This window comes from Notolepis coatsorum (assembly GCF_963971535.1).
Source record: "Notolepis coatsorum genome assembly, chromosome: 6".
Classification (NCBI taxonomy): domain Eukaryota; kingdom Metazoa; phylum Chordata; class Actinopteri; order Aulopiformes; family Paralepididae; genus Notolepis; species Notolepis coatsorum.
The window spans coordinates 114,425,979-114,483,891 of record NC_140170.1 but is presented as its reverse complement, the minus strand read 5'-3'; the positions used below and the strand labels follow the sequence as shown (position 1 = coordinate 114,483,891).

Sequence of the window (57,913 nt, the reverse complement as noted above, 5' to 3'; positions counted from 1 at the left end):
GGTCCCTGATTTTGGACATGGACAGACATCATAAAACATAGAGCAACATAATAAAACAGAGCATCATAATATAACATAGATCATTATAATAAAAACATAGAGCATCATAATAAAACATATAGCAACCCCATAAAACACGCCCTACCCTCTCCTTCCTAGACGTGGCTATTCTATACTTCACTGGCTAGCATAGCATAGTACCATAGGAGAATATGGCTCAACACATTTAATGCACATCCAAAATAAACCTCTTTGTTTAAACGTGATACATACGTGTGTGACATCTGTTTTTGTCCTCAGGATTCTTACGTCTCCTATATGTCCTCAAAGCTTATTTTTTTAATATACATTTTAACAACATCAGCCTGATAAATGCCCAGTCCAAGAGCGTGACGGGTACGCCAAATGATGCGGTGGCCCTCAGCTAAACATTGCCCATGCATACAGTAATAGAAAGAGGAAGCCGGCAGAACCAGAAACCCTCTGAAAGAAGGTTATTAATACCCCATCGGCAGTAAATTAGCTGGACGTGTTGAAATGGCTGTTCCTTCTCTCTGTTTGGTCTAGCAGCGTTCCCTGGCTGGCTCGGTGTGGCCCGTGCGGTGAGGAGAAGGAGACGCCATGCCCTACTGATAATAAAAGTCAAACCATGGCTGATGGCACTGAGTTAGCCAGGAATGGAACCCCAATATACTGAACGCTTGTCTTGTGGAAAGAGGATCTATAGTGCATAGGGAAAGTGAGTAGGTGTGTGTGTGTGTGTGTGTGTGTGTGTGTGTGTGTGTGTGCGTGCGTGCGTGTGCGTGTGCGTGCGTGTGCGTGTGCCTGCGTGTGTGTGTGTGTGTGTGTGTGTGTGTGTGTGTGTGTGTGTGTGTGTGTGTGTGTGTGTGTGTGTGTGTGTGTGTGTGTGTGTGTGTGTGTGTGTGTGGGACATCAGCGAATTGGTGTGAGAAAAGACAGAGTAGACACCGCGTATAGTATAGAATCTATACTATAGATACTATGCACACCTCTCTACCTCATTTTGTACTTTAGTTTTGTATATTGTATTTTTTTATAGGGTTTGGTCTTTATTCTTTAACCTTTTTTTTTTACTGTGAAGTAAAATTTTAGGCACAATTTCAGGAGGGTCCAAGCATTTCACTGTAATGTACGTGTACCTTATATGTGACAAATAAAACAAAACTTGAAACTTGAACTTGAGAGAGTGAGAGACAAACAGACAGACAGGGGGACCTTTTTGTCGGTCGGTTTGCGGAAATCAAATAACTTTTTCACTCTTGGGGAAGAATTCCAAATACACATGCTATATACGGAGAGTACATATCTTCATCTGTGCCACACACAGTGCAGTTATCTTCCCTCAAACCACAGGGGGTCCCCTCAATGAAGGGGTGTGTACTACTGTAGTCACTATAGTGTAAAGTAATTAGAGACAGTCTCTCTCTGAGTGGCAGGTTGCAGTTTAGTCTATAGCAGTCTAAAAGAGAGAGGGAGTGGGAGTGATTGCACAAAGAAGATGATAAGAGATGAATGGGAAGTCGGGAAGTGGAGGGAAAACCCTGCCTTCAAACAAAGATCATACATAGGCCACTATTGCATAATTTTGCCCTGGAAAGGCCAAAGTAAAACAAATAGGCCACTGCTTGTAATTAGACAATCATAGCACAAGTATATAGCCCACAGTGTCATAGAAGCAAAGCTACAGTAACTGGTCTTACACAATGTGCAATGCCTGTGAGCCGTCACTAGGGGGAGAGTACCTACACAACGAGTGACTGACTGTATGAGTGAGTTACTGACATTTGGGACCCATGATCCCACCAGTGGGACTGTCCTTCAGAGACTATGGTGGGCTCAGTTTTAAAGCTAGAGTGAAGATACTGGTATCATATGAAACAACCTAAATACCATTGGTACCAACCATGTCTGGAGATAAATAATTAAATTAAAGAATTTGGTGAGGTTAAAACTGCCATGGCCATTTTCAAAGGGGTTTCTTGACCAATGTGATGGTTCTATGGATAGCCACAAGTCTAAGCTTTACATATGTGTACATGCCCACTTTATGCTAATCCCATGCAGTTTTGGGCAAGGAGATTTGCATGAAGTACAAATGTATTATTTTAGCCTATTCTAAAGATTTGACCATTTCTGCATACAACAGTCTTGGAATTGCCTACATTTGGTATTACTGGAAATCTGAGACTCCTGTGGATCCATTGAGCCCAACTGTATTCATGTGTGATAATGTATGTCCTCATTGTAGCCATTTCATTGTAATGAGATTTTTATTTTATTTTTTAACTTGGTCTCACTGTATAAAATGACCTATTGTGACCTCTAGGATAATCACAGCCTTGTGAAACCTTACTACCACAGTACCACACCTTGGGCATTCAGTGAATATATGGCTTTCCTAGGTTTATTGACCTTAGGGGGTTGGGTGGGTTCTGAGCAATTTCTAGAACAGAAGTGCTTGCCATCCAAACACTGAAAAATGCAATTCTTACAGATATCTCCAAATGCCAAAGTTTTTTTATACCAAATCACAGCGTGAATTTTCTATGGTGTTCCTCAGGGTCTTGGTGTCTTAATGCGGTATTTTGGAGGCATTTTTTTACCATGTTTATCAATTCTCGAGTAGTCAGAAATCACACCAAATCTGTGTAACAAATGGTATGAACCCAAAAAAATGCTGCAAGAACTTATGAGACATAACTGAGCATGGGAATTGCCATCATATTGAAGAAATCCTTGTTTTTCAATGTGTATATAATGTAAATATCTGGAGATGACAGCATCTGCTATTAGATCTCAGATGAGGAGGACAGTATTTAGTGGTGTGTGTTTTCAAGTTAGACTGGGAAGCCACAGGCTAATAGAGCCATGGCATGGGCGGAGTTTATGGGGGTGCAGGGGGTGCATTGCACCCCCTGGTGGCCGGGGGTGAAATTGCTTTAAAAAAAAAAAAAAAAAAAAAAAATCAAGATTATTTTTATTTTAATAAAAGTATAATAATTGTGAGAAACAAATCTGAATTCTATTATGTTTTGTTTTACAATACATTCATTTTATAGTAGTAATCATGTCACATTATAAGGCGAACCTTCTGTAGTGTGGCAGTGAAAGGGTTAACGAGCGGCCAAGCACCAAGCAGCAGCAGCAGAATGCCCCGCGAGATAGAACGCTTGTACTTAAGCCACTTATTCTGAGATGATAATTAATGTATCTGGATAACCAATGCACGGATTTTGTCGAGGCAGGTAGCGTTATTTCGGGAAAATTGATATCTATAGTCTGGTATATTTTTCGTCCACGAAAAATGGAGGCTGTAATAATTATTATTGCTCGAGAGTCTCTATGAATAATAATAATTAGAGCCTCCATTTTTCAAGTCAGTTAAAAATGATCCCCCGTAGTGCTGTGTGTGTGAGTGTGTGTGTGTGCTGCTGTACTACCTAAATAAAATAAAAAATTAGGGGTTAGGGCATTGTAAAAACGCTAAAATAATAAAATAAAGGTCAACGGGTATCGTTCGCCAATGACTCGCACCCCCTGGCGTCAAGTTCAAACTCCGCCTATGAGCCATGGGCTCCGAGGTCGTCGGCAGGTTGGTAATATCAACAACTGATATGGCCTGGTGGGGGAGGTTTGGTCAGAGCTATGGGGAGAGTTCGACATCGATAGAAATGGACGTTTAGTGGGTTAAAGGTGACCAGCCGTTGCCATGGTAGCGTGTCACTTAGTAACGAGAAAAGGGGGCAGGGCCCCGTTGCTAGGGGGAAAACGTTATGAGATGTGAGTTCCTTCCGGGGTAAGTTAGACTAAGACACGAGGCGGAATCGAGCAGTCGCGTTGACAGAGACTTTGAAATCCCTCCTCACCCTCGCTGGGTGGGGGAGGGGACTTGCCACGGCTAACAGGGAAGGCCTTTGGACAGCTAGGCCGCATGACCACCAAGTGGGGTGACAAGAGAGAGATCGTTAGAATAATGAATTTAGTTCCTTCTACGGCTTTTCAAAGACAGAAAGAACTGTTTTCCATCTGGTACAGAGGCTTTGTTTATGGAATAAACAACGTTTTCCAAGAAAGGTACCACGTTGCCAGCGTCGTTTCTTCTGATTACGGATGTACCAACGGGGTTTGATACAGTGTGTGACAGCCAGTGAGATAACCGAGTATGAAATGACACAACACAGAGGAAAGTCACGGAGCAGCAGGTGACGAGTGGATTAAATTATTAAAGGCTAGAAACACTGTGATCTTTCAGTATGCTTTGATATGTTCTAAGCCCTAAACCTTCAAAAGTTGAATGGGCGGCTAACCAAAACACAGTGTTTATTACAGATTTATGAGTTGAAAAACTCACACACAGTGCTGATCTGCATCTCAAATGAATCTTCACGTTCTGTGCCCAACTTTCAGATGATGTATATCTATCACTTTTGTGTGGCATATACTGTTGACCTGCTATATACTGTTGACCCCCCCCCCCCCCCCCCCTTAGAAAAGTCATAAATGGGTCTATGTGGGACTCAAAGGGTTAAGAGGTGCTTCACATCTAAAAAGAACAGGTGGCATTATAAAAAAAATGGCATTATGACTATAATGGTGACTGACAAGGCTTCAGGGTTACTTGAGAATACATTTCAAATATGTGACAGATACAAATATCTATACAATAGGTCAATGTAGGGATATACTGTATGTAGATTGTCGGTGCTGTTTATGGAGGTTTTCCCGTCCTAAAAATGGATCATCAGAATGCAAAATATTAGAACTGACACTAGAGCGGTCCAACTACACTAAACCTGCCGTACGTACAATAAACTGTAGCACTACATGGCAGCTGTAAGAGCGAAGAGGTTTTCTCTGCATGAGTGGCATGATCTCCCACTGGTGCTGTAGGCTGCTGCTGAAGTCTGCATATCCTGCTAGCCGCCTTGTTAACCCTGAATACCCTAATGACTTCCCCTCTCCGACGAGCCACATTGTGAAGTCATCATGGCCATCATGTTTCCATGTGGCCGCAGGAGAGGAGGAGAGAAGGGGAGAGGAGAGGAGGGGATGGGAAAGGAGACGTGGGTAAGGGAGAGGAGAGAAGGGCAGTAGAGGAGGAGAGGGGAGGAGGGGACAGGAGGAGAACAGTATAAGGAGGGATGACAGAAACAGGAGTAGAAAGGAGATGAGAGCAGAGGAGAAATGAGGAGAGGAGGAAGACGGAGAGGAAAAGATGAGTGATCAGTGTGAAAAGGAAGATTGGAGTGGAGGAGAGACATGAAAGGAAAGGAAATTAATGAAGAGTGGCGGAAAAAGAGAGGAGAGGAGGACGTGTGTACATTATGCTGTGATGACATTCATTTTTAGATAGTGCTGGTGGCCCAGTCTACTAATGAACATTTCACATACTGTGACTTGTATTTGACAAGTATAGATTTGAATTTTAAGAAACCCTTGGGGAGAGAGGGAGGGGCTGATTTAGCAGACAACAGTGCATTACAGGCTAGCTACTGTTTTACAGCTTTCAATGGATGTTTGTGGATAATTCAGGATTCACCCAAGAATGGTCAATGACTGCCCCCCTGTTACGGTTGCGCTTTGGTGGCATGATCGTTACACCCCCCCCCCCCCCCCCCCCCCTTTAGAATGAATCTTCTACACAACCCTTGTGAATCATACAGTATCATACACCATCTAATTTATAAATTTATTACCAGCACTGCTGTGCTTACGATTTGTGAACTTGTGTTAACATTATTAATTAAAATCTCTAGAGGCTAATTTCTTTTTAAGTTTGTAGGCCCACAAATGCCCTAGCTGATAGCAATAACTCTAAAATGTAAGTATGAATTTGGTTGCCTTTCAGAGGTTAATGTCGCCATCTTGTGGTTGTGCAAGGCTATCAAACTCTATAGTGGTAATAAAGAACAAAAATCTACTTCTTGAGGAATGTTTGATATAACTTCCTTTCATCATTCATGTCAGATGAGGGGTGCCCAAACGTTTTGGTTGGCTGGCCACAAGCCAAAGAACCAGACTGGACAACAATCATCAAGTAAATGAGTTTATCAAGGTACTTGTTATTAATATGTTTTGTAACAAACTATTTCACTCTTAGTTACATTTAAACAAAATAGACCAAACGGAATACATTATGACTCTCTTGAACCGATCGGAGGGCCATAAAGTATGTTATGGGCGGCCATATTTGACCCCTGAGGGATAGTTTGGGAAGCACTGTGTTAGAGGAATGATTGATTATTATCACATAAATGGACTACATTTATATAGCGCTTTTATCCAGAGCGCCTTACAACTCATATTCACCCATTCACTCACACATGCACACGCCAACGGCGGAGACAAACATGCAAGATGCCAAGATGCGGTGGCTTAGCACCAGATTTGAGAAGGATGTGGACACGCCGGACAAAAGCACCAAATTTTCCCCACGTGTTCCTCATCATCATAGCTTTCATTTTGGGGTAGGGGCCACGTCATCATGAAGGATTTCAAGATGGCCGCCATGTAAAATCAAGGTTCTATCCATTAATAAATATCTTGGTCCATAGCGCGCTCAATATTTGAGCGAACACAAAGGTATTGGTATCCCTGTAAACTAGAGAAGCTAAGCTTTCCATTGGTATAATTTTCATTAAGCCCAACTGTTGGGAAGGGGGTTTTAATAGGCAATGATTCAAAATTATGTTAAATTTTCGCCTAGAAAAAACTGCCATGCTCATCCTCCAAAAGGTCCCTTGGCTGTTCACATGAATATATCAGAGTGCACATTGGTTTTATAGGTACCCACAAGCCTCTTCTTTCCAGACATACCCACTTTGTCCAACTTGCATGCTATTTGGGGCAATAATCAAGCAGGTTTGTGCATGTGGTACAAATGTGTCGAACATTCTAACAACTGCCAAAAATTTGAATGTTGGGTTAGGGTTTGTTGTTAGAATGTTGAACACAGAAGATCAATTTGGGTGTCAAACTATACATGTTCTGGGTCAATAAATGTGTTAATGCTATGAAGAATGTCACCAGATGAATATTTGTACCATTCTAACAACATATTTACATCATTTTTTACTTGTTTAACAGTCAACCATGCATGAATCGAATAGACATTTTATTAGGATCACTCGTTACATTTATTATTATTATCATATCTCTTTAGCCCGTATAGGCGTATTTAACTGTTATGGAGATATTTTCGCAGTGGTCTCGTGCCCGTGAAAATATCAGAATGTTTCATAAAAAGTCCTGCGGTATACTGGCCAGCTCTCAGTGCGCGTCTCGTGACAGCTGTCGTGGCTTAAGCGCAGCCAGAGGACAGCGTGATAAGGGACATGTTTAAAAAGGCAAAACATATAGGTAAGTCAAGTGTCATTACTTTAGTTATCAATGGTGGAATCTCTGGACATAAGCATTATAGGGATGGGTACCATTCACATTTGAACCGATACGGTACTGGTACCTGTGAATCGATACCGGTACCCTTTTTCGGTACTTTAGTCTCTAAAAATGTAATCTACCTACCTCAGTCGTAAAAAAAATAATCCAAACTTCAAATAACTACACTTTCGACCGTTTTCGGCTTGTCATTGCCCCGACTGCTTTGTTGTTGAATCAAGTCAAATCCTATAAGTGTATTGTAGAGGAGCCAAAGCTATATATTTAGGTTATTGTATTATATGAATGTTTATATGTTTATTTTTATAACCTTACATTGAACCGGCATTAGGAATATTGATTGGATTTAGATAGTCATTGAACCGTATTATTTGTCATAATAGAACCTTCTAGAACATTCGTGATGTCACAGTATGATGTCATAGTCAAACATTCTAGAACATTTGTGATGTCACAGTATGATGTCATAATGGAACATTCTAGACCATTCGTGATGTCACAGTATGATGTCATAATCAAACATTCTAGAACATTTGTGTATCATCTACAGTGCTGACATTTCTGCATGCTTCAGAGTTGTACCAGAGGATATAGCGTTATTGTATTTATTAGTATTGGACAGGCAAGAGGAGCAGAGAAGAAGGAGTGTGTTTTGAAGATGAGAAGAAGAAGAGGGTAAACAATCAAAAGTTGGTTTACCAGAGGCCTAACTATGGCACACCACTAGCGTAGTATAAGAACTGAGGAGGGCCTGGGAAATTCAAAAGAAGAAAGAATAATAAGAAGAAGAAGAGCTCATCAAAAGAATTGCGGAGGGCAGTAATACGCCACGATGCGTCTACACTGCCGGAAATTCTAAAGAAGAAGAAGAGCTCATTGTGCATCTTGAAACAGTGCTGAGCAGTACTGAACAGATAGACTAAACAACATAGATTGATTTGCCTTGCCGACCGTTTCGCTGTGGAAAGAGCCGGCAAGTTGATTTACGGCTTTCAGGTGAGGAGGAATTTTCATGTGTCGAGTGATTTTGGAGACTGGGAAAATACAGTTTTCTTACCTTGTAGTGACGTGAATATTTAGGAAAATAGCTTTAGGATCACTTCTGTAAAGAAAGACTTCGCTGTGGAAGAGAAATAAACCATTTGGATAGCTTTGTTTTACACCAGAGCGGCTGTGGACCTTATTTTTCTTTATCAACGACTACTCACGAGTAAGCAACTTTAACCAGTAGAGTGGAACGTCGGCCCTGATACTATATTGTGCATGTGAACGTTGACATGAAAAGAAAAAAGGTTAAAAAAAAGTGCAAACTATTTATTTTTTCTTTCTTTTACGGTATCACGTGAATCGATACTCGGTAGTACCGATGTGTTTCGGTAAGTACCTTTAAAAGTACAGAATTCGGTACCCATCCCTAATAAGCAATGACGTTATAGTTTAAAGCTAAACTATATGTTTTTCTCTCTTGTTAGAAGAGGGATAACTTCTTCAGTTAGATTTGATTTGATCTTTATTTATCTCGAACATTTTCAACCATAAACACACATTTGTAATAACAAAAAATAAATAAAAACGAAATAAAATACAAATACATTTAAATATATCTTCCTATGGAGGGAATAATCAACATAGCTCAAGACAAATGGTTTTGTTCGAGAAGGGACAGAAAGAAGCAAAGCTTATCTGGTCCTGCCCCTTACAATATCATATTAATATGTAATAAGTTATCTATCAATACATAGTTAACTAACGGAATAGATAGTTAACTAATCAAAGTATCAGAATGTTTATAGAAATTCCTGCAGCCTGCGGGCCATCCTCTGTCACGACTCACGAGAGCACTCGCAAATTATGCTGCATGCATGCATATTGTAAGAGCCAAACCTTGAAAAGTCATATTTTGAATATATTTGTATTTTATATATTTAGTTATTGCATAGAAAATGAGCAGTAGTTTAATTTGTAATGCTGTGGTATGCTATAAGCCATATTTATAGTTTAGTTGCGAATTATTCTAAGAATTAACATTACATGTATGTTAGATGTGTTACTGCGCATGTGCGAGAGTCTTTATATGCAGTGAACTTGAAGTGCCTAGTTAGTAGTGAGACAGTGCCCATGCAGTTTGGAAGCACATAACTTTTTGACCGTAGTCCATGATCCTAGTTCGGTCTATATATCCTATGAAGAATTATGTTGTACTTTGTGACTGCCTAAAGAAACTAAAGAACCTTCAAACAGTACTCTGGAGTCCGTGAGTTTGTACATCATAATTAAGCATTACATCACGCGCAGGAGTGGTTTGTGAACAATAAACCATGCCTAGGGGTGGTCGTTAGACCCCCCTAAGCATGGTTTATTCATGTTCACAAATCACGACTGCAAGTGGTGTAAAGCTTTTATACAACTGCCACATTCATCCAACCTTATTTCTATACAATAAACACACATTAATCGAAGATTTATTGAAAAAACCATCCGCCAGAAAAAGTAGTTCCCACAACTACAAAAAAGACAATTTGCCTCCATGTGGAAGCAGATCGGAAGTGCATCCAACCAACTAACACATCCAACTGTGTATTATTGGAATGATTGAGAGAAGTTGCCTCATGTGGAAGCAGCTTAAAGTGCATCCAACCAACTAACACATCCAACTGTGTATTATTGGAATGATTGATTGAACATTTTATTACCAGATGCAGAATGGGTACAATACAGTACGGCTCAATACACACAATTGTTAAGGGAATGCAGACCTACTTTCCATAGAACTTCATTCTTAGATGCTTCTATAGAAAGTAGGTAAAACAAATTAAAACGTTTTCTTTGCCCTATAGGAAAACAACGTTTTCTTCGCCCTATTTTTTTATTTATTTTTTTAAACCTACTGTAGAGGGCCTAAACTTAACCAGTTGGAAACCAAGCGTACAGTAATAAAATTAGCAATCAATCAATCAATCAACTCAATAGGCCATGCTCACTTAGAACAGCGCAGCACCCAGCTCTCTCTCTCAGTCTGTTGCAGACAGGAGTGTGTGTGTGTGTGTGTGTGTGTGTGTGTGTGTGTGTGTGTGTGTGTGTGTGTGTGGGGGGGGGGGGGGGTGGCGGTGGGTGGAGACTAGAGCTAGCGCTGACAGTCAGAGAGAAGGAAAAAGAAATTGAAAAAAAAATGCAAATTAATCAATCAATCAAATCGCGATTTTTCTTTTGTTCTAGAATGACTCAAGAGTGACAGACCCATCAATTACATCATCCAACATTGTTTAAAGGGGAACTATCTTATAAATGGCCTTTTTCACTGTTTAGCATTGTTTCCTAGCTATGTGGACTTATATTAATATGATCTATGTCTCTAATTCTCATATTGGCGCATTCTTCCAATTCTCCTCTCACAATATTCACCCTCACTGAACTGAGTCATCTGAAAATGTGATGATTTGTGATGTCAGAAAGACACCGCTGCATGTTAATGTTCAGGCGCCGGCGCCGCGGCGCAGTGGTTTAGGAGCCCAGGCTCAAAACGGCTCGAGATCTTGAGGTCGAAAAATGCTGTTTTTGAGGACTTGATTAGAAATACAAAACAATGAATTAAAAAATATATATAATTACAGAGGTGTTCCATAAACTCACAGGAATTGTGTAAAAGTGCCCAAATAGTGAAAGAAATAGTGAAATAGTTCCCCTTTAAAGGACTAACACATTCGCAGTGACAGAATCGCTTCATATTTAGTCGTTATGGCGCTATCAACATATCCATTTGTTGTCCGCGATCTTGTTTTCTCCCGGAGTGAGCCGGCGGAGTGATATGTGATTCGGTTGTGGGCGGGTCCTGAGCCCAGGACCGTGGATTGTTGCCAATAAAGACGTGTAAATGGACTGTTTCAGCCAATCAGAATCGAGAAATTTGCATGCCGTTGTATAATTGTGGATACAGATTGGTATTAGCCATTGGACACGAGTCTGAAACTTTTTTGCTGCCTGCACTGAAAATGAAATGGTAAATGAAAATCTAAAGAAATCCTGCCATTACATTAGTCAAAAAGTTATCTAACCAAGAGGAAATATTGCTATTGACATCGTTATCAAGAAAATAAACTGGCTATTGGAAGAGTTAGTTAAAGAAGCCCCTCGTTGACGACGAAAGCAGGAGCTAACAACGATCAGCATGTGTGACGACAGCTATAGAAACTAACGTTACTTTGCTGAGCTAAACTGGATGACGACGTTGCAAAAACGAAACAAATAAGAACATTGTGCATGTCAACTGAATAAAGAAAAGTGTCTGGATCTTTATCAAAAGTGTCTCAAGTGACACCTGAAGAAGAATATAACTCAAAGAGTTAAGTCATTGTTCTCTTCTCACGTTGTGTATCTCCTCATCGAACAACAACAAAGATGGCCGACAGTGATGCTGCAGCCGAAGCCACGGAGCCTGAGATTGAGGGTGCAGTTACACAGAATGTCCGCAAGAGGGAGCAACACCCAAGGGATTAGAGGACAAGTTGAGCAACCTCATAAAAGCCAGGAGATGCAAGCTAGGACAATTAACTGCAAAATCAAACGAAATAGAAAGTCTTCTGGCAAATGAAGAGGAACAAGCCCCTGATATAACTATTGTGCAAAGGGAAATAAGAATGTATGACACATTCTATCAAGAATTTATTCACCTTAATCACTTGGTGCTGTTATATCTCAGTGAAGAAGAAGAAAAGAATGCTGATCAAGACATGTGGTTTCAGCCTAAAGCAGATAAATGTGAACAATTTATCACAAAAATAGAAGAATGGATTCAGGCTGCAACATGTAACAATGAGGTGACAAGTAAGGACAGTGTGTCTAATGTAGCCACAGGTGCTTCTACTACAAGTTCGGCATGCATTAAAGAAGAAGCAACCAGAGCTGCCCTCATGGCACAGAAGACAGCCCTGACAGAAATACAGGCATTAGACAGAAAAGAAGCAGAGCTTAAAGCTGAACGGGAACAGTTAGAGATCAATACAGCTCTAGCAGTATCCAATGCAAAGATCAAAGTGTATCAGGAATGTGAGGAACAGCGGAGCAATGTGAGCAGGAACAAACGCGTGTCGACTACGCTGCGCCAGGTAAAATCTGAGTCTGGAGCTGGGTATGGCTGCACGAGTGGCGCCCAACCCACCAAGCCACAAAAGAAAGAAGTGTCCACGTTTCCAGTGAAAAGTACTTCCAAGCAAAAACATACTCATCTGAGACCTGATACAGAACAATGTGATGATCATCAACTACACGATGACAGTCCGCAACAAATGGACAGTGCTAGAGAAATATATCGGCTCATGCAGCGACAGACAGACCTCGCTGAAATGCTCGCAAAGAACCAGGAGCTCTCTCGTTTGCCACAAAGAGACATGCCAGTGTTCAGTAGAGAACCATTAGAGTTCAGATCCTTTATGAGAGCTTTCAATCATGCTATTGATGCACGAGCCGACAGCAGCGCTGACAAACTGTACTTCTTAGAGCAGTACACCAGAGGGGAACCACAGGACCTCGTGAAGAGCTGCCACCATATGACTGCAGCGCGTGGATATGCAGAGGCAGTGAGGCTGCTTCACGAACGTTACGGAGACCCGCTGAAGATCGCAGACTCTTTGATCAACGAGGCTTGCAATTGGCCGTTGATAAAGTCAGAAGATGGGAAAGCCCTCAGCGCTTTTTCAGTGTTTCTTGTGAGCTGTCGCAACACTATGGAAAATGTCGATTACATGGAAGAGATGGACAATCCGACGACCATGAGGGCGGTTGTTGCTAAGCTGCCATTCAAGATGAGAGAGAGATGGAGAGTTCATGCATATGACCTTCAAGAACGCCGTCGGAGGCGAGCCAAGTTTACAGATCTGGTGAGCTTCGTAGATCGCCAAGCAAAGATCACATCTGACTGCCTCTTTGGAGATCTCGACTCTGCAACAGCGGACAAGAAAGATACAAAGAAACCTCAGCACGGAAAGAAAGATCAAAGAGAAGCTAAAAGGGGAAGCAGCTTCGCTACCAGTGCTGAAGGCGAATCATCAAAGTCAAAGGATGCTACATACTTCAACCGTGCCTTTACAAAGCCATGTGTGTTCTGTGAGAAAGGTCACACCCTGGAAGAATGTCGCAAGCTAAGAGACAAACCACATAAGGAAAGAGTGTAGTTTCTGAAGAGGAACGGCTTCTGTTTCGGCTGCCTGGTGAAAGGCCACCTTAGCAAGGAGTGTAAAAAGAAAATGACATGTGAACACTGTTCCATGAAGCATCCCAGCATGCTACACTTTGCAAGGCAAGACAAAGGTGCAAAGGAGAAGACAACAGAAGTTGCCTCAAAAGAAGATGAACCCGCCTCCCAAGGAAACGCAGCCAGTACAGAGGAAAACAAAGTGTTAAGTGCCTGCACTGGGGCCGGAGACAACTGCGTGCTCGCCATAGTGCCCGTCAGAATAAAGAACAAGAGAAGCAACAAAGCTGTGGAGGTTTATGCATTCATGGACCCAGGCAGCTCTGCTACGTTTTGTACAGAGACACTTGCGGAGCGATTGAGCGTTCAAGGCAGAAAGACGGAGCTAGTGCTAAGCACCATCAATGCAAAGAAGCGAGTGGAGAGTTACATCCTCACTGACTTGGAAGTTAGTGGGTTAGAGGAGAATAACTTCATTGAACTGTCCAAAGTGTTCACACAGAGGAACATCCCTGTCTCTGTGAAGAACGTTCCACAACAAAAGGATGTTGACAAATGGCCGTACCTCAACGAAGTCAGGTTGCCACGCATAAACGCCGAAGTGGAGCTTCTCATCGGAACAAGAGAACACAAGCTGCTAGTGCCGTGGAAAGTGATCCACAGCCAAGCAAACGGACCATATGCGGTCAAGACTGCTCTTGGGTGGATTTTGAATGGTCCACTGGAAGAGCCAACGGACACTACAGCAAGTGACGGTGAACAATCAAGGGCTGCAGTGAACAGAATTGCTGTCGAGACTGAGGGTATAGAACGGCTTCTTCTCCAGTAATATAACCATGACTTTCCCGAACGAAACTGTGATGACAAGTTAGAGATGTCACAAGAGGACCATCGTTTCATGGACTTTGTGTCAGGCTCTGCACGCTATGTGGATGGACATTACTACATAAATCTTCCGCTGAAGAGAGCGAGTGTCCAAATGTCAAACAATCGAAGTGCTGCTATGCAACGAGCACTAAACCTCAAGACCAAGCGAAGAGGAATCCTGAGTTCCATGCAGAGTACACCAGCTTCATGTGTGACATGTTTAACGCAGGATATGCAGTGAAAGTACCAACAAGACTGTTAAGTCCTCAGGATGGAAAAGTATGGTACCTTCCCCATCACGGAGTCTTCCACCCGCAGAAGAAAAGGATCCGTGTGGTGTTTGACTGCGCCGCCAGCTACCAAGGAGTCTCATTGAACAGTGAGCTTCTACAAGGACCAGACCTAACGAACACCCTGGTCGGAGTGTTGACTCGCTTCAGACAGGAGCCGGTCGCCATGATGGCTGACATCGAAAAGATGTACTACCAAGTGCGCGTGCCTGATGAAGACACCGATCTCTTGCGCTTCCTGTGGTGGCCCGAGGGAGACATCACCCAGGACATCGCTGAGTACAAGATGGTTGTGCACCTCTTCGGTGCGACCTCCTCACCCAGCTGCGCCACATTTGCTCTACAGAGGACAGCACAAGAGAATAGGAGCAAGTCTCCACCTGAGGCTGTAGATACAGTTCTCAAGAACCTTTACGTAGACGACTGTCTAAAGTCGGTCTCCAACGAAACGCAAGCTATCGCCCTACGAGCAGACCTCACCGCATTGTGCGCCGACTGAGGTTTTCACCTGACCAAATGGACAAGTAACAGTCGCAGGCTGCTTGCGTCTGTCCCAGACAACGAAAGAGCAAACGAACTGAGAGACCTGGATCTGACCAACGATGCTCTCCCTGTGGAAAGGGTCTTAGGAGTGTTGTGGTGCATCGAGTCCGACTCATTCAAGTTCAGGATCAATCTTAAAGACAGACCCGTCACAAGACGAGGAATCCTTTCAGTAACCAGTTCTATCTACGACCCACTGGGTTTCCTTGCCCCAGCAATCCTCCCTGCGAAGATGCTCATACAGCTCTGTGCAAAGAAAGGCTTGCATGGGACGACGAAATTACTAAAAGGTTTGCCCAAAAATGGACCACGTGGCTGCAAGAGCTTCACCAACTGTCAGAAGTGGGTGTGACCAGATGTGTAAGACCAGTGGACTTCGGACCTGTTGCAGAAGCACAGCTTCATCACTTTTCTGACGCGTCTGAAAATGGATACGGGACAGTCTCCTACCTCAGACTGACAAGCAACAATGGACAGGTTCACTGCGCCTTCATGATGGGACGAGCCCGTGTTGCTCCAACAAAGCAAACTACTATTCCACGAATGGAATTGACAGCAGCAGTAGTGGCCGTGAACACTGACAAGATGTTGAGACGAGAGCTCCAGATGGACCTTCGTGACTCGACATTCTGGACTGACAGCACAACCGTGTTGAGATATATAGAGAGTGGAACACTGCGTTTCAAGACCTTCGTTGCCAACCGTGTCGCCACCATCAGAGATGCAACGAAGGCGCACCAATGGAAGTATGTCAATACCTCAATCAACCCTTCCGACTGTGCTTCCAAGGGGCTTACACCTACCAAGTTCATGGAGAGCCCTAGCTGGTTTCATGGTCCAGCTTTCCTTCGAGAACCAGAGAGTCAATGGCCGGACAGACCTGCCGAGATGAAGGTCGAAGAGGACGACAGCGAGGTGAGACACGTATATCTTACACACGCAGTCGAAGACACAGATGCTGTGAACAAGCTGATAAACCACTATTCCAGCTGGTACAAATTGAAAAGAGCCGTCGCCTGGATTCTCCGACTGAAGGATATGCTGCTACAGCGCTGTAGGAAGAAGAAGACAGATCTACAAACAGATCCCGATGGTCAAACAAGAACTGACAACCAGAACGACAGCAAGTCAACGTCAGACCTGGGCACCTTGACAGTTGAATGTCTAACGAGAGCTGAGATGGAGATCATCAGATTCAGTCAAACCTAGCATTTCCCTGAAGAAGTACTCATGCTGGAGAAAGGAAGCAACGTGAAGAAGAGCAGTCATCTAACAAAGCTTGACCCAGTGATCCAGGATGGAGTTCTGAGGGTCGGAGGCCGTCTCTGCGCATCTGCTATGCCGGAGCATGTGAAGCATCCGGTCATCATCCCAAAGGATTCGCACGTCACTACACTGATTCTGAGAGACACTGTGGAAGAAACTATATGCTCTCACGTTTGCGTCAAAGGTATTGGATCCCCTCAGCGAACTCAATGGTGAGGAAGTTCTTGTCAAGATGTGTGGTCTGCAGAAAAGTCAAAGGCAAGACCCTCGGACAAAAGATGGCAAACTTGCCTCCAGACAGGCTAGAACCTGACAAGCCCCCTTTCACTAACGTAGGGGTGGATTATTTTGGTCCGTTTGACGTGAAGCAGGGCCGCAGCACTGTGAAGAGATATGGCGTCCTGTTTACCTGTCTCACTACGCGAGCAGTACACTTTGAAGTAGCGCACTCGCTTGACACTGACTCGTGTGTGAATGCAATCCGTCGTTTTCTGTGCAGGAGAGGACAAGTAGCAATTATGCGCTCGGACAATGGGACCAATTTTGTAGCCGCTGAGCGTGAGCTGCGAGAGTCGATTCAGCAGTGGAATCAATCAAAGATTCAAGATGCACTGATGCAAAGAGGAATCAAATGGGTTTTCAACCCACCTGCAGGCTCACATTTTGGAGGAGTCTGGGAGAGACAGATCCGATCTGTAAGGAAAGTAATGAGATCTGTGCTGAAGGAACAAACAGTGAGTGATGAGTGTCTACACACATTGCTGTGTGAAGTGGAATACATACTAAATGACAGACCACTCACAACAACAACAGACGACCCTTCAGATCTCGAAGCATTGACCCCTAACCACTTACTACTGATGAAGAAACAGCCAGTCATGCCGCCTGGACTGTTCAGCAAGGAGGATTCATATGCACGCAGAAGATGGAAGCAGATACAATATCTCGCCGACTTATTCTGGTGCGTGAGTTCCTTCCCCAGTTGCAAGAGCGTCAACGATGGACCCAGATCAAGAAGAATCTGTCAATTGGAGATGTTGTCATGATCTTGGATGAGTCAGCGCCACGGAGCTCATGGTTGCTGTGAAGAGTCGCTCAGATCATTCCCGATGCAAATGGACTTGTGAGGCGTGTGCTGGTCAAGACGAAGACAAACACCCTTGAAAGACCTGTCGACAAGCTGTGTCTCATCTATGAGAAGGACAGTTAAACAAAAGAACTTTGATCTACGTATCCTTTGTACATTCATTACATTCACGCTAGACTTTGATTAGCATATAGGATAATGCTTTATGTTTGAAATTTACGTTGGCTCTAGTTTGTTTATTGAGTAATTGGCAGCCTGCTTGTCTTCCAATTAGAGGCCGAATATGTAAGAGCCAAACCTTGAAAAGTCATATTTTGAATATATTTGTATTTTATATATTTAGTTATTGCATAGAAAACGAGCAGTAGTTTAATTTGTAATGCTGTGGTATGCTATAAGCCATATTTATAGTTTAGTTGCGAATTATTCTAAGAATTAACATTACATGTACGTTAGATGTGTTACTGCCATGTGCGAGAGTCTTTATATGCAGTGAACTTGAAGTGCCTATAGTAGTGAGACAGTGCCCATGCAGTTTGGAAGCACATAACTTTTTGACCGTAGTCCATGATCCTAGTTCGGTCTATATATCCTATGAAGAATGATGTTGTACTTTGTGACTGCCTAAAGAAACTAAAGATGTGAGGATTCACCTGTTCCCTGAACTTTTCCCTGTCTACTCTCCTTCACCAGCCCTCACCCTTGCGATGATTTACTCTCCTCTACTCTTCACCAGCCCCCACCCTTGGACTTTCTTGTTCAATTACCATCACGCAGCTGTCATAGTTTGTGATTAGCGCCCCTGAGGGCTTTATATACCTGGACCTCCGTTCCAGTCCTTGTCGGGTCGTTCTGTATCTGTATCTGTGTTCATGGAGTGCTGTACGTTACCATTCTGTACGTCACCATCACCTGCCGCGTCTCCGGCGTGAGACGACGGCCCAGCCATCACCACCTGTCGCCGTTTGCCTGGAGTGGGACGCCGTCTTCGCTCTCTAATTCTCTACGGGAGGTTTTCCAGTGTTCCCACTCCAGACGTCAAGCCGGCGCGCCATCGCTCCCTATTTCCACGGGAGGATGGCGTCTCTTCGCCCCGGTCCCCTGGGACCCCTGTGTTCTGTGCTGCCCGTCTGCAGCATTCGAGGAGGAGGAAGAGGATCTCCGTGCCTGGAGTGGGACACCGTCTTCGCTCTCTAATTCTCTACGGGAGGTTGCCAGTGTTCCCACTCCAGACGTCAAGCCGGCGCGTCATCGCTCCCTATTTCCACGGGAGGATGGCGCCTCTTCCTCTCCGGGCCTCTGTCCCTGTCCCCCTCTCCTGTGCCCCTGGTCCTGGCCCTGACACTTAGCCCTGGTCCTTAGCCCTGGCCCTTAGCCTTAGTCCCTTAGCCTGTTTCGCCTCTTAAAGGCACAGTGCCGCATTTTCCATATTTCCTTGACTCTAGTGTTTTTGTGTTTTCCCTTAAAGGGACTGTGCCGCTTTTTGTTCTATAATAAATATTTGCCCTGTTTTGGCTTACTCTCATACCTGTCTTGTGTTGTGCGATTGGGGTCGGTTACAAACCATAACAAAAGAACCTTCAAACAGTACTCTGGAGTCCGTGAGTTTGTACATCATAATTGTGGATACAGATTGGTATTAGCCATTGGACACGAGTCTGAAACTTTTTTACTGCCTGTACTGAAAATGAAATGGTAAACGAAAATCTAAAGAAATCCTGCTATTACACATATCATTGTCAAACGGTGCACGTCTCGAGTCGTGCCACTGTCGGTCGCTTGGTTGACAGTGGCACGCACAAGACCACTGCACAAGACCTGCGAAAATATCCGAATGTTTCATAAAAATTCCCACGGTGGCCATACTCTCAGTGCACGTCTCATGACAGCTGTCGGTGGCTATACCGGTCATCAACACCGTAATGACCAAACTACCAGGATATTCTTCATAGCATTAACACATTTATTGACCCAGGAAATGTGTAGTTTGACACCAAAATTGATCTTCTATGTTCAACATTCTAACAACAAACCCTAACCCAATGTTCGACACATTTGTACCACATGCACAAACCTGCTTGATTATTGCCCCAAATAGCATGCAAGTTGGACAAAGTGGGTATGTCTGGAAAGAAGAGGGTTGTGGGTACCTATAAAACCAATGTTCACTCTTGATATATTCATGTAAACAGCCAAGGGACCTTTTGGAAGATGAGCATGGCAGTTTTTTCTAGGCGAATATTTTACATCATTTTGAATCATTGCCTATTAAAACCCCCTTCCCAACAGTTGGGCTTAATGAAAATGGTACCAATGGAAAGCATAGCTTCTCTAGTTTACAGGGATACCAATACCTTTGTGTTCGCTCAAATATTGAGTGCGCTATGGACCAAGATATTTATTAATGGGCAGAACCTTGATTTTACATGGCGGCCATCTTGAAATCCATCATGATGATGTGGCCCCTACCCCAAAATGAAAGCTATGGTGATGGGGAACACGTGGAAAAAATTTGGTGCTTTTGTCCGGCGCGTCCACATTTTTTTGCTAAGCCACAGCACTATCAGGAGTGTCTTGCTCAAGGATGCTTCGACGCGCAGTCACGCGCTGCTGGGAGGAGCCGGAAGCAAACCAAGAACCTTCTGATTAGCAGATGAGCGCTCTACCTCCTGAGCCACTGTTGCCCCACATGTTTAATAGAAACAGGTCACATGTTTCTATTACACACCCATACATGCACACATACATACACATCCATACATGCACACACACACGCACGCACGTGCGCACACACACACACACACACACACACACACACACACACACACACACACACACACACACACACACACACACACACACACACACAACCTCTTTTGCCATTGACTTGGTAGGCTATTTAGCCTATGGTGATTCCAGAAATAGAACAGCTGTAATATCTATTTGGAATGACTACCATATGTTTCTACCATGCACCTCTTCACACAAACATTCACACAAACATTCACACAAACACACACACACGCACGCACGCACGCACGCACACACACACACATACACACACACACACACACACACACACACACACACACACACACACGTGTTTTCATGCGTTGTAGGAACATTCCATAGACACTTACCCTAACCTTAACCATAATGATTACATGCATTATCCTAACCTTAATTAACCATAACCCTTAACTCTAAAATAGCTGTTTTATCTTGTGGGGACTGACCAATGTCCCCACAACAACAAAAATCTTGTTTTCATTACTTGTGGGGACATTTGGTACCCACAGCGCCGCGGTAATAAAACAAGGCAGACACACACACACCACTGTCAAAATTCAAAAAGTAGGCTAAAGTAGCCTACTTTCATCACATTATAGCATTATAAAAAATATATTATCAAATATAAAATAAGCCTCTTCTTGTGTATAGTATAATGTGATTTTCTTCTCACTCTCTTTTCCTATTTACTGTAGTAATTTGATATTAGTCCTAATTGGAATTAGTATTAGTATAGTAGTAGTAGTAGTAGTAGTAGTAGTAGTAGTAGTAGTAGTAGTAGTAGTAGTAGTAGTAGTAGTAGTAGTAGTAGTAGTAGTAGTAGTAGTAGTAGTAGTAGAATAAATACAATTAAGAAACATGCTATGCCAATTGCTATTTTATTCTAGATCCCACAATCAATCAGAACAAAAGACTGTTGGGGCTCTCTCTCAACGAGTAACACAGTGGAGACACTGCACTGGCCTACATACTGGCGCCCCCTGGTGGTTTGGAAGGAAAACCTCGTTGTGTCAACGCACTGTTCAAAATATCATCCCCGCTTCTTTGACCAATGGCTCCCATCTGTTTTCTTTTCTCATGGGTTTTGCATGTAGGCTCCTCCCTATTTGTTGACCCCCCCCCACCACCACCTCTACACACACACACGCACGCATGCACGCGCGCACACACACACACACTGCACACACTACACAAACACACACACACACACACCACCCCCCTGTGATGATGCTGCTGCCAACCACGGCTGGACTGGACAGCATGTCTTTCGAGGCGGAGATTGTATGAATAAAATGAGCACTCGCACTACTATAATAACATAATGGATTAATCGATTTGTTGACCAACAACGATGAGGTGCAATTCTGAGAAAGGTAACTATTTGCAGGTTATCGGTATCTTTAGTTCCATTCATTGGATTGATTGTTAGCTCGAAGTGCTAGCCCGCCACCATCACATGAGCCTAATAAAAAATATTGTCACGTTACGAATATAATGCATATTTGATGTGTTCTTTTCCGTTCATTATTTGAATGAACAGAATGTTGCGTGCAGTCGCGGGGTGAGTGATGACTGGCAGCAGGACGACACAGGAGGAACAGACAACGACAGAGACATTTGAGTCGACATCATAATCCATCTGGGCGCTGGGACGATGATGATGGCTTCGTTGTGGTGGACAGCAGCATTTATTTCTCTACAATGGGGTGAGTAGTATTGTCGTCTTCCCTCCCTATCTGTGTGTGTCACATACTATTCTTAAGCGTCTCCACTCCATCTGTCACAGCCAGGACGTCTTGCCATCCCAAAGTTCCCAGCCAGGCAGCCAGCCATATGTTGTGATTTAATTCAGAGGGAATTGGGAGTATAGCCTACATTTGATGTGATTTGGGTCAACGTCATTCTTGTCTTTGGTTTGTTTCCCAAAGGGCCAAAGCCCCTGTGGGTCATACTTCTATTTTCAAGGGTCATTCATCAGTGTTGCTTTTTTAATTCCGTCATTCCAAATGCAAAAGTGACTGTCTTGAGACAGGCAACTCCCATCTAGAAGAAAAAAAAACATATATTATTCTCACAGCAGCTAAATGAATTCAAGTGTGTCTGATAGCTTTGCAGACCACTCTGCTCAGACTGGGTTTAGTATTGTCACACACACTGTTGCGCCCCCACCCCCATTAATCAGTCCAAGCCCAATGTTAATTAGGGCTTGATCCGCTTAAGCTTCCATGTCATTATCTATGGGCGTGTTATCAAGCCTCGGCTTGGTCTGATTGTCACAGCACCAAATACTATACAGGCATTACTCACTCACACACAAGCAGGGAGTGTCAAAACCGTGAAAACGCACCAGTCTGGTATTTCTAGTTGATCAGGTAACCAACTGATGAAGCGGGGGTGTGGGATGGTAAGTGGGTGTATGGGATGTGATTTTTCAGGGACTGTTTACCTATTTTTACCCCATTATTTCCTGCAGTTTTTTTTCTTCATATTGTAGTAAGTTCCTTAACACATTGTCTGCCACGCAGTATGCCCATCCTTATGCCCAGTCTGCCAGTGCTATAAATAACCCTATGCGGAGATGTTTACCTTCTTTGCAGGGCTATAACTTTTTAAATATTATTGCTATATTGACATTACTATGGCCCATTCAACATCGGATATCTATCGTTCAGGATGTGGGAACGTTATATTTTTTCATTCATACATTGTTGTGTTAGTACCGTCGATAATGTAAGTATGTTTTTAAGGTTTTCTGCGGTAATTCCTAAAACGCAGGTTATAGGCCCTGACGCATATGATAGATTATCGATTGGCGTTTCTTTCCTATACACGCTATATTAAAAAATTCAAATGTATATGATCGGTATACATTATGCTTCATCATGCGTGAAGGAAAGGGGGGGGGGGGTCGTTTATAATTCCTTGATCGTCACTAACGGCTTTATTTAGTATGGGTTGATATGTTGATCAGATGGATTGCCGTGAAATGAATAAACAATCGGGCTGAAAATAACGTTATATTCCTCTTACCGTTCGCCGATGAGACTGGAGGAAAGATATTCCAATTATTTGATGTCGATCTGCTAGATCCATTTCCCGTTTGTATGACGCAATAAATGCTGAAATATTGATTATTGCGTTTCGAAAGCGATCCCATGCACTCGAGTGTGTATCTAGCCCCACGTTACAAGATATTACTGCCGGAGGAATTTCCTCGATGCACAGAGCGCCACTTCCGGTTTGTCTTTGAGTGTAACTTGTCCCACATCCACCAGGCGGTGGTATTGAGGCGTTGCAATATCAGACAGGGTCCAGCTGCAGTCCCGGAGGGAGGCTGGATGAATTATGAATGCCATGGCGAAAAGAAAAAAAATATTGATTCCAAAAACTAGTTCTCGTTTCTGGCACACAACGCATGGCGGGCAATAACGAGTATACTCGTTTTTGGCGTCCAATGTGTTAAGGTCACTGCATTGTATCGTCTTTCTAGGGAGTTTTCATGTCCTCATACTGGTTCCAGAGTAAAATCACAAACCTGGCAGTTCACTCTGTGAACCTCTCCTATCTAGAAACAAATGAGCCAGACAACACTGATCTGTGATATGTATTTTTGGAGCTGCTTCACTGAGTTCATACCATGTGTGTTTTTTTTATTAATACATTGTATTCCCCCCCGGGGATGTGGACACAATGCTCTGATTAATTCTGCTCTGCTTCAGTCAGAACTGTTATGAAATAAAGCTCATCTGGATGTAAAAGGTCAAACAAACCATCACTGAGTCTACAAAATGATGGCAGTGGAGGAGCTCCAGCCAGTGTTGCTTGGTGAAATCAGTCAGTCTCTGGGCTCTAGGATTCAAGCTTAATCACAAATTAAGTGTCTCCTAATGTAATAGGAATAACATGGGAACTACTAGACACCCACACTAGAGCACAAATCCACCTGTAAATCTGCCCTCCAGTAATCTCAATCTGAGACGTTGTTCTTTGAACATTTAATTTATTTTAATAAAAGAAAAAAAACATTTAATCAACGTTTGAGCCAAATTGAAAATGTAAAGATCCCCTCCATGTTGTTTATTTGGTATGTTTGTTTTTTTGTTAAGAAAAAAAAAGTTGGTCAAATACAAGGATCTATGACATTCCCTCCTCACGTCTTTTCACAAGCCAGTGGACTTGATCTTTTCCCCCCTATAAACGGTTTGCCAAAATGTTTTTCACCCAAACACAACACTTCTTAGCTTACTCAATCTTGTTATTACTAAGAGATTCACTGAAAAGTGTTTTTGTGCATAGATCACAAAAAGAGTTTCACATTAACATTTCATGTGAGCATTTCCTGGATGACATTGTGACCAGCTGGGCAATAGGATTAGTTGCGTCACACAGGCGACTCTGTTTTTGAGGAAGTACAGAGAACCCCCCCCCCCCCCCCCCCCAGTGGAACAATGTGAAAAGGGTGCTCTGGTGTCAAGTTCTGCACAAATAATAATATGTATAGTCAAAGTCATGAGGAGTTAATTGTAGAAAAAACATGTTTTTGAGTGGAGGGAACCTTTAATGCACAAGTTATTATTGTAGACAGACACACCCACAAACTATAAAATACTTATATTAGTATTTACTTTATATTAGTATGTACTTTGTTAACCTAGCTATAGATGGGCAACATAAACATTAAAATGGTTAGATGTTTAAATGGGGGGTACTTTGTTAACCTAGCTATAGACAGGCAACATAAACATTCTAAATGGACCCACATTTATTTCCAGTTGCATTATTTGCTAATACAATAGCTGACAGGAAGTAAATTTGGGTCCAAGCTGTTCCTTAGCAATGCAATTCCAGTGAAACCACATAGAGTTTTCCCTTATTCTGTGAGAAGGGAAAACTAACGGCAGTATTGAAACTGAGGGTCAAATTACTCCAGAAAAAAAGAGGCTCACTAGTCTGGGTCACTGGGTCAGTGTCAGCAGGAGAACATTTTGTGGAGTTCCTAGTACTCATGGAAGGCTTTTAAGCAGTTTCATTGCCTCTGGCTGTAAATGGTTTCAGCATTGAAATAGCCCTGGTTTGCATGAGCAGCTATTTTGGAGGGTTTAGGGAAGTAGTGAGCAGACAGACACTTCCCTGAGACCTAGATACCTGAACCAAGGAACCTATAAAAGAAGGAAGGGTCACTGTGTGTAGCACATCGTGAACGCACATTGGTGCCAAGTGTGGAAACTTTCAGTTTGGCTGACATGAGTTGAATGGGATCACCATCTCTTTGTCAGTTAAACAGGTTATTCCGTCGGATGTCAGAATCGTCTGCAATTTGTTGCTTTGTTAACTAGCTAACGTTTGTTATATTGGTTGATGTATATTTCCTCTGATAGCTTTTTGATAGAATTTTGATACAGGCATCAATAGGACTAGCACCAAAGTCCGGCACCAAGCAGAGCATAGCATGTTGGTATTCTGATGTCATGACCCTTCCTTATTTTATAGTTTCCTATACCTGAACCTGGGTGTACTTTGAGGACTCACTCCCGAGGCACCAACCATTGACTTGTCGAGCTTAATTTTATAACCATAATATTTATAATCTGCCATAGTGAACTCAAGAGTAGAATAACATTGGGATTTCCCCACTGAAAGGATTTTCCTCATGGAGTAAAAATCATTTGCAGCGTTAATCATTGAACAGAAACCATGCCTAACAGAAAGAAGCCCTGCGTTTTCCACTGTAGCTGGTAGTCTATTGATGTTTTTACCCAGCGACAGGACTAGGATATTGACTGCTGAGGTTATGTACTGATTGTGACCCACTGAGATGACGCAATAATGGATGGGCACAAGTAATCCTCTTGTTAACACCTACTCAACTAGGGATGTTGTTTTCATTCTATCCGGGACAAATATAATTTCACATTTAAGGTTAGAGAAATCCCTCGCATGAATCATGCCGTTACAATTGAATTCACGGGGTTGCACTGTCGACATGCTGTACCATTTCTGTTGAAAACACTTTTGGGCTGCAGTATAGCGACACGCTCCAACTATGTCATCCAGACCAATGTTCATTTCATTAGTACCCACAATTACCAATTTCCTGTCCTTACTGTCCTACTTTCTCTCCCTCTCCCTCTTTGCCCCCCACACACACACACACTTTTTTCATCCCTCTCTCGTACAGTGCTCCAGTACGCCGTGTGTCGGGATGTATTCCTTCCCATCGGACCTGTCTACCGCGTGGCAGGGTTCCCCCTCTCCCTGCCCTGCTCTGTATCCGGGTATGAGGGTCCGCGCACCCAGGAGTTTGAGTGGTTCCTGTACCGGGAGGACGCAGGAGGGAGGCAGATTGGAATCGTGTCCACCAGGGACCAGGGCTTCCCCTACGCGCCCTACCAACCCAGGGTGCGCTCTGGGGAGGTGAGGGTGGAGAGGGACTCGGGTGACAAGGCCAGGCTGGTGGTCCAGAGGCTCCGGCAAGAAGACCAGGGGAAGTACGAGTGCTATACTCCCAGCACGGACACTACCTACCAGGGGAACTACAGTGCCTCGGTCACTGTCAAAGGTGAGATTTCCTGATTCAGATTAGTACTACACGATTAATCTAATCGCAATTGCCATGTCAGCCTGTGCAATTATATAACCGCAAAAAAGGCAGAGATTTACGATTTAATTAAATAAATGTATGTGTGTGCGCTGAATCTGGAGGTGGTTGGGTGGGGGGGTTTGGGTGGGTGGGGGACACTGTACAACTGTACAAGCAAAACTGTACATTGGAATATTGACAACCATACTTGGTAATTTACTGTACATTGGAGGGGGTTGGGTTAGGGCATTTACAGGGGCCAGTTTCGAATTGCAGTCTCCCGTAGGTGTTCTTTGAGAGTGTTTTTGAAAGTGGGTAGTGATTCACATTCCTTTACAGCTTTGGGTAGGGCGTTCCACATTGATGTGGCATAATTGCTAAACGTGTTTAGTCCCTTGTTTGAGCCGAATCTGGGTTTAACATGATTTGTGGAGCTCCCTCTGGTGTTGTGATCGTGGTATTCACTGACCTTTGGGAAGTATTTTGACATGTACATACAGTACATGGGTACCTTGGTCGTGTAGTGTATCTTGTAGACCAGGCACATTGCAAGTTGCTGTACTCTGTCGTCTACTCTAAGCCATCCTAGGTTGGCAAAGTGTGCAGGGGTGAGGTGGGTTCTAGGAGTAAGGTCAAGCAGTAGTCTGACCAGTTTGTTTTGAGATGTTTAATTTTGTTTTTAGCGCCTTTGAGGTGCTTTGGTACCATGAGGTGCAAGCATAGTCATAGTACCCTTGAATGAGTGCTCCTGCCAGAGTCTTCAGGGTATTCTTGTTTACCAGAGAGGAGATCCGGTACAAGAATCGAGTTTGTTGGTTGACTTTTTTTTTATTACATTGGATGCCATTTTGTCACAGGAAAGATTATCCTCTAGGATGGAACCCAGGTAGGTAATTTCTTCTTTCCTTGTGACAATATTGTCATTTGTCACCCACTGTAACTGAGAAGCCGTCGGTCTTGCTGAGTTTGTTATTTGAACCGAAGAGAATGGACTCTGTTTTGCCCAGGTGTAATGATAGTTTGTTATCAACGAGCCATATGCAGATTTTGCCTAGTTCCGAGCTGAGGGTTTTTCCAACCTGCAACTTGTTCTCGTCAGAGACCAGCAGGGCTGAGTCGTCCGCAAACAGGAACAAGTTGCAGTCACAAGCTGACGACATGTCATTTGCATAAATTAGGAACAGTAGCGGTCCTAGTATGCTTCCTTGTGGAACACCACACCTCACTGTGAGGGGGGGGGGGGGGATAGGGTACCGTTTACTTCCACCATCTGTTCTCTCCCCTCCAGGTAGACTATCAAAACCAATTGCTTTTAGCTTGTCAATCAGAATGGTGTGATTGACAGTGTCGAAGGCCTTTTGTAGGTCCAGCATGACCATGCCGCAGTATTTGCCCGCGTTCACCTCTTGTTTGATGTGCACATTTGAATGGTAATCCATTTTGTGAATATAATAGTTTGTTTAACATATTTTTTGGCAGACGGCTCCTTCCTATCAACACTAATGTTCTCAACCTGTGTAACTTTAAGTAACTTGTGTTCCGCTGGGAAAGTCTTTCATTTGGAAACTTTGTATTATGAAATAAGACATTTGGAGATGGCAGGTCACAGACAGTACTATTTTCCCTGTGGCGCATTTGATTCAGGAATGTAAACAAACTGGTCACCAGCCACCCGGGAGTAACCAGTAGTCAAAGTATCTAGGGGAAGCTGATGGGGTCAAAAAGGGTAATGTGATAAATTATTAAGATTTAAACTGTAGCGGCCTCTGCCTGGGTCCGCTTCCGTGGCAGTCGGGGAGGTAATTCCGTATGCGCTTTCTAATCAATAATAGTCTCCACACTTTCAGTTCCGTTGTCAGATATCAAGTGGATATCCGATTTATTTAGAAAAGTGCCATTCCCCGTTCTACGCCCACCCAGGTGATTACCATTACTAATTTATGCCCTCAGCTGCGCAGTGCCGGGCCGCCTAGACAGTGCCATTCAGGCAAGCCAGGTGAACCACCCACAATACAACTGAGCCAATCCATTTCCCCCGAATAGGCCAACACTGGGCAAGCATTCCCCTTTTGGCTACCCAGATAAATCATAACATTCACATAAATCATATCCTTCTATTTGATATAATAATAATAATAATAATAATAATAATAATAATAATAATAATAATAATAATAATAATAATAATAATAATAATAATAATAATAATAATAATAATAATAATAATAATAATAATAATGCTATTTCTTAAATGTAAAGGTTGCATGTGGTTAAGTTTGTACGTTTGAGTTGAGAAATAAACATTTCAAAACTATCAGTAATCTCTGCATTGTCGATATATATGCAGCTATTTTCATTTTAGTCTTAGTCATGTGTCAAGTGCTCCTTTTTCGTTTTCATCATATTTAGTCATCTGCATTTATTTTTCGTTTAGTCAGTTTTAGTCAACTAAATGTCTGAGCATTTTAGTCTTAGTCAGTGTTAGTCTCGATTTTGTTTTTGTCTAGATTTTAGGGGTGGAACGGTTCACAAAATTCACGGTTCGGTTCGTATCATGGTTTTGGTTTTCGGTTCGGTTCGATATACTTTAAAAATAAAAACAGGGTTTGTACGGGTGCTGGAAATCCTTGAAAATGCTTGTATTTCAATGTGGTGTTTTCAAGGTTTGAAATGTGCTTGAATTGTGTATAAAGTGCTGGAAAGTTATTGAAATTGTAATTGCACTGTATACTTTCATAATAAATCGCTATCTGACTTAATAGTTCGGTTTTTAGATAAACGAATTAAATTCGGAGAGCGCCTAATTGCTTTCGCCTTTCGCATGCCCGCCCAGCCAACGGCACCCCCCGCCCCTCCTGAAAGCTTGCTTTAATCCCAGTAACGTTAGTGAGCTTTTTTTTTTTTTAAACGGTAGCAAGCTAGTGAGCTAGCGTTGCCACAGACGGCTATGTTTATTGTTCATGTTGACAACGACGAGCGACACCGTAAGGTGAGTTAATAAATTCACTCTGAAAATCTGCTCCGCTCTGATAAACTGACTCTTCGGTCAGAGCGTTTTGTGTGCACAACTTGAGTGCGCTCGCTCTGACACACTGAAAGCCAATTTACCTTAAAACAAGTTTCGTTTAAATATATATATATATTTTCTTTAAATTAATATATATTTTTTTTATTATAAAACTGTGGCGGGACACAGTCTAGGTAATTAATGCGAAACACTGTATTTCAACCAATACCATGGGCATCATATAGCTTACATCCTGGTCCCTGCTGGGACGTACCAACTGAACACACCACTGTGGGGAGTTATATAAAAATTCTAGGTTGATTTGATTTTGTATACATTTTAAGGCTCAAGGAGCTGATTGACTGCCTACCTCAAAGACTTCACTTATTTTGCACATTTTCAGTAAATATTTTATTGAAGTTTAAGTTTTATCTGGTGATTATTTGAGTGATTGTTTCATATTGGCTCAGCCAGGTTATATATGATGCCATGTCTACATCATTTTGGTTGTTTATAGCACAATAACATCTGATTTAATGTGATGGAAGAAGTGAAATGATCATTTTGTGTAAATATTTAATTTACCACAGCCGCGTAAGATGCTGGAAAAGCTTGAAAAGGCACCTTGAAAAAGCTTGAAAAGTGCTTGAATTTTGCTTTGGAAAAGGTGTAAGAACCCTGTAAAAAATGTTATGTAACACTCAAAAAATACCATACAAATAAGATATATAGCCTAAAAAGAATCCAACTTTTCAGTTATTATCAAGGACGTAGTCATGCAAAAACTGAAAGAATGAGGCAGTTTGACATCAGGCACATTATTTTGACAGTGACCGGTTAGAGCTAGGAGAGATGTTGGTACAGCAAGAGGGGCATTGCTGATTTAAACATGCTTCTCTTTTATTTGGTAAAAAATAAGGTTTACAGCGGTTTGCCTTAAATACAAAGACCGAACTGGCACACAAAGACCGAACTGACTGAAAAATATAGGCAACATTTGTCAAAGTATTATATTAGTGCAAACAAACAAAATAATAATATTTTTTGTGGCCACATTATAGACAAATGCCATCAACATAAAGTATTGATTGATTGAAAATTGTATTAACAGATTGCAGAATGGGTACAATACAGTACAGCTCAATACACACAATTGTTAACACTTTGAATGCCCAGCAGGGGGCGCACATTTAGTGCTTGAATGCCCAGCACCACATCAATGTTAACGTTAATATCGCCTAATCTATGTTTTAAATTATGGCTATGTGTCTAATCTGCCCGTCGCATTATCAATGACCCATTTCCATTCAACATTGTCAAAGCGGATTGTTTTTTTATTGGTTCATTTCCGTTTTATATCATTTTGAAAAGCCCTCGTTTTCAAGAAGAAAAAAAAAGATTCCCTGCTAAACACTGATGTATTGTAATATTCTAGAACGTTGTCATTGTTCGGCCTATTTATGAATCGTTTTCAAATAAACGCTAGATTATCGATAGTATGTGTACCTATGCACGCTGGTGCCGCAAGCTGTAAATCGATTCTCTTATTTCCTGATCACTCGCACAGTCAAAACAGCCATATCACATAGGGGGAAAGCTTATATCTCCGTGAAAAAAGGTCTGATTATCCTAATACTGGTCAAATAGATTCCTTACCTGAGATCAGATGGTATCCAAATGGATTATTCCAATTCCTGATCGACCATTCCAAAAATCGATCCTTTTATTGATCCACCGCGTATACAGTAAAACACATAATCCCCGCTGCTCTGAGGGTCCAGAATGAAGCTGATCGGCCCCGGTTGCTTGCGTGAGAAGTAAAATGTGGAGTCTGGGTCTTTTTTCCCCATGCATTTTCATTGAGTCCAATCCAAAAGGGTGAATTACCATCTGGGAGACGATAGGGGCCGCTTTTTTCACATCTGAGCGCCAGGGGTGGCTGATTTACCAACGGTAGACTCGGTGGATGAAATATGAATTCAGATCGCTAATAAATTAAAAAAAAATTAGAAAAAACGAATATTCTCGTTATGGGCATTCAACTCGCGGGGGGTAAACCCGAGAAAACTCGGGTTGGGCATCCAAAGTGTTAAGGGGATGCACAGAGTATGCATATGCTCAACAAGCACTAGACTTTCTTATCAAAAAGGAAAAGTCACTGTTATTTAAAATAAATAAATCATGTGTACTAAATATATATTTACTTTTTAATTGCATGAAACATTATGAAGTATTCTCTTATGCCGTTTTTCACTGCATGGTACCTAATCAACTTGACTCGCTTTTGCTATTTGAGAGTCTTGCTAGCCGTATTTGAAGTGACATCACACCAGGAAGTAAATAGTCAACAGTAACACACAGCATTGGAACCTGGAGAAGCCCTGATGATATAATATAAACGAACAGCTAATAAACGTGAAGTTATCTTTAAACCTCTGTTGTCAAGCCTTGTCAATATACCCCCCCTTCCCCACTAATGGATCTTGTGTTGTGGAGTCACTTTGCTGTGAGCATTTCCGCGGTTAGCTTGCGGCTAACGTTTGTTAGCTTGTGGCTAACGTTCGTTAGCTTGCGGCTAACGTTATAAGCGAACAATACACACATGCCCCAAACCGTGGAGGTCGTATCGAACGGTGCACGGTTCGAATGCGAACCGTTCCACCCCTACTAGATTTAGTCGCCGAAAACTAGTTTTCGCTAATGAAAAAAAGGCATTTTATATTTTTATATTGTAAATAATGCAATTCTATTTATTAAGTATAGTCTAGCCAAAACCCTATCAGCTGATTCACAATAAGTTCAGTAGAAGGCTGAAAGCCCAATAGTAACCAAACATTCCTTGAAATGGTCAATAGATTCAGAAATAGTCAGACATGGAATGGAACATATTCTGATTTAAATAGCTTATTTTTTTTTAACCAACAAAGCAACATTAGGATAGTGTAAATACACAGTACACACTGATTGTAATTCTCACTGGGACCTACTGTACAAATTTCACATACGTCACACACACATTCCCTTTTGTCCGTCGAGTCGTACCATAGATCGCTGATGTCACTTTAAACTTAAAACTTAAAATGGCGGCCTCCATCAGAGCATTCGGCTAACACAACATTAGCTTAGCGAACCTGCCACTGCACTTCTATGTGCATAAAGTGTGGTAACAAAATATCACAGCCCCTAAGACTGGGAGCGTTCTAACTCTACTGAGCATGTACCCAACATTATATGAAAAATAAAAAGTCACGTTAGTGTCACATGATCAACATTAACGTGACGTCACGTCTCGTTGTCGTTGCGGGAAAAAGCTTTGTTGATGAACATCTTTCGTCATAATTTTCGTTGAAAAAATTAACACTGCTCATGACACCATTTATTTACTATATCGCAATCGCAATATTGTCCACAATAATCGCAATCTTTAAATTGTGCTGCCCTAATTCAGATTCCTGGCTGAATTTTACTGCTGATATCGAGTCCTGAACTTTTAAGTATCGACCGATACCGTGTCCCAATCCAATCCATTACATTTACCCCAGTGTAATAGACCTAGAGCAATAGTTTGGGGTCATTGGACAAAAATTATGGTGATATAATCAATTTCTCCATTAGAGAGACGCACTAAATATACAGAAAATCAAGTAACTTTTTTGTTGATTTCTGAATCTCTCTTGGTAAAGGATTTTATAATTGGGGAAATTCTCAGATACAGATCTTTTCGTTTTAGCCTGAGATTGGCCCAATACCACTATCGGCATCAGTGCATCCTGGGAATGAACAGTCCAGTTCTTGGAATGAAGGATTCATCTCTGTTAGCCTCTTTTCCACAGCAGGGCAGCGGTGCTACCAGGGCCAAATCAATATGCTTACAGCATGGAGTTGAAAGCAGACTTTGTTTATTTGGAACTACGGCCTTTCTGGCAAATCAAATCTGTATGCAACATGATGTGAAAAGAATAATAGCATAAAAAAGTCCCTGGTTAAGTTTAGCTCTGGATGGGTAGTGGAAACCACTGGGCCCTCATTCATCAACGTGTCTTACGCACAGATATGTGCTTAACCTGTGCGTACGACCATTTCTAAGCAAAGAGTGGGATTCATCAATTTCAACTTGAACTTGACTTCGTGCTTATGTGTACGCACAGCTCGGAGCACACTTAGCTGACGCCCAGTGGTAGAATATATTATTACAACAAGGAAATGAGCTTCTGTGCATTAGTTTCAACACTGGCATGTTCTGTATGAACCGTAATTCATTATAGTTCATTGTAAAATAGCAACAGTAGTGTAATTATGGTCAAAACCCTATAAATAGCATTTGGAATAATAGATCTTTCTCTCAGAATGAATGCAGCATGGTTTATATAGCGTTATCGGAATATACGGGGTGTACTGACTGACTGCGCTCCGCGTAGCTCAACTCGTTATTATTTTGCGCACAGACCGCAGAAACACGGGAACGTTTTGATTATATTTAAAAGGCTTTACGTTAAACGAAACAAGTGGAGTTTCGAAGCTGTAAGCAGAATACAAGTCATATGAACACCCACGATATAGTGTTCTTCCCCCTTTTTACTGTATAAGAAAGAATAAAAAACGCATTGCAATGACACCAGATAGTGGACAGACTATGTAAATATGATGATGGGATTCAAGTTCGCGTTTTTGTTGATCATAGGCATGCTGTCAGAGTATGATATCTTAATCAAACATTCTAGAACATTTGTCGTCACAGATCATGTCATAATAGAACATAGGCTATGGCATGGTCCATCGTGATATTGTGTAGACTGTTATTACTGTACCGGTACCACCCATTGTGACAACAGCCTTGTGAGTCCCGCACACAAACATGATGGAATTCAAGTTCATGTATTGAAAGGCAGGCTACATCATACATGCAGTGAGATTCATTGTTCTTGTATATGCTCTCGTATTATTGTTTATATAGGCTACAAAATACTGACATCAAAATAGATTGTAGTATGCCTCTAGAAATCATATGCAGCAGGTAGAAAATTGACGGAAAATCCATCGCGATTTGGAATAAAGTTGAGGAGAACTTTAATCCCTGGGTATTAATCAAACAACACGGGAAAAGGCAGTCATATTCCAGCACGGTCTTTATTAGTGTTTGCGCTGCCCAGGCAGCAATGGTTAATAGATATCATATCCGACATCACCGTACGTGTACACGTCTGTCAGCCTGTCTCATAACACGCTTCCCTCGGCTTAGTCCATTTTTCCACATTTCATGGGGGTATTCCATTACCGTATATGGTTAATCGGGGCGGTTCTGGTATGCAAATACTTAAAACAGTGCAAGAGCTCAAACGTAGGATCAAAGTCATATTTATCATGACAGGTGTGCGTAGAACCTGCGTACGCACGTGTGGTAAATCCCGTTTTTTCTGTGCGTGCACTGATTCTAAATTCTGTGCTTACGTGTGGAAATAGAACATTTTCTACGCCACGTTGATGAATGAGGGCCCAGGCTTTTCTTTGTTTTCTAACCAGACAGTGGTACTTTACTACCCGTCCGCATGCTACAAAAACCTCAACCACATTGATGAAATTCACCATTGTGCATTGTGTAATACTGATGTGTGTCTGAGTTGTTGCTCATTGATGTCTTCATTCCTACTCCTAGGTTTTATATTCCTCTGGACTTTGCTCTCTGCTTTATCGGCCCTATGACTTTCTCACTCCAGCTCACACACACTCTCCCTCTGTAAACGTATTCCACTTCCTCTTACAACAGGTGTTTGGTCAGGCTATTTTCATGCTCCTCATTTCCACAGATTTCTTCCTCTCTTATCTATCATTCAAATTATTCAATCAAATGATACATAGTAGATTCAAGATTCAAGAAGTTTATTCATCACATACACAAGACATATAGTGAAATGAAGGTGGCCATGCCCGCTTCGATTGTGCAAATAATACAAATAATAATAGAATAAAATAGAATAGAAATAAAATAGACACGATAAAAATACTAGGATAAAATACAAAAGGCAATGAGTCCTATGTACACTTCTATACAATATACAGTTGTACCCTATGTCACTCACTATGCTATCCTAACTATACTATACAAAAACATCCAGTTATGTTTTGTTTATTCCTTTAAAGTGACCTTTTTTCTTTCCTTTAAAGTGACCTCTAAAGTGACCTCTTCTCATGTGATTAAAGTGACCTGTGGTGTGTTTGTGTGTGAGAGAGTGCAGAATATGTGGTGTGTGTGTTCATGTGTGCTTGTGTGTGGAGAGATCAGTGTAGTAGTACGTACAGCCAGGGGTGCGTTGCTCATGGGACGGGGTTGCACGCCGAGCAACCAGCTTTTGTGAGCAGAAGCGCGTGCACGCACATGCATGGATGTGCACACGCACTCAAGAACGCGCTGCACTCGACTCGTCACGTGTACCTGGCTACCTCTCATAAGCATAACCATAGCGCATGGAATGCAACCCATTTCATGGCAATCACATTCACAGGTTTGGCGTGAACGGTGCTCTGCCTGAGTCAGACCATCGTTCACACCAAACCTGAGGGGAGGGGGCAGGGAGCTCTGTGTCTATTCCATCCTATCCAACCATCCACTACACTACACAGTAAAATACGTATGCACAAAAGTCATTCCATGCAGCACTGCAGAATGTGAAAGGGGATTCAGCGCCATGAATCAAATGATCACCCCAACCCGCTCAAATGTAACTACAATTACATTTAAAACATTGTTTGTTTTTCCACCATATCTGTTGACAATATAATTTCTTTATATATTGAAGGCTACATCCTGTGCGCATGCCAGGGAACATTTATGCGCACGTGCGCGCGCGGGGGGGGAGCGTGCACGTGACGTCAATAAAACGCAGTGCAACTAGCTTTGAACTCCCCCAAATCACCTGGTTGAAAACAGACCAAATTCCCAATCAGGACTCTGACATCAAGACCACCTAATCATCCCTTCCCCTTAATTGGCTGATATCAATCCCTGTCTCCTCCTGAGCCGTTCAGCCACTGTGTGTAGTGTGATGTGTGCCGGGTGCCAGTGTATGGTAGCCATTGAGGCTGCGTAGCACAAGGTTAGGTGCCACCAGTGGTGGTGAAGGAGGCAATTTCCACCCTATGTTGTAAATCACTTTTGAGTCTGAGAAAAGCACTATATAAATGTAATGAATTATTATCATGTTGTAATTGCGTCCTCTAAATGTATAGGCTGTTGCGTCTTCGCTGCAGTATATGTTTATCATCGTCGTAACAACCTACCTCACCAAAGCAGTGCCCAAAGCCAGTGCCCTTTTGAATGGCTTGGGCTCCTACCTGTTCCTTTTTCATAATCATCCCCGCAACATGGAAAGAAAACGAGGCAACAGAAAATGTTATTAGGCATGATGTCTTGTGTCCCTGTCAGGCTCCTGCCCTGCCTCTCTGTAATGTCATGTCTGTTTTCCTCTTGTGTCCATGCAGTGATCCCCGACACGCTCCAGATCAGCTACACCCGCTCGCTGACTGGCCTGCCCACGCCAGAGGGGGCGGAAATAACACTCACATGCTCGGCCGCCGTCCAATCCAAGCAGCACACGCACCTGTCAGTCATGTTCGGGAAGCGTGGCGGTGACGGTTCGGGGAGCACCGGGGCGGGAGGTGAGGTCAGCACCGTCAGGGAGATCATCGCCATTGACCGGGTGTTGGGGATCAATGCTGGCGGCAGCAGCACTTACAAGAAGAGGTACGACGACGGAGAGATCACACTGGAGAAGAAGGCTGGCGAAGGTGGGCGGGACTTGTACGTGATGAGGATGAGTGCCGTGGAGCCGGAGGACACCGGCTCGTATTACTGCGAGGCCTCCCAGTGGATCCTGGACCCCGATGGAAAGTGGCAGAAGATAGCACAGCGGACCCTGGACATCGGCAACCTGACGGTTCAACGCCTAGGTGAGTTCAGCTCCATAACTGTTGTCCAACAACATAATTATAGTAACTAACTATAGATACTCGTCATCATCGTCATCAAACCTTTATTTAGAGCTCATAGACCATTGAGGTTGCCCTCATTTACAATGATGACCAGTAAACGGACAACATTAAAAGTAGTAACACAACAAGAAAACAGCTAAAAGATAAAAAGGAAGACAAAAGACAAAGAAAATCAGCTAAAACCGCTAGACTGATACACAGTGGTTAGTCATCATGGTTTTAAACTGTGCTTAGGTTGTAAGTGCCTTGAAAGGATGTTTCATGAGTCAAGAGCTCAATCATGGCCATGTACCTAGATATCTCACAATAATTATGTTTCTCACAGGTTCAAGTAGCTGGAACCTATTTTGACAAACATTGTAGAATGCCCAGTGCACACACAAAATAAATGTTCAAACACTGTAGGAGTAAAAGGTTATTGCGAATTAACTAACTTGCTCTCTTGATTGTTCCTCTGTTGCCAAGGGGATGGGATCCATAGGCCTAGTCTTGCAGAGCTGTTGGGTACTTTGGGCTCTTTCCAAAACCCAGACACAAACCTTGATGGCAGGATTACTCAATGCTCGACTGGCTGGCTGGCTGGCTGGCTGATTTACAAATTGGATGGGTAGGCTGAATGACTAATTGGCTAACTGCCCGACTGCGTGTAGCTTTATGCCAAGCAAGCAGTGCAAAAATTTATCGTAGTGGCATGCAGTAATGCGCCTTTCATTTTCCGCCGCCCAGCGCCCAGGTCGCGCGGAAATAGGCTGTCTATTGCCATTCTCTTTGACAAACTCTAACCTTAACCAGCTCCTTAACAACGCCTAAACTTAACCGTTCTAACCTTAACCAACTCCGAAACCATGCCTAACCTTAACCATAGAAATTATATTGCCATTCTCTTTGACAAACTCTAACCTTAACCAGCTCCTTAACAGCGCCTAAACTTAACCGTTCTAACCTTAACCAACTCCGAAACAATGCCTAACCTTAACCTTAACCTTAACCATGCCTAACCTTAACCGGCGAAATAACCTTAACCGGCGAAATAATACACGTTAAAAAAAAATCACGTTAAAAAATATTTTCGATGGGATTCGAACTCGCCAGCAAACAAGCCATAGGATCCACAGCCATGTGTCCTTGCCAATTGAGCTATTGGTAGATACTGAATAAGGGGCGGTGACTTATATATATTGAGCTCCGCTCAAGGCGGGATCTCATGCGCATGCGCGGGCACCTCGCGCGAGCACGCCGGCGCACGCACGCACCTGAGCGAGCACGCCGCCGCCGGTGCACGCACGGTAGCATTTGTCTGAAAAGAAGGGCGCTTTACCGCACTAGCGTGCGGTGACGAATGCGGAAGCATTTTTGCACTGCTTGCTTGGCATTAACGTACAGGCTGCCCGACTAGCTGGCTGGATGGATGGCTGACTGACTGTTGACTGGCTTGCTGGCTTATTCGTTGGTTGATTGACTTGGGGATTAGGTAGCAGATTTCCTGAGTACCTGTCTGGCTGGCTGGCTGACATGGTTGACTGGATAGGTGGGAAGATGGCTGGGTGTGACTGGGGGGTCGGCTGGTGGGCTGTCAGACTGACCCCCTGACTGGGTGAATGTCGACTGCTTTGTTGGCTGTATGAGTGGTTTGCTTCTGTGGATGCCACGTCGGGGTGATTGTCTGGCTGGCTGCCTGCCTGCTTATCAAAGGAGCAGGTGTAGGTATAAATGATGGGTAGGAGCAGGATGTAGGTATAAAGGATTAGGTAGGAGCAGGTGTAGGTATAAAGGATTAGGTAGGAGCAGGTGTAGGTATAAAGGATTACGTTACGTAGTCTTTCTTTACCCACACTGTGGCCTCTTAATAGGCTGGGAAGGCGATTTACCATCTTCCCGTCAGACCAAACCACTCAATCCGTTTAGAACAACACCAGAGTGTCTGAGGGCAAGTGGAGGTTCCCCTGCCGAGGAAACTCTTAAGGAAGACCACATGTGTTTCTCTGACCACCAGACGGCACAGAAGCATTACGGCTAATGAATGAGCTCCTATAGTGTCTGTTCCTAATTAGGGCTTCGGGATGGTTTCCAGCAGCCTTGTGTTTGCTCCTAATGATTATGTCATCTGAATCCTCAAACGCCCCCCCACCACTGGCTGCATCATCTCCTGAGCTTCTCTGAGAGCCAGGAGAAGCAAGGCGAGCTTTGGTCAAGAAGGTATATTTCAACAATTCAACTATATTATTTAATTATAAACGAGGTAGGTAGCTTCACATTAGCTACTCCTTGCCCCAGGAAAGTTATGTCAATTAATTCTCTCTCCTAAAGCTAGGAATCGGACCTTTTGAATTTGTGATCTTGGAAAGCTTGTCACCTGGATATCACATCTGGGACCATGTTCTGTGGACACTGAATGGGGCACTGAGTTGGTGGAAATTATGTTTTTCTGCTAGATATTCTAGTATTGCTATGCGAACCGGTCTTAACCAGAATTTGAACCAGCCCACTAAGCCAGTGTGCCATTTACTGTCCACAGAGCAGCACTAGATTTTACATCCAGGTGACATCACACATTAGATTTTACATCCAGGTGACATCACATATTAGATTTTACATCCAGGTGACATCACACATTAGATTTTACATCCAGGTGACATCACACATTCGATTTTACATCCAGGTGACATCGCACATTAGATTTTACATCCAGGTGACATCACACATTAGATTTTACATCCAGGTGACATCGCACATTGGATTTTACATCCAGGTGACATCACACATTAGATTTTACATCCAGGTGACATCGCACATTAGATTTTACATCCAGGTGACATCGCACATTAGATTTTACATCCAGGTGACATCGCACATTCGATTTTACATCCAGGTGACATCGCACATTAGATTTTACATCCAGGTGACATCGCACATTAGATTTTACATCCAGGTGACATCACACATTAGATTTTACATCCAGGTGACATCACACATTAGATTTTACATCCAGGTGACATTGCACATTTGAGGGATCTCTCCGGCCTCCAGCTTTAGGGATGAGTGGTGCCCTGTTCACAGATACTGACTGGACCGTTCTGATGTACAGACGGGATGAATATATCATGTAAATTATTATTAATAATAATTATTATTATTTTTCTCCAGGCTAGTAGTGTCCTTCTAAGCATCTACCAAATGATTGTAGTCACACAGAGAGATGTATCTATTGGAACAAATTGTAAATTAGGTCATATCTCTATTTCTAATAGAGGGGGGCGACAGTGGCTCAGGAGGTAGAGCAGTCGTCTGGCAATCCGGAGGTTCCCGGTTTGATTCCCGCTCCTCCCGGGCAGTGTGTCGATGTGTCCTTGAGCGAGACACTTAACCCCTAATTGCTCCCGATGAGCATGTTGGCACCTTAGTTGCATGGTTGCCTCCGCCGTCGGTGTGTGAGTGAATGTGTGAATGAATGGGTAAAATAAATGTGAGTAACAAATTGTAAAGCGCTTTGGATAAAAGCGCTATATAAAAAAGCAGCCATTTACCATTTAATACAAGTTACAGAAGTTGAGACATACACGTTCCTCAATGCATGCTTTTTTATCTTATCTGCCAGATACTTGCACTCTTTACAATCTATATTGTCCCAGGGCCTGCACTCTGTCTGATACAATGGTGTGACAGTTCCCCTTTTGTCTAGTTAATGTGTATGAAATATAATACATCCATTGTTAGGTAGGTCTTTGTTTAGAGAAGGGCTGTGAGGTTTTGCTCACAATGGTAATTATACAGTAGGTTGTAGTGTGTGAGAGAACATTACTGCGATGCATCACAAGTGTCATAGACTTGTGTCATACACTTACTTTTACTGTCTGCCAGTGCCAGCACTATGCATCTATGCATGAATCACATCAGATCAAAGTCCAATCACACAAAGTCTCAAATTTTTGACCTGTGATTTTAGATCAGTGCTCCTATTCTTTATTTTTTTTACATTTCTTAATTACAATTTTCTTTTATAAACAGTAAAAACAGTGAACAGGACAAAACAACAACACAGTAATATAACAACAACATATAAAAACCCACAATCTGGAATGTTCTCAGGAACTCCAAAGATGGGGATTCTCTAGACGACCAGCCAACAATTTTGCCAACACTTGACATCCACATTGAGGAGGGAAGTGGGGTCCTTGTCCTTCTTGAGGAGGTGGAAAATAGAAGCCCAAGTAAGGGTGAGACAAGTGGCTGTCTGCCTTGCTCATTGTATACATTGTATTGTATTGTATACACCCTCGGCCAATTTATCACAAAACCTTTAAAAAAAATGTGGTTGGATAACCATCCGGGCCCGGGGCTTTATTACTTGGCATCCAAATCATCAAAGGAGTGAGCCGTAGTGGTGGTGTCAGATTCTGATGTGTATATAGTAGGGGTGTAACGGTACACAAAAACCACGCTTCGGTACGGGTTTTTGGTACAGTGAGGGAAAGTTTGGCTTTCCATGTTCCACTCAGGGCTGATAAGTAGGGTTGTTAACGAATATTCTATATTATAATTAATAATCGACTTGTGTGTAAAATACTTTTTGTGTGAAGAAAACAGCCCCCGGTGGGCGTGGGCCTGAATGTAGCACGCATGACTGATGGGAGACACGTGATGTCACTTTCTATCTATCTAGGTCGTCCTCGGACGGGCCCTCCATCGGTGCTTCCAGTCATCCCGATCCTCCATGCATCTGGCTAGCTTGCCGGTGCTTTCTGTTCCCGCATCTCTCCTGAGTACGTCCACGGTCCACGTATGTTAATGTAGGACGTCCTCGTGATCGATGCCTGTGTGTTGGCTCCCACAGCACAAGTTTGCTGGTTGGCAGCTCATGGTGTCTCTGGCAGTGACCTGCCAGCCTCATTCTCCTGACTGCCACTTTCTCGCTCACCCTTAGCACCCCCCCATACAAGTTTGCATTAGTGACATGCTCATCCCTGTTGATGTTGAGCACCACACGCATCATTCTGGTGTAGCACCCATCCAGGGACTTCTGCAGGGTGGGCTTCAGGGTCCAGCATTCACTGCCATACAAAAGGACAGACTCAACTGTTGCATGAAAGAAGTTGAGCTTGATTTGTCGGGGGAGGTTGGATTTCCACACACTGGTCATGCCGTTCAGAGCCCTCCGTGCAAGCGCCTTCCTCACTTTAAGGTCTTGCTCGGACGAGTTGACCCACAAGCCCAGGTATTTGAAATCACCGACTTCCTTTAGAGCAGTGCCTCCTGTTGTCGTTAGAGGTGGATGATCCGGGAGGATGTTATACATTATGACCTCGGTTTTCTTGGCATTTAGCCTAAGGCCAACCTTGGCGCACTCCGTCTCCACTCTGCACAGGAGTTCCTGTGCCTGCTCCACGAGGTCAGAGAGCAGGCTGATGTCGTCCACGTAGTCCAGGTCTGTTAGGACTACGGCGGGGTGTCGTCTCGATCTCCTTGGGGTTATTGTGAGACCAAGTTCCTGCTCCCGTCCATTAATGGCCTTCCTGAGCGCATAGTCGAGGACTATGACGAAAAGGAAGGGGGCAAGGGTGTTTTTTGGTTTAGAATGTGTCTTATCTTACATAAAACACCAACACAATATTTGACTTGAGGTTTCCAGTTGAGTTTGTGGTCTATTATTACACCCAGAAATGTATTCTCAAATGCCCTTTCCAGTTTAATACCGTCAATCATTAGTTCAACCGGTATGAACTAATGGCTAGGGGCTGGGCGATTCTTGCTAAAATGTGAATCACGATTTTTCTCTCTAAGAATTGAGATCACTATTCTTATTTTTTCAATAAAATCATTTAAAAAGTAAAGTAAAAAGAAAAAAGAAGAATTTAATAAAAAAAAGATTTTAATAGAAAAAAAATTGTCATAACTTAGAAATTAGATTGCCTAGGTCTATGAATCGAGATCGCGATTTTTTTCTCGATTAATTACCCAGCCCTACCACAGTGGCTGGTGAGCCAAAACGTTTATGTCAAGCCCTGGTCCTGGTCGTTGCAATAGCAACTCCTACTGTTCAGTCGGGCGCCTGTTCAGCAGGGAGGGCATCTGGGGGAGATAGTGTGAACCTCCATGTGCGTTACAGTCTCCCAGTGAAACTCCTAGCTGTATATACTGTATATATGTATAGGAGGAGGCATGTGGTAGTCTACAGTACACCCTCCCCATACCGACAGTAGGGTAGCATAACGACATAATTGGGGGATGGGAGAAAATGGGAAAAAAGTCTGTAGAGTACAATTTGTAGGCCGGTACGCGTGTATCACTTCCGCAACGGATTTAGTCAGATTTCGGTTTCCGGGTTCGCCTGATTGGCCACGTGACACGCGTGGCACGCCCCCGCGGCAGCAGCAGCGTTGCCGCTGCGAATCAGTCAGAGCAATATTGTCGCGCCATCTTCTGAGTGCAGACGCGCTGCTGTTTAATCACTTTTCCCACTTCAATGACAGAGCTGCTGTTTAATGCTCACTTTTCCCACTTCAATGACAGAGCTAAGAAGCATTTGCACTGCAACTCGTACACCTTACATTTCTGCTTTGCACTATAGCGTATTGTATATTAGTACATTGCATAGTATATTGTATATTGTATGGTACAGTAACAGTCTCTGGAGCGCAACAGTAAGAAGCATTTGCACTGCAACTCGTACACCTTACTGTAAATTGTACCTCATCCCATTGCTGCTTTGCACTATAGCGTATTGTATATTAGTACATTGCATAGTATATTGTATATTGTATGGTAACTCAGTTACTTCTATTCTGCATCGAACATTGTACATATGTCTATACTGAACAGCGTGACCTCTATTTTTACTTCTATTTTACATGCTATACTATTTTATTTCATACTTATCTTGTCTAGCACAGTCTCTAACAGTAACAGTAAGAAGCATTTTGGATAAAAGTATTCTGTACTTCTGTATGACAACAATGTATGCCTTTAAATGTTAAATGATAAATGATTAAATGATACACACTGAAATCTACGCTCTCTCATCCTGCTTTCCACAACGCGACAATATTATTAAACAGCAGCTCTGTCATTGAAGTGGAAAAAGTGAGCATTAAACAGCAGCTCTGTCATTGAAGTGGGAAAAGTGAGCATTAAACAGCAGCTCTGTCATTGAAGTGGGAAAAGTGAGCATTAAACAGCAGCTCTGTCATTGAAGTGGGAAAAGTGAGCATTAAACAGCAGCTCTGTCATTGAAGTGGGAAAAGTGAGCATTAAACAGCAGCTCTGTCATTGAAGTGGGAAAAGTGATTAAACAGCAGCGCGTCTGCACTCAGAAGATGGCGCGACAATATTGCTCTGACTGATTCGCAGCGGCAAGGCTGCCGCGGGGGCGTGCCATGCGTGTCACGTGGCCGTCGCGGCCAATCAGGCGAACCCGGAAACCGAAATCCGACTAAATCCGTTGCGGAAGTGATACACGTGGCTGGGACATCTCTGCACCACCATAATACTTAATCTTTTGACACATTAGGCCTTTTTATAAATTTAGCAATTAAACAAATGATCAGGGTTATGATACCCTGCCTAGAAGCACTGCCATAGAAAAACCAAACAAACACGTGTGTTGTTTCCAAAGGCAAGTTTTAGCCAAATCCAAATGCCTTCCAAGTTCCCACTACCAAGGAAAACGTCTGGAGGAAATACTACTGTAGCATCCGTGTCCCCGTGTCTTGTCCCTCAGCTGTGTGCTGTGGTCTCTGTGTTTGCTCTGGTTTTATGTGCTGCAGACCGTTCTTCTGGGATCAACTCTATAACAGAAAACACAACTGAACCCCCCCCTCCCCCCCCTCTCCTCCTCCTCCCCTCTCCTCCTTCTCCTCCCTCCAGCGGAGTCTCTGAGTGTGACCTCCTCTCCCAGGGGGGAGGTGACCCTGCAGGCTGGTTCGCCCCTCGGTCTGACCTGCGAGGTGTCGGGGCTCCCCTCCGGGGGGACGTCTGGTCTGCTGGTCCAGTGGATGAAGAGAGGCTCTGTGAGCAGCGACGGTGCTGGAGGAGGGGTGGAGGTAATGGCGCTTCTGTTGATTTTAAAGTTGATTTGTTTCATGTACTTGCGCCCAGTAGAGATATGAATGTGGAAGTCCAGCAGCATTGGTTGTTTTAAAGGGAGATGCTAACCATAATTAATTGAATTTGGTTAATTTAGTTAATAAACACAATGTTGCAAACTAGTATATTGGTGTAAGGTTTTAACGGCTAATATTAAGTGTTGCTGATTGAGTCAGTCCTGACACATTTCTATACCTCCTACACATTTGAAAATCATTCAAATTCAATATTTGCCTGAATAATTGGAATTGAATCGTTGATGGATTTGGATATGCTAGCACATATAGCACAGGGTGGTGTTAAGAGTGAAGCCCTTGTACTTTATAAATAAAAACTGCTGTATGTGTGTGTACACACTTGCATGCTACACAAATACTGTATATATGACATTTCAAGATGGGGATAAATAAAGTAGCATATAATATAGGTTAGTCTGGAGCCCTGTGTTAAAACTTACATTTTAAAAGTATATATTATATACTTTTAAAATGTAAGTTTTAACACAGGGCTCCAGACTAACCTTTTCCACTAGAAGCACTGGTGTGACTGTGACCTACTGCAAAACCCTTATTGGAGGGATCTCTCTCTGATTTCTATCTTTAGAAGAGAGAGGTGCATGTTCAGAAATACTGACTGAACTGTCCTGGGGCACAGGAAGAACATAATGTGAATTATTCAAATGGATGACATTTTAAATCTACATTTGGCACAACTCGTACTGTTTCCATTTCATTATCTCTCCTTTTTAAAAATGTATTCTACTCAAATGGACTGACAGTGTTCTTCAAATGCAGCCAATACAAATGAAGCCTCCATGTTGTTGGGACGATATCATAAGATAAGATGAGATGTTCCTTTAATAATCCCCTTGGGGAAATTCATGGTTCAAAAGCAGCACGGAGAAGGGGAGGCACAGGCAGGATAATGGAAGTGACAATAAAATATAGAGAAAACATCAGATAGAAGGTATATAGAACAAGATAAACTATGAGTAAAAATTATAAAAGATAGAGGTGAGAGAGGGGGGGTGTTTTTTCCCCTCATCTTCCTTGTTTATCCAGTTCAACTCCCACTACGGAGCTAGCCTTCCTCACCAGCTTGTTCAGTTTGTTAGTGTCTCTTGAGTCAGTGTTGTAGTCGAGTCACTAAATCTCGAGGCCGAGTCTCGAGTCCCCAGTTTTCGAGTCCAAGTCCAAATGACACAGCGGTCACCATTTCAAAGGGAATTTATTTACTTTGTGACACAATTGCCAAACAAATGCATCAATATCTTATGCCAAATGATTAGGGTCTATTACAATTTTTTTAATAAAATAAATAACTATTTATCAATTAACAAGTCAGAGTCCTCGTCTGCACCTTCCGAGTCCGAATGCAGTCAATACTCGAGTCCAAGTCCGAGTCATCGGTGCTCAAGTCCAAGTGGACTCGCGAGTCCTGAAGATCAGTCTTGGACTCGAGTCCTACAACACTGTCTTGAGCTGATGTTACCCCCTGCGCCCCCAACACACCACGCTGGCTACTACGGTACTCCTTAACAATATTCCATTTTAAATGTTCTCAGTGTGCACTTTTGCAACAGTCCCTTAGCATCCAGAAGTCTGTTTTTAGTGCCGTCACAGGATACATCTCATGTATATTTGCTTCAGTGTTATTTTGCTTCATGTTTAAACCTTGTGGTCCAATCAACAAACTAAGTTTGGCCACACTGTACACATACAATACAAGATCTTTCTATCTTAGCGATATTTTAGCCATATAAACTGTGTGAGCCACTCGTGTGGGAAAGAGTTCCTGCTGCTGCTGACTTGTCTAAGTTACAGTTACAGTCTCCCAGTGAAACTCCTAGCTGTATATATGTATAGGAGGAGGCATGTGGTAGTCTACAGTACACCCTCCCCAGACCGACAGTAGGGTAGCATAACGACATAATTGGGTGATGGGACAAAATGGGACAAAATTAAGTCTGTAGAGTAAAATTTGTAGGCCGGGACATCTCTGCACCACCACAATACTTAATCTTTTGACACATTAGGCCTTTTTATAAATTTAGCAATAAACAAATGATCAGGGTTATGATACCCTGCCTAGAAGCAGTGCCATAGAAAAACCAAACAAACACTTGTGTTGTTTCCAAAGGCAAGTTTTAGCCAAATCCAAATGCCTTCCAAGTTCCCACTACCAAGGAAAACGTCTGGAGGAAATACTACTGTAGCATCCGTGTCTCCCCCCCCGCCTGTAGCTGTTCCGCAACTGTAGCTATTTCCGGGGTAGGCCTGATTGGCCCCGACAGGCACGTGACCCGCCGCGGCCACGCCCCGCGGCAGCCTCGCGACGCGGCAACGAGGCTGCTGTGGTTCACAGGCGCTTTCCGCCTTCAACGCCGCCCGCAGCATTAGGCAGGAGTTCGCGGCGCCTTTCACATCGCAACATATACACCTTACTGTAAATTGTACCTCATCCCATTTCTGCTTTGCACTATAGCGTATTGTATATTGTATGTGTAGCTGGTCTAACTCGGTTACTTCTATTCTGCATCGAACGCTGTACATATGTCTCTATACTATTTTATTTCATACAACAATGTATGCCTTTCAAATGTTAAATGATTGCATGACTGCCGACTGCGATCGCGACGCTGTACATATGTCTCTATACTATTTTATTTCATACAACAATGTATGCCTTTCAAATGTTAAATGATAAATGATTGCATGACTGCCGACTGCGGCGTGATTATTATGACTGATGACTGCGATGTGAAAGGCGCCGCGAACTCCTGCCTAATGCTGCGGGCGGCGTTGAAGGCGGAAAGCACCTGTGAACCACAGCAGCCTCGTTGCCGCGTCGCGAGGCTGCCGCGGGGCGTGGCCGCGGCGGGTCACGTGCCTGTCGGGGCCAATCAGGCCTACCCCGGAAATAGCTACAGTTGCGGAACAGCTACAGGCCTCCCCCCACCCCCCCCCCCCCCCCCCCACCCACACACACACACACACTCTCCCGGTGATGAACAATTGAGAAAGGAACATGATGTACGCTGATGATGGGGTAAACATTTTAAGATATACAGTATAAACAGGGTTATATTTGCACTCTGGAGTCATCTGTTCTGTTGTAGTAATGAAGTTTAATATCTATTTTGATAACTGCATCTACCATATATTCTACTAATGAAGTCCAATCCGTTTTCTGCTCTTCTCCGAAGGTGGAGGTGGCCCGGATGAACCCGGACGGAGTGGTCAGCTGGGGGGACGACCTGAGCCGAGGGGGTGGGGGCTCCATGGAGAAGGTGGCGGAGGGCAGGTACTCCCTGAGGCTGTTCTCGGCCCGCCCGTCCGACTCCGGGGTGTATCGGTGTGCGGTGAGCGTGTACGCCGGGAAGAGAAACCCCGGGCCTTCAGCTCCCGCCACCATCACTCAGAGGTCTGACGGAGTCACCGTGAACCTCAAGACCAAAGGTGAGAGACTTCAGCGTTCACATACAGTCCGGGATGTACCGGGATCAGGCCAACACCAGGCTAAAGCATTGATGCAGAGATTGTATCAGACGTGTCAGAAATTAACGCAAAGCATTTAAAAATTATTATAATTATTTTTACTTGTAGAAATTTTTGTCCACCGATCCAAAACTAATAAATCCCTGCCTTCCACAGAGGTGGTGGTGTCAGCGGTGGCTGAGCTTCCCCGCGGCCCCCTGCTGAAGCGAGGCAGCACCATCACTCTGATCTGCAACATCTCCATGACGACCACTGGCCCCGCCCAGCTGCAGGTGCAGTGGCTGCAGCGGCCAATCCCAGAGCGCCTCATTATAAGGGGGGCATCCCCAACACCCCCCCCTGCCCCCCCGGTGGAGGAGAAGCCGAGGCTCATTGCCGCTCTGACCTACGAAGGCGTCGCCCAGATCTACGCCAACGGCAGCGAGGTTAGCATAGACCGTCAGTCAGCCGACAGCTACAGGCTGAGGGTCCACTCCGCTGCCGTGGAGGACCAGGGACTGTATGTCTGCCAGGCGGAGGTGTGGGGGCAGGACCCTCATGGAGGCTGGTACAACACAGGAGCTAAGGCAGAGTCATCCACCGTGACCGTTTACCTGTATGCCAGAGGTAAGTGTCTACAGTTGTCGTGTTTCATAGACCCGTGTTGTGGCGAGAGATGGCAAACGGAGTAGAGCTATATGTAGAATACAGTAATGTGGGAAATCAAGTTAAATAGATTATTCAAATAGGTCAACACAACGCATGTTTTTCTTTTTTTTGTGCAAATGTCTGCAAATCAATTCCCATCAAGGAGGCAGTACAATCAGTAAAGTTACCTACTTTCTTGGCTGTGCCCTTTGTTGCACTAATGGGATCACGGTAATTGGATTATAGCGGTTGTCCTTTAGGTGCCCTTTCTTCTGCCCGTCGTACTGTATCACACGCCAATTAATTAGAACTTACCAGTGATCCTACTCTGATCTAGTCTAGAGTGTGGGAATAATAGTTATTTTCATCCTCATACAAGCATCATTTTTTTTTTTTTTTTTTATTTATCCTTTATTTATCCAGGAATGTCCCATTGAGATACAAGATCTCTTCTTCCAGGGAGTCCTGACCAACACAGCACACAACAAGTTTCAACATAAAACAGGGCATTAAACAAAAAACATACAATTCAAATATAAATACAGAGGGTCATTTGTGCAGTGGCAAGGAGCATAATCACATCAACAATAGCATCAGGTAAAACAGTTACATGTTTCATAAAGGGCTAATCGTAGCATACCTTTAAAAGCATTCACAGTAGGAAGTGCCTGTAGACAAAGTTTCACTTGCAGCGTATTCCATAAAAAGGGAGCATAGTGGGAGAATGCAGCTTTACCAAGCTCTGACTGCATCAAAGGAACATTTAACAGCATCCCATTTGCTGCTCGTCTGGTATTAAAAAAGCAAGTATAAAAGGACAGAAGTCTGGAGATATATAAGGGCAGCTTACCTAGCAATGACTTAAGGATAAAAATCAACATGTGTGATTGTCTTCTTTGGTACAGAGAGGACCATCCTAATGACTGATACAAAGTGCAGTGGTGGGTGCGAGAGCCTGCACCTGTTACAAAACGTATGGCAGTATGGTACGCAGAATCCAGCTTTTTAAGCAGGGAGGAAGGAGCATGCATATAGATTACATCGCCATAGTCTAATACAGGCAGAAAGGAACTCTGCACAATTCTCTTCCTGGCTTCAGACGGGAAACATTTCTTTAACCGGAAGAAAAAGCCCAGTTTAGGTCTAAGTTTTCTCAGTAGGTTCCCAATATGAACATCAAAGGCCATCTTTTCATCAATCCATATGCCCAGATATTTATAGGATGCTACTTTGTCAAGGCATGTCCCTTCCAGTGTCAGAATCGGGGGGACAGCTGTATTAGCTCGAGAGCGAGATAAGGTCATGTACTTGGTCTTTTTTGCATTAAGGACCAGTCTTATTTTTAACATTGCTACCTCCCTCTTTCCCTCTCTCTCCTTTTCTTTCCTTTTGTTCCCCAGCCGCTGACCTCCTCCTCGTCCCCCTGGTCATCGGAGTCTCCACGGCCCTGTTTGTAGGCATCGTCATCATCGCCACGGTAACCTGTTGCTTCATGAACCGGCTGGCCAGGCAGCGCAGTCAGAAATAGGAGCCTTGTCCTACTGCCTGTTTGAAAGCTTCAAAATGTTTCTGAAGATGGGATGACTCTTTGTGAACGGAACAATGAAATGTTGGAAGAATTGGTAAACTATTGAACTTTGGGGAACTTCTAACATGACGCAGTGAAGATGTTAAGAAGGTAGACTTCTTAAGGACCCTGCGAACGTGATGAGTACACAGATGAGTATCTGTTACAACGGCACCAAACTGTTTTTTAGTCCCGAAAATGTTGTCAAACGTATTATGTTATTGTTCATAGATCTGTCTACATAGATGTCGGTATGGATTAAAGGTACTATTTGTAGTATAAAAGATCAAACCAACAAACAAACAAAATCCAGGTGGTAGGGACGCTAAATAACTATATTCTCATTAACATTTACAAGAAAAGAATATTGCAGAGGCTGTTTTAAAGACACTTTCTTTAAAAGTAAAGTCTCCACACTGCATCCTGTTCTAAAGGCCACATGGATGTTGTCTGAACGCTACTTGCATGTTGAAGTTCCACTTGCCCTGCCACTGCCAGACAGCCAGTCTCTGTTCAGACACTAATGTGTGCTGTACAGCTTCCAGAAAAGCTCTAAGTGGACAGGGACCTTCCGCTGCCTTCAACACCAGCACCCCTCTCTGCATGATAACAAAGTCTCCATCTGTGACTTAACCACAAAGGCCCCGGCAAAGGGACATTCCAAAAACGCTGAGACCCGATTTACGAAATACTTTCTGTAAATACTTGTACACATTTGACAGAGAGAGATATTACGAGTTATCCGTTGATAATGCACTGAGCTGAAGTATGTGTGTATATACTCCAGAGAGTTTAGCTATTTTTTATTGTACAGACATGTTGACTAAAGCGAGACCCTACTTGAAATTCTGTGTTTGCTTTTTGGCAAGACTCCTCCGTTTAATATTCTAGCTACAGCAGTCTGTTCCGTTCTCTTCTCAAGCACTTAAGTTGGGACCAAAATGAGCAGGGGACCAATAGCCTCTTGGTTCCCTCCTCAACTTCTTAATTTCATTTTCTTCACAAGGCTGTACTTAATCTAGTGCTAATGGTTGCTTTTGTGTTCTTGTCAAGGGGTTGAACTCGAATAGAAAAACACTGTAGAGAAAAAAAAGAATTCCCCTTTTTTTATGCTACCGGTATGTTTAAACAGTTATGAAAACATGTCCCTGAGGGTCTCCAGCCATGTGACCGTATAACCAGGCATGGTTCAGTGAGTTCTTGTTATCATTATCAACGTCACATTATGGTGTGCCCTAGCGAGGGGTCTCTAGTGCCAAGACTTATGAGTAGTTACTGCTGTGAGCCTGCAGAAATATGTCTGACAGACGGGCAATGTCTGAGCACTTGTTAAAATATGGATGCATTCCAAACCCCTCTTCAAAGTAATGTGTTTTCTGGATGTTCAGTCGAGCAAGCAGTTCTGCATAATGTTTACCAATCCTTGTTGGATGTTTTTGTTTTATTTTGCCATGAAAGGAGGAAGGAAAGATTCCTTTTGTTTGGAATATTCTACAAGGGTCTCTGAAAATGAAAAGCAGAAAATCCTATTGCTCTTTTCCATCTCTCTTTCTGTCTTTGTTTACTTCTGTCTCTTTCTCTGAATCGTGCGTGTGTGTGCAAGAGAGAGAGCGAGAGATCTCATAAATCTCCCTAATCTCCCTAACCTGGCCTCCAAACCCCTATTACAAATGTTATTCATGCACATTACGAAATAAAATCACAGCTCTGCTTGCTTCCTGAGCTACTCTGCTCCGGATCAACCAGCCAAAGCTGATTTGTCCCTACACACAGACACAGACACGCACACAGACACGCACACACAGACACACACACAGATACGCACACGTACGCATGCATATGCATGCAGCAGCACAGTACAGTACTGAATGACATTTTGGAGTAGAAGTAACCTAGATGCTGCATGCTCACTGGTTCCTAATCCTCGTATTTATGTTTCTCCTCCCCCTCTCTCACAGTATTACAACGTCAGTGTGGCTAGCATTTGATCTATATAAATCTCTTGTCCCCTGTGAGAATAGTGGCCACTTCACACTCTATTTTCCATGTTTTTTTTGCACCGTTATATTTCAGACATTCGCACAGTACAAAACTGCTGTATCCATTGTGTTTGAAGATCTTAACCACTGTTGTTATGAACATGGTGTCATGTTGTGTATGGATTTTTTGCTTTAATACCACTACTATGTTAATTTGCATTTTGCATTACAAGTGGACGTAGGCCTAATGTTCAGTTTGTTTGTTATGGTGCTTTGGCAATGCTGCCGTTTGATAAACCAATAAAAACACCCCACTTGGTAATGTTACTTTTGTGTCAAGGTGTAACCTATTCTTCCACTGTGGCGTCATTGTATTTTTCTAATACCGGCGCAAAAGCACCTTCTTTGCACATGTAATGAAAAGGAGTTTGGGAAGATCTACTTATTAGACATTTAGTCATTTTGCGGAAAGGGACATGCAAACACACTACGCAAGTCCTCTCTTTTCTTTGGTAGTGAAATGGACATTTTGAGTGTGAAATCTGAATAACATTTGATCATACAAAGCAAAAATGAATTTGCAAAAGCACACTTGCACCTAAATGGTGGGGCTTAGTACTCACCTTAATTAATAATGGCGTTACGTTTTGGACAAGTCCATCCATCGCACACTGAAACGCCCATGAAATACTACGGTCACGCCCAACACAGGCCACTCTGGGTACACAGCAAATACAAAGAACCACAAGGACTACGCGTACGCTAATAATAGGCTGACACACACTCAATGGCCTGTAACATTCAAAGCACACCTTAACCCAGCCCTGCATGTCTACACTACCGACAAAGGAACAACAAAGGGAATGGGGGGGCCAGTAAAAATCAGCCTGGGGGCTACTTTGCTAGTGCTAGCCCAGTGATGCCGATGTTCTGCCGAATTCGGCAGAACACCTGTTCTCACTGGGACAGTGGGGATAGGGTGCAACAACAACAATAACAGCGTTGTTTCCTGGGCCACTGTTCTTAGCTGTAGAGTAGATTCAGTCAGCCTGTCGAAGGAGAGCTGAATGCGGCATCTGTTCACAGTTCAATATCCAACATCCAAGTTTGTGAGCAGAAAAAATATGTTACTTAACTGGGGCGAGATGAAGTGGAGAGGGTCCCCAAGTGAAGTACAGTAGTTCAGCTGGTTCTTCTGGGTGGTGGTTGGGTTGGAGAAGGCTAGATTGGCGTTGTAGATGCTTTCAGGAGAATTGCAGGCGATGTGTAGAAATGAGACGACATTCAGAGTGAGACCTCCCATGGGAACCGGGACCACGTTTTATATTCAAAGATCCACATTCTTAAGCAAAAAGACAAACATTTCAGAGCTAACTGCTTATATTAATAACATATAAATGGTAAATGGTGCATTTTATATAGCGCTTTTATCCAAAGCACTTTACAATTTGTTCCTCACATTTTACCCATTCACTCACACATTCACACACCCACGGCAGAGGCAACCATGCAACCTGCTCATCAGGAGATGTTAGGGGTTAAGTGTTGCTCAAGGACACTTCGTCATGCTGCCCTGGAGGAGCGGGAATCAAACCGGGAACCTCCGGATCAATGTGAAAAGGCTCAACTGTATGTAATATTATGAAAGTTATTTATATTTTGCCTCTAAAACTTACAACAGAGAAGATTCCAAATGCCAAATGTCTGATGACTCATGAGTCATGACACACCTGTCACATCAGTTTGCAGGACATCACATTATGTATGTAAATATGGTATTACCGGCAATAGGCTTAACCCTACTTCCCTGTATGACCTCAAAGGCAAACAGCAAGCCAACATTCTTAGCATACAGGCAGACACAAGCTCTATGGCAGACTGTTATGACACTACACAGCCCATGTTTGGCTAGAAAGGCAGAGGTTCCTCCCACCTACTCCCGCCCCTTTCCCAGGTTGCTGGATGTAAACCAAGGCAGGATTAAGGCACTACGCAATTAGCAGCCCAGGTGAGCTCACTGTACCAAATACTATGTTGCATGTCAATACCAGTGTCTTGCAGAAACCTCATACATCCATTATAGCCTGACACGTCAGACCCATGGAACATACACAAACTAGCTTGTACTTAGCTCTATTGACAAGCTTTGGATGCATTATATACAAAGCTCTATAACGAACTGTTGCAGATTCTGAGGGTTACGTCAAAACTTCTAACTAATTATTGCAAGGTTGCTTTGTGTTTTCGAAGGGATAAACGGAAAGCTCAAAGAGTCCCAACAAAGGCTGTTGGGGTGAAAACACAATACTTGAAAGTGATATAGTCTACTGTGAGTTGTTCTGTGATTTTTGTGCCATATGGATTTTGCACTATTATTATTAAAACAAATTCCTCTCAAGTCATTGTATTTATGTGAAAATACAGTCCTTGGGGGCTAGTGTTGTGAGGAAAATAATTTTGATGCTGTCAAATATACAGTATATATATTTTTTAATGGATGTCATATTTTTGGTTTAATCATATTTTTGCTGTGGTTCAAACATTTAATAGAAGCTGTTTAGATGCCCATCTCAATTTCAAAATGTCAGATGTCATAGAGGACTAGATGACTACTAAACGTTCACTTATTGGCACCAAATCTAATCCAATTTTAGCCTAGACGGTTATGTACCATATATACGGTAGACGAAACATTTCTCAGTGGGATAGGACTTGGAATTGTGGATTTTCTTTTTCATATTGTTAGAAAAAAGTACAAACAAGAAATTTACCATTTTATAAAATGACAAACAAGAAATCGACCGTTTTCGTAGTCACTTAATGTTACATAATGGTAACATTACACATCCACACACTGGTATCTGGTACACAGTGGATGTGGGCTTTGTACCTATGTACCCATAATGTGATATTCACTTTAATCGCTTTGCCGCCATCTTTGTTTTTCGTAGATAGCGGATGACTAATTCACTTCCATGTATTTCAAAACACAAAGTGGTGGAGAGGTGATTTGAAAATAATACTCAAAACATACAAAAAAGCATACAATAACGTTTCTACAACACTTATTTTTTTTATCTACTTTTTCTCCTATTTTTTCTGTATTTTTCTCCCTTCCCAATTTAGTCGTTATGCCAATTCCCCTCTCCCCTACCTGGTCGTTGCGCGCATTTCCCCCCCACTTGCCGGTCTAGGGAGCACTGAAGTCTATCACATGCTTCCTCCGATACAGCCAGCCGCCTCTTTTCACCTGACAGCGAGGACTCTCACTGGGGAAGTGTAACGCATGGGAGGATCACACTACTTCCCCCAGTTCCCTTCCTCGCTGTGCAGGCGCCCTGACCGACCTGTAGGAGTCGCTGTTTACAACGACCAGGACCCTCCCCTCCGGCTTCCCACCCACTGACACTGCCAATTGTGTCAGCACGGACGACCGACCAAGCCGGAGGTACCGCTGGCAGTTGGATTCGATCCCACTGTCTTTGCGGTGGTAGACAGACGCTTAGTCCGCTGCGCTACCCGGCTGCCTGTTTCTACAACACTTATGTACATTTTACATCACTTAACACCTCACCTCTGCTGTGTGCGCAACTTCCAGCCCTAGTTCTACACCCTCCCCAGGCCGACAGTGGGGCAATACATGCAACGACCAGGAAGGGAATTGACATAACGACTAAATTGGGACGGGTGAAAAATACAGAAAGCCAAAAAAATATATATAAATGTACTTAAAACGACATGCAAATATGCTTGCCAATATGCCACCTACTAGCTGGAGGGTGTAGCAGTAATATTCTATTGTCATTTTAAAACCCTATAGTTCTCTCTGCTAAAGCTATTCATTTTAAAGTAGTTAGTTAAAGTACTAGCTATTTAAGCATTACATCACGCGCAGGAGTGGTTTGTGACCAATAAACCATGCCTAGGGGTGGTCGTTAGGCCCGAGGCGCAGCCGAGGGTCGTTAGACCCCCCTAGGCATGGTTTATTGGTCACAAGTCACGACTACAAGTGGTGTAAAGCTTTTATACAACTGCCAGATTCATCCAACCTTATTTCTATACAATAAACACACATTAATCGAAGATTTATTGAAAAAACCATCCGCCAGAAAAAGTAGTTCCCACAACTACAAAAAAGACAA

General features: G+C 43.1%; 1 protein-coding gene across 1 annotated transcript; it reads left to right on the top strand.

Moving 5' to 3' along the window:
* Positions 1-21,685: 21,685 nt before the first annotated feature.
* On the top strand, positions 21,686-54,080 carry igsf8 (immunoglobulin superfamily, member 8). Its single transcript, XM_084316571.1, has 8 exons — positions 21,686-21,822; positions 21,990-22,155; positions 26,628-27,008; positions 37,513-37,980; positions 45,883-46,058; positions 49,307-49,559; positions 49,755-50,204; positions 51,626-54,080. The coding sequence occupies exons 2-8, from the start codon at positions 22,104-22,106 to the stop codon at positions 51,751-51,753; spliced, it is 1,908 nt and encodes a 635-aa protein (XP_084172697.1). The 5' UTR covers positions 21,686-21,822; positions 21,990-22,103; the 3' UTR covers positions 51,754-54,080.
* The last annotated feature ends 3,833 nt before the right edge of the window (positions 54,081-57,913 follow it).

Coding starts and splice junctions, on each gene's coding strand:
- igsf8 (XM_084316571.1), top strand. CDS start 22,104: ATGATGATGGCTTCGTTGTGGTGGACAGCAGCATTTATTTCTCTACAA. Junction 27,009..37,512: donor TGCCTCGGTCACTGTCAAAG/GTGAGATTTCCT, acceptor GTGTCCATGCAG/TGATCCCCGACACGCTCCAG. Junction 49,560..49,754: donor CGTGAACCTCAAGACCAAAG/GTGAGAGACTTC, acceptor TGCCTTCCACAG/AGGTGGTGGTGTCAGCGGTG.